At 45.8% G+C, this 72,089-nt stretch overlaps 1 protein-coding gene across 1 annotated transcript; it reads right to left on the bottom strand.

Moving 5' to 3' along the window:
• Positions 1-13,016: 13,016 nt before the first annotated feature.
• cpb2 (carboxypeptidase B2 (plasma)) lies at positions 13,017-55,210 on the bottom strand. Its single transcript, XM_086007390.1, has 10 exons — positions 55,073-55,210; positions 53,243-53,367; positions 52,663-52,774; positions 43,939-44,040; positions 43,744-43,848; positions 42,055-42,159; positions 33,197-33,287; positions 26,620-26,822; positions 26,418-26,502; positions 13,017-14,466 (listed from the first exon to the last, which is right to left on the bottom strand). The coding sequence occupies exons 1-10, from the start codon at positions 55,208-55,210 to the stop codon at positions 14,282-14,284; spliced, it is 1,251 nt and encodes a 416-aa protein (XP_085863516.1). The 3' UTR covers positions 13,017-14,281.
• Positions 55,211-72,089: the final 16,879 nt, after the last annotated feature.

The raw sequence follows: 72,089 nt of genomic DNA, 5'->3' as shown, positions 1-72,089 counted from the left end.
CCCTGGCAACGCCGGGCACCCCCAGCTAGTTGAAAATAAATGAAGTTTTGAGGTTTTTGCAAACATGGGAGTGATATATCTGTTGCTGACAAACTCTGAGCTGAAGTGCAGCTAGAAAAATGGGGTCTTGTGGGAATACCAACATACTCGGTCACAGAATACAGTGTTTTAATTCAGAAAAAAGTATACACATTAGTGTAATGAAGGATAGACAGGTCCTCAACATGTTTTGTTCAATTTATGTAGTCTTATAAATTAATTACCTATCTTCCCTAATAAGTATATTGGGCAGTTTTATTCTTGTCTCATTTCAACTTTTGCATTGGACCGCCTACATAACTACAGTCACTTCATCTCAATTAAATTAATTGTGTGTGAAGCACGTGAAACATTTCTGATGTGGGATAATTTGCTATCTAAATGCAAGTGTTGATCAATTCAATTTTATCAATTTTTAAAAATATAATTGTTGTGTCACCTTGTGTTCTTATTACTATGTAATACAGACACTTTTAACTAATTTTAGTTTACAGCTTTTACTCAGTGCTTTCATGATGTTGCTGCCGCATGGTGCGGGGTGATACAAGATGTCCGACCTTGCACTGTGCACTGCCTGACACAGTGTGCCACTGTGGTGATTATTCTTTATGTTTAGTAAGAAGTATTGTGATTGGTTGTTTGTTTCCTGCCTTGGGATATATAACCTCTTTATCCATTTCTCCATTATCACTTTTTTCCAATTTGATGCCGGATTGTAAGCCAATTGCTACCAAGTCAAGAAGGTATAGCAGTCAGGATAGAGAATTTATTCATTCTGAAGTTCAACGTCTCTTATTGGAAGGAATCATTGAACCTAGTTGTTCGCCTTGGCGGGCACAGGTAGTTGTCACGACTAACGAGAGACATAAGAAACGAATGGTGATAGACTATTCCCAAACTATTAATAGGTATACTCAATTAGATGCGTACCCTTTGCCTAAGATTGATGAGCTTATCAATAAAGTATCTCAGTATAAGGTTTTTAGCACTATTGACCTAAAGAGTGCTTATCATCAGATTCCTATTGTTAAGAAGGATCAACCATATACGGCCTTTGAGGCTGGTGGAAAGCTGTATCAGTTTTGCCGAATACCATTTGGTGTTACTAATGGTGTTGCTTGTTTTCAACGGGCAATGGATGCTTTTATAAGTGATAACTCTCTCTCTGACACCTTTTCATACTTAGATGACATCACGGTGTGTGGCAAATCAAGGGTGGAGCATGATTCTAATTTAGAAAGATTCCTTCAAGCTGCGGAAAAAGTTAGTTTAGCTTTCAATAAAGAGAAGTGTACCTTTTCGACCACTGAGGTAAATCTACTGGGGTATATTATCTCGGGAAACAAGATTAAACCAGACCCAGAACATCTGCGACCATTGATTGATTTACCCTGTCCTACTAATTCTAAGGCTTTGCAACGAGTTGTTGGACTGTTTTCTTACTATTCTAATTGGATTGCAAATATTCCACAGAAGATCCGGCCTCTTATTCGGGTTACAACATATCCTCTATCATGGGAGGCCAGGACGTGTTTTGATAATTTTAAAAAGGATATCCTTGGAGCAGTTGTGCATTCTATTGATGAGCAGGTTCCTTTTGTGATTGAGACGGATGCTTCTGATTTTGCAATTGGGGCTACTCTGAACCAAAATGGAAGACCTGTGGCCTTTTTCTCACGTACCTTGAACAATAGTGAAAAAAGGCATTCTTCAATAGAGAAAGAGGCGTATGCAATAGTAGAAGCACTGCGTAAATGGAGACATTATTTATCGGGGCGACATTTTACGCTGGTAACTGATCAAAAGTCTGTGTCCTTTATGTTTGATGTCAAACATTTTGGAAAGATTAAGAATGATAAAATAATGAGGTGGAGGATTGAGTTGGCATGTTACCATTTTGATATAGTTTATCGTCCGGGGAAGGATAATGTTGCTGCTGATGCACTGTCGAGGGCTTATTGTTCTGTGATTCACGGAGATACGCTTATTAATCTTCACAATGCCTTATGCCATCCTGGGGTTACGAGGATGATACACTTCGTACGCAGTAAGAATTTGCCCTTTTCAGTTGAAGACGTCAAGCGGATGACTTCATCATGTTCTATCTGTGCTCGGTGTAAACCAAATTTCTTTAAGCCTCAACGAGCTCATCTTATAAAGGCTACTTCTCCTTTTGAACGTTTGAGCATCGATTTTAAGGGGCCTCTTCCTTCAACTACTCAAAACCGATATATATTTACTGTTGTGGATGAGTTTTCAAGGTTCCCTTTTGCTTTTCCTTGCGCAGATGTATCAGCTGCTACAGTTATCAAATGTCTGACTCAACTTTTTGTCATCTTTGGGATGCCTGCGTATATCCATTCGGATCAGGGAAGTTCTTTTATGCCTTCCCAGTTGAAGGAATACCTTCAGAGTCGGGGAATTTCTACTAGCAGAACTACCCCGTATAATCCCCAGGGTAATGGACAGTGCGAACGATACAATGGGGTGATCTGGAAGGCAGTTATGTTGGCTTTGACATCCCGGAACCTTAAGAATACACAGTGGGAAATGGTACTGCCTGATGCCCTGCATTCCATTAGATCATTGCTTTCAACAGCTACTAATGTGACCCCCCCATGAAAGGCTCTTTAACTATCCACGGAGATCTACTACGGGATATTCGGTACCTTCATGGCTTACTATGCAGGGACCTGTGCTGCTTCGACGCCATGTTAGGTTGTCAAAATATGATCCTTTAGTGGAGGAGGTGGAGCTGTTGGAGGCAAATTCCCAATATGCTCATATTCGATTCCAAGATGGGAAAGAAAGTACCGTTTCAATTAAAGACTTGGCTCCTTGTGGTGGCCAGCCCTCTTCTGAGGATATTAACAATAGTCATGATTCAGATAATGTGGATGCTGTTACAGATACTACGAATATTTCCAATCCGACTGCAGATAATTATACTTCTATTAGTCAGCCCTCGATGGATGTTCATGACCGTCCCAGTTTACCTCCTGATGGGATTTCTAATCCGGAAACCGTTGAAAATCGGGATATGGATAGCCTTCCTGCAGAAGATACTTCTGTGTCTCCTGGTGTGGGAGGGCAAGGAATTTCACCAAGGTTAAGAAGGTCGACACGAACAAGATATCCGGTCGACCGATTGAAAATGGACTTTTAAATTGATAGTAATGTTTTAAAGTTGTTGAAATATTATATTATATTGTTTTAGTTGAGAGATATTTAATACTTATGTGCAATGTTACTATTTGTTGTTGCTCACTTAGTATTGTGTCATGTTGAATAGTTTTATTTTGTCTGTGCATAGTTTTAGTTGTAAATAATTAATTATAAATTGTAAAGGTTATTTAGGTTGGAGTATATTTTAAAAGGAGGGGTGAATGTGGTGATTATTCTTTATGTTTAGTAAGAAGTATTGTGATTGGTTGTTTGTTTCCTGCCTTGGGATATATGTTGTAATCTCATTGGTAGTTGATGTCATGTGATTTGTGGTGGCCATCTTAAATTCAGTTCTTTCCAGCCTTTAGTTGGGACTGGGTGTTGAAGATGTGCTACAGGATTTTTAAGTTAATAAAGCCTAGATTAGAAAGGCAAATCTATTCTTTATTTCAGCCACATAGCAGTATAAATGCACTACTCAAAGTAGTTCCATATAACAATGTAACAAGTAGTTCAATTTAACGATGTGATAATATAACGATGTAACATCCCTCTTTCTCAAAACACTAAAACATGAAATTTAATTTAATTTAGAAAAATATTATATCTAAACTATTATTATCAAATACAAAGAATCGTGAGTTTTCTTATTCGCGATATCGCTCAGGTGGTTGGATGTTGTCCCTCCATCTTGTGGATTTGGTGGTGACCACTCCTCTCTGCGGTGTTTTGGTGTGTTCTGCTCTTGTTGTTGTTGTTGCACTTGGAGTTGGAATGTGCATGCTCGTGGTTGTTTGATTTGTGGCGCTTGTTTCTGGCATTGTACTGCTTGTAGTAGCTGGTGTTGTCAATGTTGCTGATGTTGTCTGCTGCCTAACCAGTTCAGGTGAAGGTCTGATGTGGAGTCTGTTCCGTCTGTATTGGTTACCAGGTTCAGTCTCTACGAAGTAGGATCTTGGAGTATCAGCTTTTCCAATGACCTTGGCTGGATTCCAGGTTTTCAACACCGGGTCTTGCACATGCACTGATTGCCCATTCAGCAATTCTGGTAGCATCTTTGCATGTTTGTCATAATATTTGCTCCCTACGACTTGTGCTTCTGCCAGCTTCTGTCTGAAATCCTCCTGGTCCTGGGGAGGATGTATTTTTGCTGGTAGGGTAGTCTTAAACTTCCTCCCATTCAGCAATTCTGCAGGTGATTTCATGTCTGCTTTCAGTGGTGTTGATCTGAGTAATAGGAGGGCAAGGTTTTGGTCTTCCCCCATCTCACTACTTTTGATGAGAGTTCTCTTGACAGTCTGGATCTGTCTTTCGATGAACCCGTGTCCCCTGGGGAAATGTGGGGATGAGGTTACTATTTTGAACCCATCCTTTTCTGCCAGAGCTCTGAATTCACTCGATGTGAACTGGGTCCCATTGTCACAGATGACCTTTTCCGGGATTCCTTGTTCAGTAAACAAGCTCTTTGCAATTCTGGTGGTAGTTGTGGCTTTCAGATCTTTCATCCTTCTCACAAAAGGAAACTTGGAATAGTAATCTGCCACTATGAGATACTATTCTTGATTGCACATGAAGAGATCTGCCCCAACAGTGTGCCATGGTCTTGACGGTATTTCACTAGGTATCATCTCCTCTTTCTGTTGTGCATTTCTGTATTTCTGGCATATACCACATGCAGAAACCATCTGTTCGATATTTTTGTACATGCCTATCCAGTATACAGCTCATCTGGCTCTCAGCTTGCATTTCTCCATTCCCATGTGGCCTTCATGTATTAGATGGAGAAGTTCTGTCTGCATCGTCTTTGGCATGATGATCCTCGATCCAGCAAGGAGAATATCGTCTTCTACTGCAATATCGTCTCTAATCGTCCAGTATTGACGAATTGTCGCCTGTACCTGCTGGATTCTCTCCGGCCACCCCTGTATCACTTGTTGTGTGAGTAGTTGCAATTCCTCATCTTTGCTAGTCTCATCTCTGACTTGACTGAGCTTTGTAGGGGTAACACTCACTAGTTGGTGGATTTTTACTGTTAGACCCTCCACCTCGTGTTTCTCATATGGTGACAATCGAGACAACGCATCTGCTAGCACCATTTCCTTTCCTGGCTTATATTTAAGCGTGAAGTCATAGCTTTGGAGCCTTAGAAGTAGTCTTTGCAGTCTTGCAGGTGCTTTGCACAGATTCTTCTTATAGATCTGTTCTAGCGGACGATGGTCACTCTCTATTGCAAACTGCCTTCCATACAGGTATGTATGGAATTTCTCGCATCCATACACTACTGCTAATAGTTCTCTTTCTATGTTGACGTATCTCGTCTCGGCTGACGTCAAGGCCTTTGATGCAAAAGCTATTGGCTTTCTTTCCTGCACAAGAGCTGCCCCTAGTCCTCTGGTAGAAGCGTCTACTTGCAGAGTGACTGGTTTTCTTCTGTCATAATATGACAGACTTGTTTCTTTGCACAACAGTTCTTTAAGCTGTTTGAAATTCCTTTCATGTGATTCAGACCACTGGTATTCAGCATCTTCTTTCATTAGCTCTCTGAGATTTGTTGTATGTTCCGACATGTTTGGGATGAAAGAACTCATGTATTGGATCAAGCCAAGGTAACTCCTCAGCTCTTTCTTATCTTTGGGTGGTTTCATTTGAGCAATCGTCACAATCTTCTCAGGATTTGGCTTGACTCCCTCTGGTGTGTAAATCATACCGAAGAATTGGCAATCCTTGACTTTAACCATGCACTTATCGGCATTTAACTTGATGCCAGCCTTCCTGGTGCGCTCCATGGCCTCATGTAGGTGCATATCATGGTCTCTTTCATCTGCTCCATAGATCTGAATATCATCAGCTATTCCTATAGCTCCTCCACAGCCTCTATATGTCTCGTCTACTTTCTGTTGAAAGATATCTTGACTGACCTTTAACCCGAATGGTAGCCGCAGGAATTTGTAACGGCCAAATGGTGTGTTGAATGTTGTCAGTGTTGTTGATTCCTCATCCAGCTTCACGTTCCAATATCCATTTCTGGCATCTAGTTTTGAGAAAAGCTTGGCTCCTGCCAGTGATGGCGTAATCTCCTCTAGCGTTGGGGTGGGATAGTGGTCCCTCTTTATCGCCTGGTTTAGATCTTTGGGGTCCAAACATATTCTGAGACGCCCGTTTGGCTTTTCTCGTACCACAATTGAGTTTACCCAGTCTGTGGGTTCAGTGACCTTTACGATCACTCCCTTTTCTTCCATCTCCTTTAGCTCTCTTTCAAGCTTTGTCTTCAGCTCGATGGGTACTTTTCATGGAGCATGGATAACGGGCTTTACCTCTGGATCGATGGTGATGTGGTATTGGAAATCTCCAAAACATCCTACTGTATCATCGAAACATTCCGGATACATGTCTATCAAGCCTTTTTTACTCTTGATTTGTGGGCGATTTTCCAGCGGGGTGTTGCTGTCTATCCTCAGTGACATTTTCGTCAGCTCGTGATTCACTGAGATCAATCTCAACTTCTCACAGCTGTTTAATCCCAGGATCGCTGGCCCCTCAGTGTCGGTAACATAGAACATGCAGTTGATGTTCTTTTATGTCTCCCTTTGACAAAGGTTATTCCGAGTTGTTTAATCTCACTCCCCCCGTATGCTGTCAGCGTGACATTACTTGCCTTTAAACAACCACTTTTCGGGTAGCCATCTTCTCTCAAGTTTTCGGGAAAGATCTGCTGGTACAGTCTCAATGGGAGAATGTTGCTCTGAGCCCGTGTCCAGCTTCAACTTTAAGTTGATGGTTGTGGGCTGACCTTTGATCCTCTTTTCGATTTGGATGATGGTGTGCAATTCTCTCCTCGGAGTATTTTCCACTCTGGACATCTCGTGAAGCTGTACCTTTATGGTTTCGATGTTTAGTGTATTGTCACAACCATAATCATCATCATCCTGCTCATCCATGGCATGCATATTGTGTTTCTTTCTCTGGTTCTGCTGTCTGCCTTTGTTTTTGATGTATGTTCCTCCTTTCTTCATTCTACACCTCTTTTCCCAGTGGTTTAGTTTGCCACATGCATTGCAGCTTGTTCCAAAAGCTGGACATTTCCTCCTGTCTGTATAATCGTGCGGTCTTCCACAGTTTCTGCACATGTTTCTCCCATTGTCATGTGCATATCTTTGTGTGTTGTACTTTTCCCTCACTGTATCCACTCTGTTGTCCGTCTCAGAAGCCGTCCGCATGTCAGCCGTTTGAGAAATCAACGTTCTCATTTGCTGCTTCATGGCTTCATGAGCTCTCGCAGTATCTATAGCCTCTGTTATTTCGAGCTTTTCTTTCCCTATCAGGGCTTTTTGTACCTCTGCATGCGCTGACCCCCATATCAGCTGGTCCACAAGCCTTTCCTCCATTTCCTTAAATGCACACTTGCTGGCTTCATTTCTCAGCCTTGTTAAGAAATTGTCAACTGTTTCACCGAGTTCCTGTCTTAGGCTCTGGAATTTGTATGTGTATACGGTGATTGGATTTAGGCTCTAGATGGTTGCTGAATTTCTTAAAGATTGTTGCAGGGTTTTCCTTTTCCTCTTCAGTCAAACTCCAGCTATTATACAAATCTAGACCTTTTTCTCCTGCCCGCAACAGAATGTAACTAACCTTTTCCTCGTCGGCAGTACCCTTCAGGAAGCTTTTGAATGTAAGGTCACATTTCTGTTTGAACTTGCGGAATGCCTCTACTATATCGTCGGCTTCCCAGTTCATGAGGGGTTGCATTTGCGCAGTCAGTGCCGCGGCAGCCGCCATCTTAGTTGCCCGTACGATTCACGCTCAATCACGCAGACACCGGCACTCACGATCAACTCATATATTCACTTTTCGTCTTATTCATAGTTCGTATGACACAAGTTGTACTCACTTATACCGCTGCCACCATGTTGTATCCCCTTGTGTTCTTATTACTATGTAATACAGACACTTTTAACTCATTTTAGTTTACAGCTTTTACTCAGTGCTTTCATGATGTTGCTGCCGCATGGTGCGGGGTGATACAAGATGTCCGACCTTGCACTGTGCACTGCCTGACACAGTGTGCCACATAGCAGTATAAATGCACTACTCAAAGTAGTTCCATATAACAATGTAACAAGTAGTTCCATTTAACGATGTGATAATATAACGATGTAACAATAATGTTAGGAATAACAGTGTGGGAAGTACAACCTCTCCCTTTTTAGCATAGTCTGACCTAATGGGCACGAGAAAGGACCTTTCTGAGTAGAGATTGAAAGGGTGAATGGAGAAGCTTTAAAGAACCATTTTAGAGAGAGATAGCGGACTTCACGTGTTACCAGCTAATGTGGTCGGTATGGGCGGAGAATTCCTAAAACCTTCCCAAGGCGGGGAGGGGAAATGGAGCTTGATTTCTGAGGCTGGGGAATAGGATTCTGTTTGAGATAATTATATTAGTATTTCATTGTGCAATTTGTGCCTGTCCACAAGACATGAGTCAGAAAACTACTAAGGAATCTTGCTGATATCAGTGACTCTTACAATGATTTTTTGGGTTGTCCCAGCATGTATATCTGAAACTTTGGAGGTCTATGGGGTAATCCAAAGAAACAGGCTGCATTTCTCCTTGTGAGAAATGTATAGGAAAGTTTGTGGCATTTGGAAAACTCTTCCAATCAGAACCTTTGAGATCCCAACCTGTTCCATGCAACAACAGATTACAGCACTTGTGGGCACTGCCCACTAAATCCCATGGTTGGACTATTGTTCAAGATTACAAATAGCACACACACACAATATTGTAAAGCTCAGGGAAGCATAATGTCAATCTAATGCCTTGTACGTCTCATGAAGAAGCAGGAAGCTATGAGTATGTTCCCCCATCTTAGATGGGTACTTCAAGATCTATGCAAGGATAAATAGGAAGCTCATTGAACCTATTTCTTTTGAAAGAGAAGTAAGACAAGATTAGCCATTGTCAGTCAACCTGTTCAATGTTGTCATGAGTGATGTGCTAGATAGAGATGTAGGGGATGGAGTATCTATTCTAGGTATTTCTGAAAGAACTACAGTGCTCCTTTTCACCTGATAATGTGCTGTTGCTGGATTTGCCTGAGAATCTAGTGTACTTTAAGCATAATTTTGAACAATAGTCTAACCAGTGGGAAATAGTGGAAGGTGACTGCATGTTCACGCATCAGGTGGGCTCTTAAAGTTATTGATTAGAAGGTACAAGAGGTGTCTATCCCAACTGTTGATTCATATTGGCAATTGAGCAGTTCTGGGGGTGTCAGTTTTAGCCTGGACACAGTTCTTTAGGGCCATGCTGAGGAGGGATGAAGGGCACATTGGTCTTTTTTCAAGCACAGCAAAGTTCTAATGCAGGTTCAGCTGGTGCTGTATAAGATGTGTGTCCAGCAGTTCTTCACGGTACAGAACTCCTAAGCATCAACTCTAGTGCTTCCTTCAGCCCATAAGTAAGATATAGGACAAAGCAGTGAGGCGGATTTGTAGCAAAAAAGGGAAACAATTGTCGGGAGAGGGAAGGAAAGCTTCGACTTACACCAACTTGTTGCTCAATAGCCTGGAGGAGGAGGAATAAGCCACTCACACTGAATTAAGAGCAGGGTGACAAGAAAGCCTGGTGCATTAGCATTGGACTTGGGTGCCTAGAACATCAAACTGGCCGTCACATTGCAAGCTGTTCTGCAGAGGATCCTTCCAGCACGTTGAAGACAGGTCTGTCATATAGTTAATGAGGAAACTCAGACTACAACTGCTAGAAGGCATTGCCTGGAGGCTGGGTATACGAACGTCCACTTATATATCCAGGGTTCTGTTGCATAGCTTGATGGTGTTGCAGAGAGGCAAGCAGCTGCTGTAGGTCTCCACCAGTTGAAACCATCATTCAATGGTGAGTGTCAATACTGTAGTGAGGAAGGTGGTGGCACTGTAGTTACATATCTCATGAGGAGCTCCTGCTATTTGCTGTCTGTCTAATAAAGTCTCTAACCCAAACTTGTAAGACTAGGCCCTTTATGGTCTCCCAGTCTGTCAGTTACTTAGAGTTCGGACCCGAACCAGAATGAAGACAATGACAAGATTTCAGGGTAATTACTTCTTTACTTAAAATCAATCAAGCATACAAGCAAGCATAAAATCAAGTTTACACGCAAGCATAAGCTTCAACGAGCAAGCATAAGCATACATCCGTACTAACACCAGCGAGTGACCAGTTCGGCGGTGACTAGTAGGCCCTTCTTTCTGTGCGACTGGTCAAGCCACCCGACTCAGTGCAGCAGCCCCCAAGCGTTCTCTAACTGTGTCCTTTATACCCAAAACTTAGCAGGCCTCCCAATGCATAAGTGTCTCAGACCATGTTGGCTATTGTTCAATCATTGGTATCTCTTATCTGTAGTCAATGGGCCTCAAGGCTGCTTGTGCCATGTCTGAAGGGGTTGCAGAAGTTCCTCATTATTCAATCAGCTTAAAGGTTTGTTTTGCAGAACTCTCGAGGTCCTGTCTGATGAGGTTACAGAAGTTAACTAAATCTGTAATCAATGGGCCTCTTATGCCATGTCTAAAAGGTTTACAGAAGTGAACTAAATCTGTTTAAAGGTTTGTTTGCAGACCTCTCGAAGCATGCTGGTACATTAAATTCAGCCAAGTCACAACGAACAACGAATTATATCTTACATACTTGGCAATTATCTAATGACCAATTAGTGACAAATCTAATTTTTTGGGGGGTGGGGAGGGGGAGCAAGGCCTCTGGTCAAGTTTAGTCTGAGATAACACACCTACTGATGGAAATTTGTAACCCTCTGTGGCAAACTGAATAATCTGATACTTCATAGAATCATAGAAATTTACGGCACAGAAGGAGACCATTCAGCCCATCATGTCTGCGCCGGTCAAAAAAGAGCTATCCAGCCTAATCCCACTTTCCACCTCAAGTGCATATCCAAGTACTTTATAAATGCGATGAGGGTATATGCCTCTACCACCCTTTCAGGCAGTGAGTTCTAGACCCCCATCATCCTCTGGGTGAAAAAAGTTCTCCTCAACTCCCCTCTAATCTTTCTACCAATTACTTTAAATCTATGCCCCCTGGTTATTGACCTCTCTGCTAAGGGAAATTGGTCCTTCCTATCCACTCTATCTAGGCCCCTCATACTTTTATATGTCTCAATTAAGTCTCCCCTCAGCCTCCTCTGCAAAAGAAAACAACCCCAGCCTATCCGGTCTTTCCTCATTGCTAAAATTCTCTAGTCCTGGCCACATCCTCGTAAATCTCTTCCATACCCTCTCTAGTGCAATCACATCTTTCCTGTAATGTAGTGACCAGAACCTGGGCAAGTCTGCAGTACTCCAAGGCAGTGTCCATGAGTGACCAGCCAGCCTGCCTCCTCAATGGAATTTGGACTTATCACTTGTGGCGGGGGGAGCAACTGGAAATTTTCCCACTCAGCTCTGGATAACCCTGCAAGCAATGCCTTAATGGCTAGAGTGGTTCTAACTGGGCAAGCAATGGGAAGCTTACCAGTGATTTATGGTAGCAAGTGTCACTGGTTAAACTCCAGCAATATATCCACACATACTTGAGATTCCATAATCCTTGGCTTTTGCTAACTTGCTCCTAACTTCTGTGGACCTAGGTAAGTGGAGTGTTTCCAAATGGCAAGAGAGTGTGCCATTCATATCAGACCATCTATCTGTGTGGATTTCACAGTTGTTTGGTTTGGAGATTTTGAAGCACAAGTCAGGAGTGTGATAGAATACTCTCCACCTTAAACATTCACTCCCTCCACCACCGGCGTACCGTGGCTGCAGTGTGTACTATCTACAAGATGCACTGCAGCAACTCGCCAAGGCTTCTTCGGCAGCACCTCACAAACCCGCGACCTCTTCCACCTAGAAGGACAAGGGCAGCAGACGCATGGGAGCACCACCACCTCGCAAGTTCCCCTCCAAGTCACACACCATCCGGACTTGGAAGTATATCGCCGTTCCTTCATCGTCGCTGGGTCAAAATCTTGGAACTCCCTTCCTAACAGCACTGTGGGAGTACCTTCACCACACGGACTGCAGCGGTTCAAGGCGGCGGCTCACCATCACCTTCTCAAGGGCAACTAGGGATGGGCAATAAATGCTGGCCTTGCCAGTGATGCCCACATCCCATGAACGAATTTAAAAAAAGCACTGGTTGACGGAGCTTAAAAGAAAATGACAAAATCATTAAATAACCCCATCCTTCTATCAGGAAAACATACACACAAAAAAAAATTGTCAAAATAATTGGCACTGGCAATAAGAGTCCTTTGCATAATCAAGCTTTTCCCATTTCCTCCCTTGGGATGTTGATCTTGCTACACAGATATTTTCCAAGACTTCAAGGGCTTTTGTGACCCTCACCCTCCCCTGCATCTAAAAGCCTCACTGGGTACAACCCACATTTTCAAATAATTTGTGCTTATGCAGGGGGTGGATTTTATTCAGGGAAATGGGGCAATTTTCCACGTTGAAGACTTTTTAAAACTCCCTCAACACTTTTCCAATAACAAACTGTTATAAATTTTGGGTCTGCCTAAGATACTCTCTTGGGTTCAGTGTCACCAGTCTCTCCCATAAGTGGACCCTTATGGTCAAGAGTTTACCTTCGCTGCCTAATATCTAGATGTACAATAGCATAACCTGGGGATACAACTGTGAGACCCCCCCCCCCCAAATACTTGCTTGAATTGAATGTCTTGATTCTTGCACATGCCAAGTGCATTTTTCCAAACTTCTGAAAGGTGCACTGATTAACACTTTAATAAAACAAGGCCAGATATGAATCATTAAGCTGCTTTATTTTACAGTCAGTAAGTGGACGTATAGAGTAACAGCTATAGAAAAGCTCCCCTTATTTCAGCTTAACTTTAGTTCCTCCTTGATAATTAAGAAAATAATAGAAAATATGCCCTGTTGTCCCAGTTAGCTGTCTTGGTAACACTTTCTTTTGGTCAGTCCTATCACTGAATCAGACCAAGGCTTACTCTGAGCCTGGTCGGCTCCCCTCAAGGAAAACAGCCCTAAACTGTCAGCTGTGGTTCAGTTGGTAGCACCCTCGCCTCTGAGTCAGAAGGTTGTGGGTTCAAGTCCCATTCCAGGCCTACATTAAAACCGAGGCCCCGTCTACTCTCTCAGGTGGACGTAAAAGATCCCATGGCACTATTTCGAAGAAGTGCAGGGGAGTTATCCCTGGTGTCCTGGCTAATATTTATCCCTCAACCAACAGAACAAAAACAGATTATCTGGTTATTATTATGTTGCTGTTTGTGGGACCTTGCAGTGCGCAAATTGGCTGCCACGTTTCCCACATTACAACAGTGACTCCACTTCAAAATGTACTTAATTGGCTGTAAAGTGCTTTGGGACGTACGGTGGTCGTGAAAGACGCTAAATAAATGCAAGTCTTTCTTTTTAAATCTTACCCAACTGACCATAAATATGCATTTTCCTTTCAATTTGTTGCTTCTGAGGACAGGAAGTTGAGGGCCATACCTCCAACTTCTTCCCTGTCAAGGGGTTTGCCCAGTAGACCTATCAATTTCACTGATTACTGGCCTGCTAGGTGGAGACTCAACCACATCATATCCTGCTGTGTATGCATAAAATCACTTCCTGCCAAGATCCCAATTTTAAAAAAAAATTAGGCCTCCATGATTAGTCTATTGTATAATATACTCCAGATATTAATTTTAGGCTTTTCCTATTTCATTTGGCACAATTCACATTGTTTTTCATGCAGTAAACCTATGTGTATAATACAGTTTTATATTTAAAACATTCTTCTAAACTAGATACAGTATATTCTTAACTCAAAGTCACTTAATTCACATTTTTAAGCACTAAATTTCCACATTGTGTTATATATGTTGCCAAATTCAAATAATTGGATAATTCCGTTTTTTTGATGCAAAACCGACTTTGAATTATCAGGTGTAGACTGTAAGCTAAACTACCAAAATGGTAATGCACTATTGTGCATAAGAGCAGAGAGTAGTTGCAACTAAACCTTTCCATTGATACTCCTGAGCAAAGAGGTAACTGTTCAAATGTTTTGGATGGTATGGTATAGAATTTCGATCACAGCAGCTGTAGCTTCTTCACAAGCCGGTTTTATTAGGTAAGGTGGAAGTAAAAAGCCATATTTCCCAGTATCTTGAAGTTCCAAGGTAAATGAATATTTGATGCCCAAGTCATAAGCCCAGTCATCTGAACATCCACTAGATAAATCTGTAACAATAGTGAGAAAGAGATTTAGAAATCATTTTGGAAATACAATGTTGGTATGCTAGCCGTCATTTCTTATTAACTGTCCCCAATAGAGGATCATCTGACAGGTCAATGAATTCATCCAGCAAGTTACTGAGCCATACAGATCCCAGGTTTGATTTCCCGGTCTGTATTGAATCAACTGAGCTCAGGTACGGCAGCAGTGGAGGCATTACAGTTGACCTCTGCTGCAGAGTTAGGGATGTGGAAAGATTGGTTTGTATTCCAGCGCCTCTTTGCTGTCCAGTGACCTCTGCTGGAAGTGCAGGTGTGTGGACTTCAGGTGAGTATTTGGATTGTCTGTGACTCCCTCTATCACACAAATCCATGAGAGCTAACATGGATTTGTAACAGGTAGGTCATGTCTAACGAACCTATTTGAATCTTTTGAGGAAGCAACTGAAGTAGTAGACAGGGGAATGTCTATGGATGTAGTTTATATGGACTTCCAGAGGCATTCAATAAGGTTCCACATAAATGACTGTTAGCTAAAATTAAAGCTCATGGAACTGAAGGCAAATTATTGACCTGGTTAGGAGATTGCTTAGGCGGTAGAAGACAGAGAGTAGGGATAATGGGTATGTACTCGAATTGGAAGGAAGTGACTAGTGGTGTCCCACAATATTCTATGCTGGGGCCTCAACTATTCACTATATTTATTAATGACTTAGATAACATAATAAAGAGCCATATATCCAAGTTTGCCGTTGACACACAGATTGGTGGCATAGTAAGTAGTGTCGACAGGAGCATAAAATTATAAAGAGACATTCATAGATTAAGTCAGTGGACAAAACTGTGGCAGATGGATTTTAATGCAGGTAAGTATGAGGTCATCCATTTTGGACCAAAAAGGATAGCTCTGACTTTTTTAATGGTGAAAAGCTAGGAACAGTGGAGGTCCAAAGAGATTTAGGGGTCCAAGTACACAGATCACAAAAATGTAGTAGTCAGGTACAAAAAATAATCAAAAAGGCTAAAGGTATCTTAGAGGGCTAAAATATAAAAGGCAGGAAGTTTTGCTACAATTATACAAAGCCCTGGTTAGACCACATCTGGAGTGCTTCGTACAGTTTTGGGCACTGCAACTTAGAAAGGATATGTTGGCCTTGGAAGGAGTGGAATGCAGATTCACCAGAATGTTACCAGGACTCCAAGGGTTAGATTATGAGGAGAGATTACATAAACTAGCCTTGTATTCCATGGAATATAGAAGGTTAAGGGGTGATTTGATTGAGGTTTTTAAGTATTTTGAAAGTAATTTATATAGAAACTTTTCCTGCTGATGGGAGAGTCTAGGACATGGGGACATAACCTTAAAATCAGATCCAGGCCATTCAGGAGAAAAGTTAGGAAGCACTTCTTAATGCATAAGGTGGTAGAAGTGTGGAACTCCCACAAAAAGCAGTAGTTGCCAGCTCAATTAATAATTTTAAATCTGAGATCGATAGATTTTTGCTCGCCAAGGGTATTAAACGATATGGAGCCAAGGCAGGTGGATGGAATTAGGATACAAATCAGCCATGATCTCATTGAATGGTAGAACAGGCTCGAGGGGCTAAATGGCCTACTCCTGTTCCTATCTTCCTAATAGGACGCTGATATTCATTGTAAAGTTTTGTGCACGAATAATGTCTTCAGGAAAGGATTGGAGGGGAAAAAATTGGCAGAGAAAAAGTGATTGTAGTGATTTCACCTATTGTACAAATGTAGGAATTCCTGTAAAAGTTAGACTGCATTTGTATCCAGCTATAGGGAGTAGACCAGTTTCACAAAGCAGAATATTCTGGGCTAGCCCGCCCTCAGTTAAGTTCACCAATGCATTTGCTGTCAGAAGGAAAGGATGGAAGCTATGATATTTTCAAGCCAGAAAACTAAGAATTACAAGGTAGGAATAAAGCAGCAATACTGGATGGGGCAAAGGAATTAGAGGAGAGATAGGCGACAACACCAACACAAAAATGATCAGTGGTCTAAACATTAGTCAGTATATCTAGGGAAACTCTGCCCTCACTATTTCATAATCTACTACTAACCAATTCTGCCACAACCAAAATATATTGACACCACACAGTCTAATTAGCAATACATAACATCAACACTGACTATGCAGCTAACTACATGGCATCACCATTAAAAGTGTTGCAGGCTATGTGACATCACCACTGACCGTGCAGTTAACTACTCGACATCACCACGGACTGCAGTTAACTACACGAAATCACCACTGACTGCAGTTAACTACACGGCATAACTTACTACATGACATCACTACTGACTGCAACTAGCTATGTGGCATCACCACTGATTGCCACTGGTTGTGTGACATATTCACTGACAGTTCAGCTAACTACATGACATCACACTGACACTGTAACTAACTACATGACATCAATATTGACTGCACAACTAGCTAGGTTTACCCTTTCAGGTGAACAAAAAAGATCCCATGACACTATTCAAAGAAGAGCAGAGTTCAAGGAGATATTTCACATCTTTCAAGACTGAGGAAAAAGGAGAGTAAAAGAAAAGACAGCCATCCGTGGCTTAGTAAAGTAATAAAGGATAGTATCCGACTGAAAACAAGGGCATATAAAGTAGCCAAATCTAGTGGGAGGATAGAAGATTGGGAAGCATTTAAAAGCCAGCAAAGAAGAACTAAAAGATTAATTAAGAAAGGGAAGATAGATTATGAAAGTAAACTAGCAAAAAATATAAAAACCAGATAGCAAGAGTTTCTACAGCTATATAAAAAGAAAAAGGGTGGCTAAAGTGAACGTTGGTCCCTTAGAGGATGGGACCGGGAAATTAGTGGTGGGGAACATGGAGATGGCAAAGACACTGAACAAATATTTTGTATCAGTCTTTACAGTAGAGGACACTAAAAATATCCCAACACTGGACAAACAGGGGGCAATGGGGGGTGGGGGGGTGGGGAGGAGCTAAACACGATTAAAATCACTAAGGAGATGGTACTTGGTAAAATAATGGGACTTAAGGCGGATAAATCCCCCGGACCTGATGGCCTACACCCTAGGGTCTTGAGAGAAGTAGCGGTAGGGATTGTGGATGCATTGGTGATTATTTTCCAAAACTCCCTGGACTCAGAAAAGGTCCCGGCAGATTGGAAAACTGCTACTGTAACACCTTTATTTAAGAAGGGAAGTAGACAAAAGGCTGGAAACTATAGACCAGTTAGCCTAACATCTGTGGTTGGTAAAATGTTGGAGTCCATTATTAAGGAAACAGTAACAGAGCATTTGGATAAACATAATTTAATAGGACAGAGTCAGCATGGTTTTATGAAGGGGAAGTCATGTTTGACAAATTTGCTCGAATTCTTTGAGGACGTAACATACAGGGTGGATAAAGGGGAACCAGTGGATGTAGTGTATTTGGACTTCCAAAAGGCATTTGACAAGGTGCCACACAAAAGATTACTGATCAAGATAAAAAATCATGGGATTGGGGGTAATATACTGGCATGGGTGGAAGATTGGCTATCTAACAGAAAACAAAGAGTTGGGATAAATGGTTCGTTCTTGGGCTGGCAATCAGTAACTAGTGGTGTTCCACAGGGGTCAGTGCTGGGACCCCAACTCTTTACAATCTATATTAATGATTTGGAGGAAGGGACCGAGTGCAACATATCCAAGTTTGCCGACGATACAAAGATGGAAGGGAAAGCAGTGAGTGAGGAGGACATAAAAAACCTGCAAAAGGACATAGACAGGCTAAGTGAGTGGGCAGAGATTTGGCAGATGGAATATAATATTGGAAAGTGTGAGGTTATGCACTTTGGCAGAAAAAATGAAAGAGCAAGCTATTATCTAAATGGAGAGAAATTGCAAAGTGCTACAGTACAAAGGGATCTGGGGGTCCTGGTGCATGAAACACAAAAAGTTAGTATGCAGGTGATCAGGAAGGCCAATGGAATCTTGGCTTTTATTGAAAGGGGGATGGAGTATAAAAACAGGGAAGTCTTGCTGCAGTTATACAGGGTATTGGTGAGGCCACACTTGGAATACTGCGGGCAGTTTTGGTTTCCATATTTAAGAAAAGATATACTTGCTCGAGGCGGTTCAGAGATTTAAAACAGAGATAGAGAGTTTCCTAGCAGATAAGGGAATTAGGGGTTACGGGAGAGGGCAGGGAAGTGGACGTGAGTCTAGGTTCGGATCAGCCACGATCCTATTGAATGGTGGAGCAGGCCCGAGGGGCCGTATGGCCTACTCCTGCTCCTACTTCTTATGTTCTTACGTTCTCCCTGGTGTCCTGGCCAATATTTATCCCTCAACCAACCTCACTAAAAACAGATTATCAGGTCATTTATCTCATTAGTGTTTGTGGGACCTTGCTGTGTGCAGATTGGCTGCTGCTTTTCCTACATTACAAGGGTGACTACACTTAAGTAAGTACTTAATTGGATGTGAAATGTTTTGTGACATCCTGAGGTCGTGAAAGGGTTATATAAATGCAATTATTTTCCTTTTTTCTAACTATATGACATCACCACTGACTGTGCAACTAGCAACATGACATCAACTGTGACTGCTGCTGGCTATGTGACATCACCACTGACTGCAGTTAACTACACAACACCACCACTGACTGCAGTTAACTACACATCATCACCACTGGCCGCAGTTAACTACACGACATCACCACTTGTCTTCTTTTGCACACTTTGTATAAAAATAATAAATTGCAGGACAACAGAGTATTACAGTTTAAACTCTTTTAATGAAGCATCAGGTCTGTGCTTACTCATATCAGTACAGCACCGTATGGACAAAATGGAGTCAGGATCCCTGGGTCTTCTAAACAATAGCAGTCCTTACAGATGCCTGCAGGCCAATGACAACTCAGCATGTGATCACATGTGAATATAATAGGTATTCCTTACAGATGCCTGCGGGCCAATGATAAATCAATATGCAAATGTTACATCCCCTTTTAAAAAGAAAAATGTTATGCAATACTTTTAAACCTTTCTTCTACCTAATGTTCTCGGTAGCATAAACATATTAGTAAACTCAGCATTTAACTAGCGCTGAAAACATCTCAACGTTTCAATAACATTGTACAGTTTTTTTTAGGGCAGCGATCTGCCTACACCCTTTGACAGTTCACAAGTCAAGGATAACTCTAGGCTTGACCGCTCGTCGGAATGACGGTGTTGTTCCTTGGTGTTCAGGAGGTGCCTGCGATTGCGGCGGTACACCTGTCCTGGGGTGCGGACGTGATACGATCGCTCAGTGTCAGCTGGCTGGATGACGACTGCAGGCTTCAGTAGTCATGCTCCTGGATTCTGACGGATTCTCCATTGTGCAGCGGCGGCAGTAGTCTAGCTGACCTGTCATAGTATCTCTTTTGGTGTTGCTGTCTCTGTACACGTTTTGCATGCACTTGCTTGCAGCTGACGACCTGCCAGGGCCTGTCTGGGACACGGTGAGGTATCATGGGCTCTTTGACATTTGATGGGCGGTGTTCTAGACAAATGGAACATTTTCCGACAATGTCCTCAATGTGTTTGCACATTCCGGGCCAAAACATAATTTCACGTGCTCTTTGTTTGCATTTTTCCATGCCCATATGTCCAGCATGAATTTTTGTCAACATCTCTTCTCTGAGACTGGTAGGAATGATGATTTTCTCCCCTTTGAAGACGATTCTGTTGATTTGTGACAGTTCGTATCTGTGGTTCCAGAATTCAGATATGCTCTGAGGGCATTTCCTCACGCCATCCTTCATGTATGACTTTGCTCAGCAGTGTGAGCTGTGCATCTTTCTCTGTTCCTGCTCGGATCTCCTTCAGTTTTGAGTCACTCACAGGTAAGCTGTTGTACACCATGTGCAACTGCACATCCATGCCTTCACTCAGGCTGCTGTCCTGGTAGCCAAGAGACTTTCTGGAGAGCGTGTCTGCGACAGGAATGTCTTTGCCTGGATGGTGAATGATTGTGAAGTCATACTTCTGTAGCTGAAGGATCATTCTCTGTAGCCTTGGTGGGGCTGCGGCTAGTGGTTTCCTCATGATTGACTCGAGGGGCTTGTGGTCGGATTCCACAATGACTTGTCGGCCATAGACGTATTGGTGGAAACGCTTACATCCAAACAGAATTGCATATAGCTCTTTCTCGATTTGAGCATAGTTGATTTCACTGTCTGAGAGAGATCTGGAAGCGTAGCCGATGGGCTTTCCTTCTTGCAGTAATACTGCGCCTAGTCCGTACTTTGACGCGTCCACTTGTAGTCGGAGCTCTTTGTTGGGGTCGAAGTAGGCAAGAACTGGTCCTGGTTCTCTGGTGATTAGGTCTTTCATTTTCTGAAATGCTGTGTCATGCTGTTTGTCCCACAGGAACTCATTGGATTGTTTGAGCAACTGACGCATGGGTGCGTTGATTTCGGAGAGGCTCGGGGCAAATTTGGCTAAGTAGTTAACCATGCCTAGTACTGTCTCTAGCTCTGCACGGTTCTTCGGCGGCTCCATCTTCTTGATGGCGGAGATTTTCTCTGGATCCGGCTTAATGCCATCAGTTGAGAGGCGATGCCCGAAATAACTGATCTCGGTGGATCCGATTATGCTTTTCTCGGGGTTGAGCCGGATACCTTTCTCCCGTGATCTTTGTAGCATCGCATGGAGGTTCCTGTCATGTTCCTCTCTATTCCTGCCATAGATGAGGATGTCGTCTACGATTAAGACTACTCCGTCGAGGCCTTCATAGGTTTCGTCGATCTTCTGGTGGAATTCATCCTGAGCTGAGATAAGACCAAATGGTAAACGCAGAAATCGGTAGCATCCAAATGGTGTGTTGAACGTTGTTAGCTTAGATGACTCTTCCGTGAGCTTGATAGTCCAGTATCCTGATCGTGCGTCCATTACACTGAAGTAACATGCTCCCACTAGCTTGGGTGTTATGTCATCTAGCGTTGGTAGAGGGTAGTGAGGGCGTTTGATAGCCTTGTTCAAATCTCTGGGGTCGAGACAGACTCAGCTTGCCTGTACGTGGTTTCTCAACCGCTACTAACGCGTTGACCCACTCTGTCGGTTCTGTTTCCCGGATGATGATTTCTGTATTCTCCATGCTCTGCAGCTCCTCCTTCAGGCGACTATGCAGAGCAAGGGGTATCCTTCTCAGTGGGCAAACCACAGGGGTTGCTGCTGGGTCAAGGTGAATAGTGCATTCACCTGGGAATAGTCCGATTCCTTTGAAGACGTCAGCAAACTCCTCCATGACTGTCTGCTTATCAACTGGTGCTGTCAATGATAGTACTAGCTTGATGAGGTCCATGTCTAAACATGCCTTTAGACCTAGCACTGGAGGTGTTTGAGTGTCAATAATGTAAAAATCTAACATCATGTCGCTTTCTTTGTACTTGCATCTCATCACGCATGTGCCTTTTACATTGAGCTGCTCACCCCCATAGCCGGTCAGTCTGCGTGAGGTGGGCTGTAGCTCACACTCATCCTTCAAGCTGTGATACTCACTCAGAGGAATTACATTAACCTGAGATCCAGTGTCTAGTTTAAACTTAAGCTCTTTGCCCTGTTTTCCTATCTCAATATCGGCAAAAGCTTGCTCAGTCTCTGAAATCTGTTTTTTCTGTGACACAGAATCAATAAACAGTCCCTCTGCATTTGGCTCACTATCTGGCATTTGGCTGTCACTCACTGTGTGTACTGCTTTTCAGAAAACAGTCTTGCAAACTTTAGCAAAGTGGTTCCGTTTACCACATTTAGTACATTGCCTTCCTTTGGCAGGGCAGTACTTCTTTTCTCCATGCCAGTTGTTTCCACAATATCCACAGTTTTTGAAGCGTTTTATATCTGTGTCGCCCATTTTTAGAACTCTCGCTGTTCTTTCTGTTCTGAAACACGCTCTCTGGGCAGTGTTCTTTGGTGTGTATCTATTAACTGCGTGCACTATCTGTTCACTCGAGCTGCTCGTGGCGCTGGTTATGGTTTTCAACTATGCTTGGGCTATCTCGTGTGATCTAGCTATGTCTATAGCTTTGTCCAGCGTTAGCCCGGACCCAACATTCAAAAGTTTCTCTCTCACTTTAGCTGAATGTATTCCAAACACGATGCGGTCTCTGACCATCTCATCTTTATCTGCATATACACAGGCCTAGAAATTCGGTATGGCCCCGCCAGGTCTTTTGCGCCCGAAATTTTGCGCTCGCCAGGATTCCCGTAGCGCCCGCCTAAAATTCAGTTGCGACGGGCCAAGACGGCGGCGGGCGCTATTGCAGGGTTTGGCCGCCTCGCTAGGGGCGATGAATGTCACTTTCAGGCGTCCAGCTCCCGCTGCGGCACCCGATGCGGTGCGGCAGGCTGGGGTACTGCAGGCCTCCTCCTTCTCTTAAGGAGGAGCTGCCTGCAGCCGTCAGATCACCGGTGGATTCCCCCGGCAAATGAGCCCGGCACCACGGAGAAGTGCCGGGCTCGCGGGACTCAGACATCAATGCCGCGGGGGGGTGGTGCAGGAGTCCGGGGAGGGAGGTGCGGGCAGGCGGCCGCCGGGAAAGCGGCCGGCCGCCGCTCCACCTTTATGCGCCGGCCTTTCGGAGCTGCAAGACCCCGTTTCACAAACGCTGTTTGCGGCTGCCACGGGCGAGGCAGCCGCAACTGAATTTGGCCATCGGGCCGGAATAGCATTGCAACCGGGGCGCTGCGCACACCGATGACGTCATCGGTGCCGGCGCGGCGCTACCGGCTAACGCCGGTGTTAGGGTCCATCTGAATTTCGGGCGATAAAAAACTTCAGGCGCAAACCACTTTATAGCCAATAAGTGGGCGCAAACGCAACTGAATTTGTAGGCCACAGTCTTTTACCAGCAGTTTTAACTCAGTCACGAACTGTTCAAATGACTCACTAGCTCCTTGTACTTTCTCCTGAAACTTGTACCTAGCGAATATCGTATTTGTCTTGGGCATCACATATGCTTCAAAACGGTCAAAATAACTTTTCAGTACCTTTGCTTCATCTGCGGTGAGAGACCATGTGTTAAAAATGTGTCTCCCTTTTTCTTCGATCCACAGGAGTAGGTAGCTGCATTTTTCTTCCTCTCCTTTTCTTTTCAACGGACCCGAGAACATTAATTCCACGTGTTGCTTGAACTTGCACCATTTTCTATGTAAGTTCAAAGATTCCCAATTCATTCGAGGTAAGGGAGCTCCAACGATGTCCATTTCAAATCCCTGTTCTGACACCATGGCTTGTTTTGCACACTTTGTACAAAAATAATAAATTGCAGGACAACAGAGTATTACAGTTTAAACTCTTTTAATGAAGCATCAGGTCTGTGCTTTCTCATATCAGTACAGCACCGTGTGGACAAAATGGAGTCAGGATCCCTGGGTCTTCTAAACAATAGCAGTCCTTACAGATGCCTGCAGGCCAATGACAACTCAGCACGTGATCACATGTGAATATAATAGGTATTCCTTACAGATGCCTGCGGGCCAATGATAAATCAATATGCAAATGTTACACCACTGACTGCAGTTAACTACACAACATCACCATTGACTGCAGTTAACTACACGACACCACCACTGACTGCAGTTAACTACACATCACCACTGACTGCAGTTAACTACACGACATCACCACTGACTGCAGTTAACTACACGACATCACCACTGACCGCAGTCAACAACAGCTTACATTTATATAGCACCTTTAACATAGTAAAATGTCCCAAGGTGCTTCACAGGAGCGTAGTCAGACAAAAATTGACACCAAGCCACATAAGGAGATATTAGGACAGATGATCAAAAAGCTTGGAGAAAGAAGTAGGTTTAAGGTGCATCTTAAAGGAGGAGAGAGGCGGAGAGGTTTCGGGAGGGAATGCCAGAGCTTAGGGCCTAGGCAGCTAAAGGCACAGCTGCCAATGGTGGAGCAATTAAAATCAGGGATGCACAAGAGGCCAGAATTGGAGGAGTGCAGAGATCTCAAAGGCTTGTAGACCTGGAGGAGGCTACAGGGATAGGGAGGGGCGAGGCCATGGAAGGATTTGAAAACAAGGAAGAGAATTTTTAAATTGAGGCGTTGTCAGACCGGGAGCCAATGTAGGTCAGCAAGCACAGAGGTGATGAGTGAACGGGACTTGATGCGAGTTAGGACGCGGGCAGCAGAGTTTTGGATGAGCTCAAGTTTATGTAGTGTGGAAGATGGGAGGCTGGTCAGAAGGGCATTGGAATAGTCAAGTCTAGAGTTAACAAAGGCATGGAGGAGGGTTTCAGCAGCAGATTAGCTGAGGCAGGTGCGGAGTCGCGCGATGTTACGGAGGTGGAAATAAGCAGTCTTGGTGATGGAGCGGATATATGGGTGGGAGCTCATCTTGGTGACCATTGTGACAAATCAGTGACAGTGGAGGAGTTGACAGAAGTGGTGGTGGGGTAGAGCTGGGTGTCATCAGCGTACATGTGGAAACTGACACTGTGTTTTCGGATGATGTCGCCGAGGGACAGCATGTAGATGAGAAATAGGAGGGGGCCAAAAATAGATCCTTGGGAAACTCCAGAGGCAATGGTGCGAGAGAGGGAAGAGAAGGCATTGCAGGTGATTCTCTGACAAGACTGGCTACATGACATCACCACTGACTATGCCGCTAGTTACTTGGCACTAATGTTCTTGCTAAGGTGTGCGCGGCCTTGCAGTAGTCTCAAAGGTCCCGCGCAGGCCGCTAACCGGCTTTTACGTTGTAAATACCACGCATGCGCAGAAATTTAAAGGGACCATGCATTAAAAGAAACCGGCCATGCAGAAGAAAGCGCAGCTTACAGGGAACGTTGCTTGGCACCACTCCTGATAGTAAGGCTGCAGTCTGGCAGATTAATTCTTCCATTAGAAAACTTGCAAGCTTCTGCCAAACTAGCGCTTGAATTTAAAGTTTTGCTGTAATAATACATTACAGCAGCTTCAAGCAATAAATAATTTCCAGATTTTTTTCAATGACTGGAGATCGATTGAAAATCTTCTGAACTTTAGTATTTCTAGGGTTATTGATAGAATTAATTACTAAAAGTGTTATGTTTTTCTGTCGTTTGTCATTTAGATGATCAATAATTTTGCTCTGTTTGCTCTGTGATAAAGTAATGATTTAGACCAGATGTTAATAAAATGTCCAGTACCAATAACTCATTTTACAACTCTCAGTAAGGGAGTGAGAGATTTACTGTGACAAGATTCATTCCATTAGAGATTTATACAGCTTCCCCCGCTAAGTTTCCTTGTGCATGGTCACTATCAATTTTAACAGGGATACCAAAGATCTCCAAAGATCTCAATCAATGTCCAAAGTTGGGTATTAAGTGGAATAACCTGAGTAAGGCACTTCAGCTTTGAAACTTGATGTGCCGCTCTCCACTAGTATAAGTGTACATTTTGTCATCAAACCACCTCGGGACTACATTCATATCTGACCGTGCATTATAACATGCATGGTGTTTTGTTGTAAATTATAATGATTAAAGTTGCTGTGATTAAAAGCTGTGTGTTCTAAGGTGATTGGCAAAAGAACCAGAGGCGACATGAGGAAATATTGTTTTACACAGCGAGTTGTTATGAAATGGAATCCACTGACAGAAGGGGTGGTGGAAGCAGATTCAATAGTAACTTTAAAAAGAGAATTGGATAAATACTTGAAGGGAAAAATATTACAAGACTATGGTGAAGGAGCAGGGGAGTGAGATTAATTGGATAGCTCTACCAAAGAGCTGGCACAGGCATGATGAGCTGAATGGCCTCCTTCTGTGCTGTATCATTCTATGTGTTAAGGAAATCCATTTAATACCTCAAAGAAGAATTCTTAATCATCTAACTGCCATAATATCTGCTGTGTGAACTGCTCTCCTCAATATGTGATCTATCTAACTTTAAAAATGTAATAGCCATACTCACAGATTATTTTTGCCGAGTTTCCATAATTGTAGCTGGTCCCATGCACAGACCTTAGAGCAGTGACTGCCTTCCACGCTACATAATTCTAAAGAACAGAGAGATTATGGGTGTTAGTTCACCCGCACACTTTTACGTAATATGGCTGCTGGCTCATGTACACACATGTATGCAAATTTACATGAATATTTGAGTAATCTCTTACCAACTCATCATGATCCTTAGACCTAGACATTTTGTAGGAATATGGAAACATAACCATTTGAGAGTACGAATGTATTGAGATATAGCACTTGATGTGATTAGATCTCTGTCTGATGAAGGTAGCTACAGCTTTCACCTCTGGTTCAGACTCAGGGTAACGTCCGCAGTATGTTTCGCTGCATGGGTTGTTTGATGATCCGTGATCTGTACACAGGAGAATAACCAAAATGAGCATACAGACTAACTGTTAAATTCTCACCAAACACACTTATAAATGGAGAACAGTGGATACTTCTCTATGCCATCAAAAGTGAAGCTTGTATTGTTTATGTTCTTTTCCTGAACCCTCTAACAGTTTGGATTACTGTACTATCTTAAATCAGCGGCAGACATCTGCTACTATTTATCATATAGTAGAGTTTTAATAGGAAATTCTTGTGTTTGTTTTATTTTCATGAAAACAGTGGGTCAATTTGCAGGAGTTAATTTGCCCAGTGGCATCGTTCGCAGGCGCCCAGTGGCATCGCTCATGTGCCAGCCAAAAGACTTATGGTGAACATTTTTTTATGGTGACATTTCAGTGCCATACTGAGGGAGCTTACTGAGGGTGGAGTGAAGCTAATTTACAGAACAAATGGGAAACTGTTCAACCGCTGTCGCCTCCAGTCCAGATACATGGTTGTCCCATCCTCTGTCGTCGAATTACAGTATGCAGACGACGCTTGCATCTGCGCTCACTCGGAGATCGAACTCCAAACCATCGTCAACACCTTCACCGAAGCGTACGAGAGCATGGGCCTTACACTAAACATCCGTAAGACAAAGGTCCTCTACCAAGCTGGCCCCGCCACAAAGTACTGCACCCCGATTATCAAAATCCACAACAAGGCCTTGGACAATGTGGACCACTTTCCAGACCTCGGGAGCCTACTATTAACAAGGGCAGACGTCGATGACAAAGTCCAACACCGCCTTCAGTGTGCCAGTGCAGCCTTCGTCGCCTGAGGAAGAGAGTGTTTGAAGACCAGAACCTCAAACCCGGCACTAAGCTCATGGTCTACAGAGCAGTAGTGATACCCGCCCTGCTATATGCCTCAGAGACATGGACCATGTACAGCAGGCACCTCAAAGCACTGGAGAGGTACCACCAACGCTGCCTCTGCAATATTCTGAAAATCCATTGGCAGGATAGGTGCACCAACGTCAATGTTCTCGCTCAGGCCAACATCCCCAGCATCGAAGCTTTGACCACGCTCGATCAGCTCCGATGGACGGGTCACATTTTCCGCATGCACGATACGAGACTTCCGAAACAAGCGCTCTACTCGGAGCTCCGGCACGGCAAGAGAGCCCCAGGTGGGCAGAGGAAGCGCTTCAAGGACACCCTCAAAGCCTCCTTGAAAAAGTGTAACATCCCCACCGACAGAGGAACAGATATGCAGGCAGATATCAGAAAAGTGTGAAAATAATAGGGTAGTAATAGTGGGGGATTTCAACTTCCCCAATATAAATTGGGATAGTCAGAGTGTGAAAGGCTTGGAGGGAGCAGAATTCTTAAAGTGCATCCAGGAAAGCTTTTTGAGCCAACATGTAGAAAGTCCTACAAGAGAGGGGGCGGTACTGGACCTAATCCTAGGGAATGTAGCCGGGCAGGTGGTGGAAGTGTCTGTAGGAGAGCATTTTGGCGATAGTGACCACAATTCGGTGAGATTTAAGGTGGTCATGGAAAAAGACAAAGACGGCCCGGAAATCAGGGTTCTAAATTGGGGGAAGGCCGATTTTAATAAGATAAGACAAGATCTGGCAAAAGTGGACTGGGAGCAGCTACTTATAGGAAAATCCACATCAAAACAGTGGGAGGCTTTCAGAAGGGAAATAGAGAGAGTACAACACCAACATGTTCCTGTAAAGGTCAAGGGTGGGACCAACAAGCAAAGGGAACCTTGGATGACAAAGGATATACAAAAATGCATTAGGAAAAAAAGGGGGGCTTTTGGCAGTTACAAAAGACAAAAGACGGTGGAAGCCCTAGAGGAGTATAGGAGGTGCAGGGGCATACTTAAAAAGGAAATTAGGAGGGCGAGGAGGGGCCATGAAATAACACTGGTGAGCAAAATAAAGGAAAATCCTAAGATGTTTTATAAGTATATTAAGGGCAAGAGGATAACCAGGGAAAGGGTAGGGCCCATTAGGGACCAAAGTGGCAAGCTGTGTGTAGAGCCAGATGAAGTAGGTGGGGTTTTGAATGAATTTTTTGCCTCAGTGTTCACTATGGAGAAAGACGATGTAGATATAGAAGTCGGGCAAGGGGACTGTGAAGTAAGATATTAAAAATTGGATTTAATAAGGTAAAACAAACCAGGATTCATCTATAACACCAATATATAAAATGGAGGGAATAGGTTAATTTGTGCTCTGAGTTGAACAATAGAAGTCTGTAAAAATTGTATAAACCCAGATAAGGTTTAAACAGGACTATGGGTTAACTGCGGAGAGATTAAAACTGTCAAAACCACCCCTTAGAAAGAGGGAGAGATATATGGGTTCGGCCACGCGAGTCGACACCCTTGCACTTAAGGGTTTGTTAAGTGTGAAGCTCAATAGGGTTCTATTCTTTTAACTAACTAAAGTGTTTTTGCTCTGTAGAAATAATTCAAGAGAGAGAGACAGAAAGTCTGCGGAGTGCCCGCTTTGGAAAGATCTACTATCTCAGAGAAATACTTAGAAAGACCAAGCCATCTGACAACAGCAAATGGACGATCGTAAAGTAATAAAATTGAGGCCCGGGTCATGAGAAAGTAACAAGACCAACTGATAACGAAATGTGAGATTTGTAAGCGACTGGAAGAATGGAATGTCATGGTTTTATAATTACAATTTAACTATAATTCTGTATATGTTAATAAGCTTATCCCCGCCTTTAGGGCAGGGCCTTAATTTTTGTATAACTGTGTGAACCTCAAGAGATTCGGTGGAGTTGGAGCCTTGTGTTGGGACGCAAGAGCCATAGCTCCCCAGGCCTGAATAAACCGTTTTTACTTCAATTATTGGGTCTGTCTTTCTTACAACAAGCCAGTGTTGTCGACTGTGTATATCACTCAGTCCACACTTTGGGGGCTTACATCAGACTGTGACATACTTGAACATATTAGCATCGAGAGGGAGGAGGTACTAGCGGTTTTAGCAGGCCAAAAAGTGGATAAATCCCCAGGCCCGGACGAGATGTATCCCAGGCTGTTGTGTGAGGCAAAGGAGGAGATTGCAGGGGCTCTGACACAAATTTTCAGAACCTCTCTGGCCACAGGGGATGTACCAGAGGACTGGAGAACAGCTAATGTAGTACCATTATTCAAGAAGGGTAGCAGGGATAAACCAGGGAATTACAGGCCAGTGAGCCTAACATCTGTGGTAGGGAAATTATTGGAAAAAATTCTGAGGGACAAAATTAGTCTCCACTTGGAGAGGCAAGGATTAATCGGGGATAGTCAACATGGCTTTGTCAAGGGTAAATCATGTCTGACCAATCTGATTGAATTTTTCGAGGGGGTGACTAGGTGTGTGGATGAGGGAAATGCTGTGGATGTGGTTTACATGGACTTCAGTAAAGCTTTTGACAAGGTCCCACATAGGAGACTGGTCAAGAAGGTAAGAGCCCATGGGATCCAGGGGGCCTTGGCGCGTTGGATCCTAAACTGGCTGAGTGGCAGGAGGCAGAGGGTGATGGTCGAAGGTTGCTTTTGTGACTGGAAGCCTGTGTCCAGTGGGGTACCTCAGGGATCGGTGCTGGGTCCCTTGCTGTTTGTGATCTACATTAATGATTTGGATGAGAATGTAAAGGGTATGATCAGTAAGTTCGCGGATGACACGAAAATTGGTGGGGTGGTAAATTGCGAGGAGGAAAGCCTCAGGCTACAGGACAATATTAACGGGTTGGTCAGATGGGCGGAAAAGTGGCAAATGGAATTTAACCCGGAAAAGTGCGAGGTGATGCATTTTGGACGGACAAATAAGGCAAGGGAATACACAATGAGTGGTAGGACCCTAGGAAGTACAGAGGGTCAGAGGGACCTTGGTGTACATGTACATAATTCCCTGAAGGCAGCGGAACAGGTAGATAAGGTGGTTAAAAAGGCTTATGGGATACTTGCCTTCATTAGCAGAGGCATAGAATATAAGAGCAGGGAGGTTATGATGGAGCTGTACAAAACGCTGGTGAGGCCACAGCTGGAGTACTGTGTGCAGTTCTGGTCGCCTCACTATAGGAAGGATGTGATTGCTTTGGAGAGGGTACAGAGAAGATTCACCAGGATGTTACCTGGGATGGAGCGCCTCAGCTATGAAGAGAGACTGGACAGGCTGGGGTTGTTTTCCTTGGAGCAAAGAAGGCTGAGGGGGGACCTGATTGAGGTGTACAAAATGATGAGGGGCATAGATAGGGTAGATAAAGAGGAACTTTTCCCCTTAGTAGGGGGGTCAATAACAAGGGGGCACAGATTCAGGGTAAGGGGCAGGAGATTTAGGGGGGATTTGAGGAGGAACTTTTTCACCCAGAGGGTGGTTGGAAGCTGGAACTCACTGCCTGAAAGGGTGGTAGAGGCAGGAACCCTCACAACATTCAAGAAGCATTTGGATGAGCACTTGAAATGCCATTGCATACAAGGCTATGGACCAAATGCTGGAAAATGGGATTAGACTGGACAGGGAGGGATGGGCGGCGCAGACACGATGGGCCGAAGGGCCTCTTTCTGTGCTGTAAAACTCTATGACTCTATGACTCTATGACTCTATGACACCTGGGAATCCCTGGCCCAAGATCACACAAAGTGGAGGAGAAGCATCCGGGAAGGCGCCGAACACTTCGAGTCTCTTCGCCGGGAGAAAGCGGAAGCCAAGCGCAAGGAGCGCACGTCAACCCAAGCACCCCACCCACCCACCCCTTCAACCACCGTCTGCCCCACCTGTGACAGAGACTGTAGATCCCGCATTGGACTAATCAGTCACCTGCGAACTCATTTTTAATGTGGAAGCAAGTCATCCTCGGTTCCGAGGGACTGCCTAAGAAGAAGAAGAAGATACTGAGGGAGTGCTGCATTGTCGGAGATTTGTTCTTTGGAGAAAGACTCCTACAAATGTGCGTATCAGGCCATCATTATTCATATTCATGCCCATCCATGCTCCTTCTCAAACTTGTTTTAGGCCAAGATTTACCATAATCTAACATTTTTGGACAAGCCACCACCAGAAAGTTCTCAAAGCCTTTCACATCCACCCAGTGGTTCGGGGTAAGTCTGCCAACTCTCTCTCCTCTACTTCAGTTTCAATTTTTCTTACTCTTCCTTCACTTCTTGCCTTTTCCTTCTGTTTTTCTGTTTATCAATATTATAATTAATTTTTCTCTCAGTACTTATTTCTGTCTCTATTTCCCAATAATTCTTTCTTCTGTCAGCATTTGGTTTGGGCTCTCCTCCTACTGTTTAATTCTGTGATAACTTTCTATGTTATGTTTTTCCTCAATCTTCTTCCTCTCAGTATTTTACTTTCCTTTTCTCTATCTTCCTCTGTCAATATTTTCTTCTCTCTTACTATTTATTTCTGCTGTTGCTGCAATTTCTTCTCTTTGTGGCTCAGAGCTTCACTCAATCTTCTCCAACTTTGATCACCCAACTCTGGAGTTGACCCTGGACTGGCACAGACTAAAACTTCAGCCAACATATCCATGCTGATCAAGTTAGCTGTCGTTGGACCACATCAGTGGCTATACCAATGGACTTGGGCATGAGCTTCAGGCCACTGATTCATCAGCATTGACAGTGACAGTGTCGGTCCAAGAAACCCAAGCAAAGCTGCTCAAGGGACTGCCCAAACAAGACCGCATCAAAGAGATTTTTGGCTCAGTGCTGAGAGTCTCCCATCAGACAAAATATAGCTTTATTTAGACTTCAGTCCTGACCCAAGCAGTCCCTCTCTATGGTCACCATCCCTGACGTTAGCACCAACATCAATTGCCCGTTACATTATAGCTTCCAATTAAGCATCATCTTCTGTTTACAGTGCAAGACTGGTGTTTCAACACTCTCTTTATACGATGATGAAACCATTTTCATATCTCCAGCCAAGTTATTTTTTTCAAAAAATTGCTTTCAGCAGTCTGCAGCCTCTTCTCGTGTTTTTTGGGATGCTCTGCCAACTAATGAATTGATAGTTGTTCCAGAGATGGAGAGCTGCCTCTTCAAATCCTCATCAATGGTAAAGTCAACCTCCAGCTCAGTGAATTTGGACTACCTGGATCTTTCTGACTAGATTGCCATCTATTGCTCTGGCGCGTTTGGACTGAATGGCTTCACTTACCATTGGTGATAAATGACCATGTGGCAAATCGTCTCACTTACCACGGATAGTGGTCTCACTGAAAGTGCCAGAATTCATACACACCAGAAACAGACTTCATGGAGTTATGAAAACTAGTGATGGAATTGTTAGCATAATTTTTATCAAGGTGGAGACGATTCACCCAAAGTGAAAATGAGAACAAACACTATGGTTTAAGCTTTGTGCTTTGAAATGTTTAAACAGCTCACCACACCAGCTTACATCCCAGTTGCGGTTTAGGTCGGTTCCTACGCATCGACCCCTATTATGGTTGGAAAGGTTCTTCCTCCAGAAGCGATCCTGAAATATTCAATGCAAAACATTTTTGTTTTTGTATTTGAATACCTTGGAGTTATAATCCAGTGACTAATGCGAAATTCCAAGCTGGGGGATTTTGATTTAAATGGGACACTGCCTATTCTAACTATGATTAGAAATTGATATGTATATTCCTAGTACCTTTTACAGTGTTATAGTCTTGCTTATCTGCTTTTCAGCCCTGTTTTATTTCAGCACCTGTATTTACAGACACAGGAGTCTCGCCACTCCAAAGTTGGAGAAGATTCCGACTGAATTCTTTTCGACGCAGATTGATGCAGCTTGGGAGAGCACATGGGATCACATCCCATGGCTGTCGGGAAGGATGCGGTCTATGTCAGAGAGGAACCCTGCAATTTCTTTGTTGGGTCTTTAGTTATACTAAGCCAAACCCAAAAGCAAGCTGCGCAGGCTAGGTATCCCCTGGAAGAAATGTGGAGTGGGTGCCACTGGCAGCATTTTCACAAGGCCTTTTTTTTGTTAAAACTGAATACCTGTGGATTCATTGACAGAGAAGGATATCCAGTATCGTGTAAGTGAGTAGTGAAGCCTTATTACACTAAGATGCAGTTGAGGGACTGAAGGCAGATCACAATCACCATAACTAAGAATTGGTCACAGCAGGGTCTTTCAACAATTTGACCAAAATTCCAAGTACTGCCTCTGTTTAGTACATCTATTGTATGTTTATCATTAGGGAAGTGAATTGTTGGCGACCAAACGCAGATTGGGTGACCGCTTTGCGGAACATCTCGATTCAGTCCACAATCATGACCCCGAGCTTCCGGTCACCTGTCATTTTAATTCTCCAGATCACTCCCACTCTGACCTCTCTGTCCTAAACTTACTACACTGTTCCAATGAAGCTCAATGTAAGCTTGAGGAACAACACCTCATCTTTCTCTTAGGCACTTTACTGCTTTCTGGACGCAACATTGAGTTCAACAATTTCAGATCATAACCTCTGCCCCCATTTTTTCCAGATGGTAGCTGTTGCTGATGATTCTGATATTCCCATTTACACCTCCTCTAGTCCCATCGTTTGTTTCTTTATAAAAGCAAAATACAGATGCTGGAAATCCTTTTCTTGTCCTATTACCATCCCATTTCGCCTTGCACCATCATCCCTTTTGTCATTTAATCTCTCCTGCCTTCCGCTCGATCACAGACCTTCCCTTTTGTTCTTTCCTCCCCTCCCCCCTTTCCCTGCCTCTGTATTTACTAAAACCTGTTACATCTCTAACCTTTTCCAGTTCTGACGAAAGGTCATCGACCTGAAACATTAACTGTTTTTCTCTCCACAGATGCTGCCTGATCTGCTGAGTATTTCTAGCATTTTCTGTTTTTATTACAGATTTCCAGCATCCGCAGTATCTTGCTTTTTAATTGTTAGTTTGTTAGGCGTTACCATTTTGAGGCAATCTTGAGTACAAATCTCATATTGATTAGATTACTTTGTTATAGAGAACAAGAGGTGTGTGAATATATATTTCAAAATCCATGGGGGGGTGGGGCGGTTGTGGTTAGAGGACAAGATACATGTTTCCTGCCCCTCATGCTCCAGTTGTTAGCACGAGGATGCACTGGGGTGTGTTATGACATTTACTATGCACAATATTCTCAACAGAATCTACCCGAACAATATAGAAGCTGCCATCTCTATCTCACAGGGTATGGTAGTCTAGTGGTTATGATATTGGGCTAGCAACCTAGAGGTTGTAAGTTCAAATCCTACCATGACATTGAATTAAATCCAAGCTCACACTATGTACTTGACTCTTAATAACCCTTTGTACCTTTCGACAATGATCCAGACCATTCCTTCAGTGTCACTGGGTTAATAACGTAGAATTCCCTACCTAACGCCATTGTGGAAGCACCATCACCATAAAGACTGTAGTAGTTCAAGAAGAAGGCCCAGCAACACCTCGGGTTAACTAGGTAAACGCAGTAAATGCGGTCTTGCCCGTGTTGCCTATATCCCGAGACAAAATTTGAAAAAGGTATGCTCCATCATTCCTTTTAGACCTCAGACAGTACACTAAAATTTCAAGGTGCCAGTATATCTGGTAGTTGCTAAAACTATGCCGCAAGGAATTTGTGGAGTATTTTAGGCAAGATTTGGACATTCTCTTTTTTGATTTATTTTTACTGCCATGTGTCAGCCATGGCACAGTTGATAGCACTCTCACTTCTGAGTCAGAAGGTTGTCAGTTCAGAGTCCCACTCCAGGGACTTGAGCACAAAATCTAGGCTGACACACCAGTGCAGTACTGAGGGAGTCAGACAAACATGTAAAAAAAATAGATGTTACTTGTACTGAATTTTTTGCTTGATTTGCCGACCATTTTGGGGAGTAGAGATAAGGGAGGGGCAAATTTTGTAACTGCTGCATTTTCAAAATGGTATATGGAGCTAAGGCGGGTAAATGGAATTAAGATGCAGATCAACTCCTTACAACATTATGTCCTACATTACGGCAGTGACTACACTTCAAAAGTGCTTCATTTGGTTGTGAAGCGTTTTTGGAATGTCCTGATGTTGTGGAAGGCGCTATATAAATCCAAGTTTTTTTTATCAGCCATGATCTAACTGAATTGTGGAACAGGCTTGAGGGGTAGAGTGGACTGCTCAAGTTCCTATGTTCCTAATGATTTCCTGAAATGTACTTCATCTCGTTTTTTTTTCCTCTTAAAGGCTGCAGATTTTTTTTCCACATCCAGCACCACCAGTGCTGCACTGTGAGTGACTGGAGCCATGCAGTCAGTGGGCAATGGCAAGCAGTGCCCTTGCCAAGGTGGGACCCACTACGATTCCTTGTTATTCCAACCTTCAAACGGAACCTGAGCTTTATTCATTATTTTTTCAGGAGTTAATTGTTCTGATAAGTATTCCTGAAATACATTTAACAAAACAAACAATTAGTAAATCTGTAAATTTTGATTTGAACCTATTTAACTTCTTGTTGTGGTTCTTTCTTGATGATTCCTCCACTTTTTTCTCTTTAATGTGGGATTTCCTCTGATCCCTCTTTTATTTTCTCTCTAACTCCACTTTTTCACTCTCCATTCACTGGTAGGTCTAATTACCCCCCAACCCCACCCCTGCCCATATCAGGAATGTAAATGGGCTTCAGATTACACAATTACCAGACAAAACGTTTTTTAAAATCACTTTTTTCTCTCCACACGGTTTCTTCAAATGTAGCTATCACATAAGTGTAATGTTAACATGTGAACCAATAAATAAGAGATTAGCGTGTAAAGTTAAGGCACATGGGATTGGGGGCAAGGTACTGACTTGGATAGAGAACTGGTTGGCAGACAGGAAGCAAAGAGTTGGAATAAACGGGTCTTTTTCCGAGTGGTAGGCACTGACTAGTGGGGTACCGCAGGGATGGGTCCTAGGACCCCAGCTATTCACAATAATGATCTAGACGAGGGAACTAGATGTAATATCTCTGATGGGTCTTCAATAACCACAAAACTAGAAGTTATAGACTTAAACAAGTTGGCTTTTAATCACTAAGATCAGAGCTAACATCTCAACACGCCGACTGGTTCACAGGAATGAGTCATACAGATCCTGGGATCTTTATGTAAGAGAAGTCAGGGGCGGAGCCAAGAGCCAAGACCTGGAACCTCCCAGGTTAGTCGGGAAAGAGGAAGTGAAACTATACACAGTGGGGGAGGGTAATATACATGAGTGCAAAATGAATACAGGACCAAGACAAACAGATTTCATTACATTCACCCCTTCTATAGATTTAGTCCATCGGGGTGATGTTTCTTAAAAGTTGGTATAAGTGAGTCTGTCAGGAGGTTTTGCAGTTCTCAGTGATCGGCGCAAAGCCGGTTGGGGTGCCTCTAGGGGAGTGGATTCTGGTTCCTCCACTGTCCGGGCCTCCGCAGTGTCTTCCAGGTTATCTGCAGTGTCCTCCAGGTTAAAGTTGGGTATTGATACCTCTGGGCGTCCTGTCTCCTTGTAGTGTAGGTCTTCATCGGGTAGTCTCCCATCGTTCTCTCCGCTCCCCGAGGGAGCGAGTTCTTTTATGGAAACAGTGTCCTCTCGCCCGTCAGAGTATTCGATATAGGCGTACTGAGGGTTTGCATGGAGGAGCTGTACCTTTTCCACAAGGGGGTCCGTTTTATGGCCTCTCACGTGCTTCCGCAATAGTACTGTCCCCGGAGACATCAGCCACGCGGGTAGAGATATGCCCGAGGTGGATTTCCGGGGGAAAACGAACATCTTTTCGTGAGGGGTAGCGTTAGTGGCAGTACATAACAGAGACCTTATGGAGTGGAGCACGTCTGGGAGGACTTCCTGCCAGCGGGAGGTCGGAAGGCCTTTTGACTTTAAGGCTAACGTGACAGCCTTCCAAACGGTAGCATTCTCCCGTTCCACTTGCCCATTACCCCGGGGGTTGTAGCTAGTGGTTCTGCTAGTGGCTATCCCCTTCGAGAGCAAGAACTAGCGCAGCTCGTCACTCATGAATGACGTCCCCCTATCGCTGTGTATGTAGTTCGGCATGCCAAACATGCAGAATAGATTACAGAGACACTTGATGACCGTGGCACTGGTCATGTCTGGGCAGGGAATGGCGAAGGGGAAGCGGGAATATTCATCAATGATATTGAGGAAGTATACGTTACGGTCGGCAGAGGGAAGGGGTCCCTTAAAGTCCAGACTTAGGCGCTCGAATGGCCGTGTGGCTTTGATAAGGTGTGCACGGTCAGGCCTGTAGAAACGAGGCTTGCATTCCGCACAGATGCGGCAGGCTCTGGTCATTGCCCTGACCTCCTCGATGGAGTGGGGCAGATTGCGGGACTTTATAAAATGGTATAGTCGGGTGACTGCTGGGTGACAGAGGTCGTTGTGGAGACCCTGTAATTTGTCCGTATGAATGCTGGCACACATTCCCCGCGATAGGGCGTCTGGGGGTTCATTAAGGGCTCCCGGCCTGTACATAATATCATAGTCGAACGTGGATAGTTCGATCCTCCACCTGAGTATTTTGTCATTCTTGATTTTCCCCCTTTGTTTGTTATTAAACATGAAAGCCACCGACCGCTGGTCGGTGAGCAGGGTGAAACGTTTGCCGGCTAGGTAGTGTCTCCAGTGCCGCACTGCCTCCACTATAGCCTGTGCCTCCTTCTCGACAGAAGAGTGCCTGATTTCAGGTCCCTGAAGGGTTCGGGAGAAGAAGGCCACAGGTCTCCCAGCCTGATTGAGGGTCGCAGCTAAGGCAAAGTCTGACGCATCGCTTTCGACTTGAAAGGGAATGCATTCATCCACTGCACACACTGCAGCCCTTTCAATGTCCTGTTTAATACTGGTGAAAGCCTCCCGAGCTTCAGCTGATAGTGGGAAGGACGTCGATTTAATGAGGGGTCGGGCCTTATCAGAGTAATTGGACACCCATTGGGTGTAATACGAAAAAAATCCCGGGCACCTTTTTAAAGCTTTGGGATTGTGTGGCAGGGGCAGTTCCTTTAGGGGGCGTAATCGGTCAGGGTCCGGTCCAATTACCCCATCTTCCACCACACAGCCGAGGATACAGAGACGGGTTGTGTTGAAGGCACATTTGTCTTCGTTGTAGGTTAGATTCAGCTTTAGGGCAGTTTTTAAAAATCTCGCAAGATTTAGATCGTGGTCTTGCTGGTTGTGTCCGCAGATAGTGACATTGTCCAGATAGGGGTAGGTAGCTTGTAGTTTATTCTCGTCAACCATGCGGTCCATCTCACGTTGGAAGACCGAGACCCCATTTGTTACCCCGAAGGGCACTCTGAGAAAATGGTAGAGGCGCCCGTTCGCCTCGAAGGCGGTGTATGGGCGGTCCTCCGTTCCAATGGGGAGCTGGTGATACGCGGATTTGAGGTCGATAGTCGAGAAGACTCGGTATTGCGCAATCTGGTTGACCATTTCTGATATGCGGGGTAAAGGGTAGGCGTCCAGCTGGGTATAAATATTAACAGTCTGGCTGTAGTCAATTACCATCCGTTTCTTTTCGCTATTTTTATCTATGACTACTTGGGCACGCCACGGGCTGGTACTGCATTCAATAATGCCTTCCCGCAGGAGTCTGTCCACTTCCGCCTTGATAAAGTGTCTGTCTTCCAGACTGTACCGTCTACTTTTGGTCGCTATGGGCCTACAGTTCGGAGCGAGATTAGCGAATAAAGAGGGCGGGCTGATTTTTAAGGTTGATAGGCCACAGACTGTGAGTGGCGGCTGGGACCCGCCATATGCTAGCGTGACACTTTCGTGGTGGCACTGGAAGTCCAGGCCCTAGATTACATTAACACAGAGTTCTGGCATCATGAGGAGTTTAAAATCCTTGTAGTCCGTGCCTTTTACAGTCAGTGTTACCACACAGTAGCCCAAAATGTCCGAAGTGTGGGGCTTAGCAGCCATAGCAATTCTGCTCCGTGTAGGGGTTACCGTTAATGAGTGCCGCCGTACCAGACTAGGGTGGATAAAACTCTTGGTACTCCCACAGTCAATTAAACATTTCGTTAAATTCCCGTTTACCTGTATGTCCATCATGGATTTTGTCAACGGGTGTGGCCTGGATTGATCCACCGTGATCGAAGCCACTGTTGGGCCCTGGGCGGCCGTTGAGTCGGGAAAAGATGGCAGATCCCAAGATGGCGGCCCGCACGGCACGCACGAGGCGGTGACGGAGTTGGAAATCGGATTCCCCCTGCAGACTTTGCTAAAATGCCCCTTTTTCTTACATTTGAAGCATGTAGCGTCCTTCGCTGAGCATCGTTGTCTGGGGTGCTTGGCCTGGCCGCAGAAGTAGCATTTCGGGCCGCGAGACATTGTCGCTGTAGTAGGACTCCTGGGTGAACTTCTGTGTGGGGACTCCGACGGCGTAGAGCTGGTATGAGACCTGGATGGGGAAGATGGCTGATTCCAAGATGGCGGCCCGCTCGGCGCGCACGAGGCGGTGAGGGCCGCATGGCCGGAAGAATAAGAGTCAGAGTTTTTCTGGGCCACATCCAGCGATTGCGCAGTGGCCACTGCCTTTTTTAAGTCCAGGACCTCCTTCTCCAGCAGTCTCTGCCGGATATAATTCAATTTGAGGCCCGTGATGAAGGAATCACGGACCAATTCATCAGAGTACGCGTTGGCCGTCACGGCCTTGCAGTTACAGTCCCGGACCAGGTCCTTTAGGCCTTGTAAGAAATCGTCCATTGATTCCTCTGGTCGCTGCCTGCGTGTAGCCAGCAGATGTCTGGCGTACACTTCGTTTACCGGCCTCTGGTATTGGGCCTTCGGGATAGTGATGGCCTCCGTGTAAGAGGTGGCGTCCCGGATGAACGAATAAATCCGATGACTTACGTGAGTAGTCAGTAGACTCAGTTTATCTACCTCGCTAGCGGATGAGGCCCCCGCAAAGAGTTCGAAGCATTTGAGCCAGTGTCCAAATTGATTTGATGCTTCAGCAGAATGTGGATCCAAGTCCAGACGCTCTGGTTTTAGGAGTCGATCCATCCTAGTATTCTTTAGTGATTAAAATTGATGGGCCTTCAATAACCACAAAACTAGAAGTTATAGACTTAAACAAGTTGGCTTTTAATCACTAAGATCAGAGCTAACATCTCAACACGCCGACTGGTTCACAGGAATGAGTCATACAGATCCTGGGATCTTTATGTAAGAGAAGTCAGGGGCGGAGCCAAGAGCCAAGACCTGGAACCTCCCAGGTTAGTCGGGAAAGAGGAAGTGAAACTATACACAGTGGGGGAGGGTAATATACATGAGTGCAAAACGAATACAGGACCAAGACAAACAGATTTCATTACAACCTCCAAGTTCGCAGATGACACAAAGCTGGGTGGGCATGTGTGCTGTGAGGAGCATGCCGAGAAGCTCCAGTATGATTTGGACAGGTTGGGTGATTGGGCAGATGCATGGCAGATGCAGTATAATGTGAATAAATGCGAGGTTATCCACTTTGGTGGCAAAAACAGGAAGGCAGATTATTATCTGAACGGCAATAGATTGGGAGAAGGGGAAGTGCAACGAGACCTGGGTGCCCTTGTGCACCAGTCGCTGAAGGTAAGCATGCAGGTGCAGCAGGTGGTTAAGAAGGCAAATGGTATGTTGGCCTTCGTAGCGAGAGGGTTCGAATACAGGAACAAGGATGTCTTGCTGCAGTTGTACAGGGCCTTGGTGAGACCACACCTTGAGTATTGTGTGCAGAAGGATGTTCTTGCCATGGAGGGAGTGCAGCAAAGATTCACCAGACTGATACCTGAGATGGCAGGAATGACGTATGAGGAGAGATTGGGTCGATTGGGCTTATACTCGCCAGAGTTTAGAAGAATGAGAGGGGATTTCATTGAAACTTATAAAATTCTAACAGGACTAGACAGACTAGATGCAGGAAGGATGTTCCCGATGGCGGGGGAGTCCAGAACCAGGGGGTCACAGTCTAAAGATAAGGGGTAAGCCATTTAGGACAGAGATGAGGAGGAATTTCTTCACCCAGAGAGTGGTGAACCTGTGGAATTCTCTACCACAGAAGGCAGTTGAGGCCAATTCATTAAATATATTCAAGAAGGAGTTAGATATATTTCTTAAGGCTAAAAGGCTCAAGGGCTATGGGGAGAAGGCAGGGACAGGGTACTGAGTTTGGATGATCAGCCATGATCTCATTGAATGGTGGAGCAGGCTCAAGAGGCTGAATGGCCTACTCCTGCTCCTATCTTCTATGTTTCTATGTAAATAAAAACCTTACTGTTGTCCATGTGTACTCATAGCCATCAACGTTCCACACGGGGAGGACGTATATTTCGAAAGAATTCAGGATGTTAGTGATCATCTTGTCCTGTGTATCTAGAAGCTAAAACATGACAGATTCAAGGCTTTTATTTTGTGACATGTCTACAAAACCATTAACTGTATAAAACCAAAGATGGGTGTACGTAAAGCTAGAATTTGCACATATTCATAGTGTACAAAAAATGAAACTTGACCTTTGTCGTGACAGCATTGTATAAACTATAATAATGTAAGCAGGTAGGAATAGGAGCAGACCATTCAGCTCATTGAACCTGTTCTAGCATTTTACTAACCGTAGAAGCTCTTTTTAATACTAATGCCCTGTCCTTTCTCCATATCAATACCCTTACTTTCCAAGTAAATATCTACTTTATGACTACCTCAGTTGATTCCGCATCTATGGTCTTCTGAGATAGTGCATTCCACACTCTCGGAACCCTTTGTGTGAAGAAATAGTTTTTGGATTTACTTTTAACTAGTTTGAATAGTCTGAGGAGCTACTTTTCCCGAGGCAGGAAGGGGAATATCAGTGGGCTTCTCAACTTGTGCCATTCACACACTTGCTCACGACCAGTATAAAGTCGCGTTAAAAGAAGCAACGAGTCTTTCAAAGAGCCAGCACAGGCATGATGGGCCGAATGGCCTCCTTCTATGCTGTAAGTATCTATGATTCTATGGGTCACCTACCCATCCTGCCAGTCAGGGTCTGAGAAGTCTGTACCATGTAAAGAGGGAGCAATGGAACTTGAAGAATATAAATTTACAAAATGGGGCAGGAGAAATTAAAAACATAACAAAAAACCTGTATATCGGTACTGAATGTGTAGTGAAGGGCTGCTGCTTGCCCACACATTACCAACATTTTGTTTCACACCTTGCAACTACTGGGGACTTTAGTGTGTTGATTATAAAAAGTGGCCCTATATTACAGAGAGGGTCACCCAGCAGCAAAGATTCTCTCCCCCCACCGAGATGCCCTTTCAGCCACTTAGGGAATCCAGTCACATTATGGTAAAGCCTCTAATTTCAACAAATTGTGAGACCTTAGGAGCCTTGCGCAGTTTATGTTCGCATAAAAGAGGACTCATCAGCTGCACAGTAGGCTTCAAGAGTCTGACCGATAATAACAGTGGCTTCAGCACAACCGGTGGCAGTCACCGTATTACTGGCTCCTTTCTGTACTCCGTAGATTGTAGGGTTGCCAACTCTGGTAGGACATATTCCTGGAGGTGTCATCACATGACCTCCTGCCTCCAACTGCCTCACCTCCACACTCCCGCCATTGACCGCCCAACACGCACATACTTGCGACGCACCACCAATTTAAAGTGAATAGTCTCTTCATCATCCGATTGGATGATTCTTGACTGTCAGTCAAACAGCCTTTTCCCCATGTCCAATACTTTTAGAACTAATCAACAAAAGTGTTCAAAGAAAATTTTAAAAAACACAATTTTTATTGCCCTTATGATTTTTCTCCCAGGTTGCTCACAATAGTGTCCTGGCGATTAATCTGTAATTACTGGAGACTCCAGGGCAATCCTGGAGGGTTGGTAACTTTAGTAGATTGCTCTCTATTTACTGGGGGGTCGGGGGCAACCACAGCTCCATGTTTGTATATAATCTGTCTTTTTGATACACTCACATATTGCACGAACCACTGGCAGAACGCAGGCGCTATCCATTCTCGGGCGTGGATACCACAGTCAATCCACAGCGCACCTTTTGGTAAGTCATTACCTTTGAAAATCTGGGGAAAGAAGAGTGACAAAGGATGAGGACATGGTCCTTCTTTAAAGAGGGGGGAAAAAAACACAAATAAAATAGAAAGCATCTTTACCTTTAACAAATAAATTAGACGCTTCTCAGACGATGGCCCGATAAGTATTTTTTGAATGAAGGATGGATATGCTTTTGTAATTTGTGACATCCATAAATAAATCTGTAAACAACATCGAGGCATAAAGACAAGTAATTAATTTAATTCTCATTATCATACAGGTCACAAGTAATTGGTTTCATAGGATGTTATGTATTAAAAGGCTAAGTCCGTGAGTGAAAGGGATTCAGCAATTTCTCAGTTGGTAACACTCTTGTCTCTGAGTTGTGGGTTTAAGTCCCACTCCAGGACTTGAGCATAATCTTAGCTATTGAATGTAACTTAGAGGAACTTGCAATCAAACTGTACAATGCTGTGTACCAAAACGCAAGGGAGGCAATCAAGCACTGGAGGGAAGTGCAGAGTGGAACCATGAGGCTGATCCCAAGTGTTAGAGTGACTGCGTTATGAGGAAAAACTGGAGAGACTTTGGGCCCGATTTTTGGCTTGTGTGGGAAATGGTCGGGTTTCCCCGAATGTGGGGTTTCTGACACACACAAAATGTCAGCCAGCTCCACGCAATTTCCCCTCAAGTGGCCAATTAATTCCCAGCATGTGGGCAGCCTTGCTAATTGTCCAATTCGTGTCAGAAAGCCCCACAGTATGATGTCATCATTCGTGGTGCTTTCAAAGTGTCCAGCAAGCTTCTCCACCTCTGCAGGCTTCTCAACCACTCTTGCACAATGGCAGAGGAGCCTGCACCAGCTGCTGCCAGCGGAAGAGGCCGAGCTGCGGCCAAATTCAACGAGACATCATTGCAGACCTTGGTGGATGGGGTAAGGACCCACAGGGAGGTCCTCTACCCTCGCTCAGGGAGGAAGAGGCCTCCCAAAGAGTCCACGGCTGCCTGGATGGAGGTGGCAGCAGAGGTAAACTCTCTGGGTGTCACCCGTCGCACCTGGCTGCAGTGCAGGAAGCGCTTCCATGACCTTCACCACACAGGGAAAGCAAGTATGAAGTTTCCATCACCCTCAACCTGATCCCCATTGCCTTTCCCCAACAGCGCTCAGCTTCAGCAATCTCTTCTTCCACATCCCACGTCACAGTCACATCCATGCACCCTTACCCATTCCGTCTCTCTCTATGCTCACATTCACATAACTATTCCACCATCCAGTCTTGTAAATAGTTTTAATGCCATCATTTTCCTGTACATAAAAAATCTGGTGCCAGCTGCTGCAGTTATGGCGTCTGTCATTTGGCGAATGGGGATGTCACATAGAGGCCTTAGGATAACTTGCAGATGACTGCAAGCTGGTCAAAGTTGTTGGAAAGTGCAGGCATGGGCCACTGTACATGGTCAGTTCAGAAGCAGTGAGGCTGCAGTGTTTGATGTACCAGGCTACGCAAATCTGCCCAGGATGAGTGCGTTCCTTGCATTCCGCCCAGCAATGTTCTCGTGCACTGGTGCCGCTGGTTGGCGGGCCTCTGCAGGATGCTCGTTTCTGTCCTCCTCCTCCTCCTCCTCCTCCTCCTCCTCAGCATCATCCTCATCCGAGGCGGCTCTGTGAGGAGCCTCTTGGTCCTGCGGAATCGGCAAGCCACGACGCTGTGCCATGTTGTGAAGCACACAGCATACCACAACGATTTTGGAGACCCTGGCTGATGAGTACTGTAGGGCTCCACTTGATCTGTCGAGGCATCTGAAGCGCATCTTCAGTAATCTGATGGTTTGCTCGATAATGCATCTGGTGGTAATGTGGCTGGAGTTGTAGTGCTCCTCAGCTTCGCTGGCTGGTCTCCTCAACGGCGTCATTAGCCAAGAGCGCAGGGGATATCCCTTGTCTCCAAGTAGCCATCCTTGAAGTTCGTTTGGCGGACTGAATAGCGGAGGCACAGTAGACTGGCGCAGTATGAAGGAGTCATGGCAGCTGCCAGGGAACCTGGCACAAACATGCAAAATCACCTTCTTGTGGTCACACACCAGCTGAACGTTAAGGGAGTGGAAGCCCTTGCGGTTGACAAAAACTCCTGGATTGCGGTGGGGTGCCCTAAGGGCCACATGTGTGCAGTCAATGATGCCCTGCATCCTTGGAAAGTCTGCCAGCTGAGCGAATCCACGCGCTCGCGCCCTCACACTTGCGCGATCCCTGGTGAAATGGATGTGATTGTGCGCGATGGCAAAGAGGGCATCGGTTACCTGCATGATGCATGTGTGTGCGGCAGCCTGGGAGATGCCGCTGATGTCTGCTGCTGATCCCTGGAAGGAGCCTGAGGCATAAAAGTTGAGTGCGGTGGTGACTTTGATGGCCACTGGCAAGTAGTGTGGACCTGTTGCTCTGGGCTCCAGGTCTTGCCGCAGCATTGCGCAGATGTCAGTCACAACCTCTCGCGAAAGTCGGAGCCGCCTCTGGCACTGCTGCTCAGTCACGTTGAGGTAGCTGACCCTGTGTCTGTACACCCTGTTTGGGGGGTATCTCCTGCGTCGACGGTCTTCCATGCGCTGACCCCTTCTGGCCTGTGCTGCCTCAGGTGGGTGAGCCGCAGCCTGCCGCTCCTGCTGGTGCTGCTGGTGTTGCTGGTGATGCTGTTGCTGGAGTTGCTCCAGCCTCCTCTGCTGTTGGAGGTCCTCTAATGCCAGGAAGGGAAGGTACCAAAGGCCTCCCATGCTTCTGGCAGATGCCTCCGTTGAGGAGGCGCTGAGTTAGGGTGGTGAGAGGGGCTTCCCAGGAGCTCACACTGGAGAAGTGTGTGAGGCTCCAACTTTCTACAGCTGTACCTAAGCCTTCAAAAAGTTCCCCCAAGCCTTCATCAACAAGGTTCTGCAGCCTGCAAATGCTGCCTGTTTAAATCTCTTCAGTCCTCATTGACCTGCAGCTGCAAGCAAGCAAGCCAACTGTTTTCACGCCAGGTCTCATCAGCGGGGTTCCCCGCAGGCGTGTTTCACGTGGGGAAAGCCCCAAAATCGCAACGGCCCCTCAAAATCTACTTAAACAAGGTAATAATTGGTGATTTGTGTTCCGACGGCCAGTCCCGCCAGCGGCGGGCGGGACTGCAGCAGGTCGCGGAGAAACGGTGGTCCGAAAGTCGGACGGGGCAGGGAATCAGGCGGGGGGGGGGGTCACGACCCGCTTTTTCGGCGATTTTCGGCCCCCGGCTGCCTGGAAAGCCGCCCGACGGCTGGCAGAAAATCGGGGCCTTTGTCTTTTCAGCTTGGAAAGGAGATTCTCTTGTAGAGGTATGCAAGATAAGAAAAAATAAGATGGAAAAGGTGAATCCAGATCGGACAAGAGGGCACAGGCTCAAACTGGTAAAAGGTAAATTTAATATGATCTCAGGTCATTCTGCTTCACACAAAGAGGGATCAACATATGAAACGAATTGCCAGATAAAGTAATGGAGTTGAAAACCTTGGAATCATTTAAGAAACAATTGGATGCTGCAATTTGGGGGATTGCAGGATTGTTTTGGATAGATGAATTAAGATGGCCTTTGTAGAAAACTCCCCAGTAATTTGCCCAAAGGGTGTCTTTGAGATTCGTATGGGAAATACCCTGTAAACTGCCTGAAATGTGTTCAGAATTGAGTTTTAGCTTAAAAGTTACCAACTAATATGGAGTTCAGCTGTTAAACTGAATGCTGGGATGTGGCTGGAAACAAGGTTCTCCGCTAGTCAAACACAGGCTAATCAAGCTATAAAGTTTTTAAGTTAATAACACCACTCACACCGTCCCCGTTTATCCCAGACAGCTGCCTATATTGGGCAAATGCTCCTGACCATTTGTCAGATTCCAAAGGCGCCGCTTAAACTGTATTAAGTGGGCCGGCTATTTCGGGGTCACCTTTCGTCTGCCCCTGTCCACTGCCCTTCGCCCTGCAGCACTGTTTTAATGTACACTAGTAAAAGAGGAATCTAGTTGAGTATCTTTTTTAGAGAACTTGAGACTTTCAACGAACTGTACTCAGCAGATATATTTCCTTCTTTGATTCATCCCCTTATTACCAAGCCCAGTTTTAAAGTTAAAACTAATTTACAGCATCAGTTGGAGCCTGAGACCTGCCTCTATCAAGATCTGGCCTTTGATGGCAGATTCTGCTGTTCAGAAATGAGTCCTGGCAGAAGGTAAACCCAGCTCTGGGATAGGTTGTATGCCAAGGCTGCCCAATTCCACAGTCAGTGTCAGCATCCATTGACACCTGACAGTGCAGCAATACCACAGCCAGACACTGCTCCACTCCAGCTAGCCTGATCCTTCAGTCTTTTACATCACATGCTATACTAGTTATTGCAGGCATACCCAACTCTGTCAAACACTTCACTGAGTAGTGCTGAGATTCTCCTCATAATACAGTGATAGCATTTTCAGAATCACAGTATGCTAGCTGTTGACAAGAGTCTGTACAGAGTGGGGGGGGGTGAAAAGTTATCAGCCTCTAATACCTCTGCAGTACCTAGCCGTCAACTATTAAAGAGTAGACATTTTATAATAAAGAAAGAGTCTGGGTTAAAGAGGTATTAAAACTGCCACCTTTCTCCAATAATTGTGTTTCTTTATATTCTGACAATTTACTATTTTTGAATATTTTAGGGTTAATTCACTGATGTTGTGCTCTCAATTTTGTAGCCCTTTCTCTTATTGTGTTCCCTTCAAGCACAGCTCTCTGTTGGGAGTGTATGATTGGTGAATTTACCTTTTTAAAGTGGCTCCGTGGTATCTTATGCCTGCTAATCAACGTTTTTGTTTATTCTTCTACTTTTTTATTGTTGATAATGCCTGATATAATTTTCTTGCTAAAGTAAAATGCTAAATTTAAACAGTAACATGAGTGACATCTGAATGGGTTCTTCTGAAACCGCATTTGCATCACTTGCTCATTGCCTCACTCCATCTGGTCTCCAATTTGGTATAAGATGTGTCCTTGTACAAGTCGAAAATGGAGAAAAAGATGCTTTACTGGGTGGAATTGGAATGGCTGCTTGAGTCAATGATGTTGAACCTCCACCAAAGGTTGAAAGATAGCACATCCCACAGCGGGAAAAGACAGACTGATATGAGAAAGTAGGAATACACCACTATGTACTATTGGTGGGGGTGTATTTAGTAATTTGAATTTTGCACATACACCCTACCCATTCCATTGACTCCCGCCGCCCATCGCCTTCCTCCTTCCCCAAAGCCAAGCCAAGTGTCTTTGGGACTCCAGCTCTGACACAATCCTCATGGACATGGCCATTTGTTCTACTTCCTGTCCTATGGATCAGCATAAAGAAACAAGGTGACAGTGAACAAATTAAATCCAAATCCCTCCAATTAATTTCCCTGCCAAGGCTGAAGTGATGCTGAAATAAACTTGTACACAATTGTGTATATTGCATCTGCCTTCTGTGACATACATGAAGCTGTGTCGTGGTATTGGTTTCTTGCTTTCTGTCATGGTACATATATGGTCAAAAACCAGGTTCACTCATAAAGAGGCCGCAGCTCATTTTATTACACTATCAGATGTTATTTTCTGGGTAAGGTATACGATAAACATAGAAGAAGATAGGAGCAGGAGTAGGCCATTCGGCCCCTCGAGCCCACTCCGCCATTTAATGAGATCATGGCTGATCATCCAAATTCAGTACCCTGTCCCTGCTTTCTCCCCATATCCCTTGATCCCTTTAGCCTCAAGAAATATATCCAACTCCTTCTTGAATATATTTAATGAATTGGCCTCAACTGCCCTGTGTGGCAGAGAATTCCACAGGTTCACCACTCTCTGGGTGAAGAAATTCCTCCTCATCTCAGTCCTAAATGGCTTACCCCTTATCCTTAGACTGTGACCCCTGGTTCTGGACTCCCCCGCCATCAGGAACATCCTTCCTGCATCTAGTCTGTCTAGTCCTGTTAGAATTTTATAAGTTTCAATGAGATCCCCTCTCATTCTTCTAAACTCTAGCAAATATAAGTCTAATCAACCCAATCTCTCCTCATACGTCATTCCTGCCATCCCAGGTATCAGTCTGGTGAATCTTCGCTGCACTCTCTCCATGGCAAGAACATCCTTCCTCAGATAAGGCGACCAAAACTGCACACAATACTCAAGGTGTGGCCTCACCAAGGCCCTGTACAACTGCAGCAAGACATCCTTGCTTCTGTACTCGAATCCTCTCGCCAGGAAGGCCAACATACCATTTGCCTTCTTAACCGCCTGCTGCACCTGCATGCTTACCTTCAGCGACTGGTGCACAAGGACACCCAGGTCTCGTTGCACTTCCCCTTTTCCTAATCTATTGCCGTTCAGATAATAATCTGTCTTCCTGTTTTTGCCACCGAAGTGGATAACCGCATTTATCCACATTATACTGCATTTGCCATGCATCTGCCCAATCACCCAACCTGTCCAAATCGTACTGGAGTTTCTCTGCATCCTCCTCACAGCACACACGCCCACCCAGCTTTGTGTCATCTGCAAACTTGGAGATATTACATCTAGTTCCCTTGTCTAGATCATTTATATATATTGTGAATAGCTGGGGTCCTAGCACCGATCCCTGCGGTACCCCACTAGTCACTGCCTGCCACTCGGAAAAAGATCCATTTATTCCAATTCTTTGCTTCCTGTCTGCCAACCAGTTCTCTAACCAAGACAGTACCTTACCCCCAATCCCATGTGCTTTAACTTTACACGCTAATCTCTTATGCGGGACCTTATCGAAAGCCTTCTGAAAGTCCAAATACACCACATCCACTGGTTCTCCCTTATCTATTCTACCAGTTACATCCTCAAAAAATTCCAGTAGATTAGTCAAGCATGATTTACCTTTTGTAAATCCATGTTGACTTTGTCTGATCCTGTCACTGTTTTCCAAGTGCTCTGCTATTACATCATTTATAATGGACTCTAGCATTTTCCCCACTACCAATGTCAGGCTTACCGGTCTGTAATTCCCCGTTTTTTTTCTACCACCCTTTTTAAATAGTGGGGTTACATTAGCTATCCTCCAATCCATGGGAACTGTTCCAGAGTCTATAGAATTTTGGAAGATGACCAGCAATGCATCTACAATTTCTAGGGCCACTTCCTTAAGTTCCCTAGGATGTAGATTATCAGGCCCTGGGGATAAGGAGGCGTCAAACCATTCAATTAAAATGCAAGTATCTTATGAGTTTTGTTCGAATACATTTTTCATTGAAAGCTCTTTTTTAATTTCAGAGACTCATAATTAAATTGGCTTTGTCCTGGTCACTTTTTGAAAGGTAATTTTCTGCCTGTCTTGTACAATTGTGTAGTCCATCTGAAGCCATCAAAAAACGATAGGCCACACAAAAGTTAATACTCGGGTATCCTGTGTCTGGTTACCTTTATCATTTTAAAGATCACCTCTTGACTTTCTAAACTCAAGGGACTACAAGCCAAGTTTAAGCAACCTATCCTCATAATTGAACTCATTAAGCCATGATACAATTCTGGTGAATCTGCGCTGTATCTCCTCCAAGGCCAATATATCTTTCCTGAGATTTGGTGCCCAAAACTGAACACAGTATTCCAGATGGGGTCTGGCCAAGACTCTGTACAACTGAACATCACTTCCTCACTTTTGTATTCCAACCCCCTTGAGATATAGGCCAACATTCCAATTACCTTTTGTACTTGTGTACTAGGTTTCTCTTTGCTCCTCCACAGCTTCTAGTCTTTCACCATTTGTTTTTCTCAGATCCAAAGTGGATGCACCCACACGTTACTCATTAAACTCCATGTGCCATAGTTTTGCCCACTCACTTAGTCTGTCTATGTCCCTTTGTAAATTACTGCTCCCATCAGCACAACTTACTATGCCTCTTAATTTAGTGTCATCTTCAAATTTGAAAATACAACTCTCTATTCCTTCATCCACATCATTAATATACATGGTGAAAAGCGGAGGCTCCAGTATAGATCCCTTGGGAAAACCACTTGTTACACCCAACCAATCAGAGAATATTCCCTATGCCCCTACTCTCTGTCTCCTATCTCCCAACCAATTATCAACTCATCTCACAAGATTACCTCCAATTCCGTGTGCTTTCACTTTTGCTAATAATCTCTCATGTGGAACCTTATCAAATGCCTTCTGAAAGTCCATATAGACAACATCCATAGAAACACACTGTTCATGCCAGTGACCTCCTCAAAAATCTCAACTCATCCTAAATAATGGAGTGGCATTTGCTATTTTCCAATCCAAAGGTGCAATTTCTGATTGTAGAGAGCTTTGGAGAATTATGATTAACACATCTGCAATTTCCACATCTATTTCTTTTAATACTCTGGGGTGTAAACCATCAGGTCCTGGAGATTTGTCTATCTTTTCGCCCGTAATTTACGGCCTCCACGGGTGTGTACGAGGTGTTCACACGCCCGTAAGGGCTGCGCAAGTTCTGGGTTTTTGCATGCGAACCGCATGCACCCCTGGGATACGTGGGCCTCTACCTGCAGATACCCAGAGAGGCCCAGGAGCACGAGTCTCCATACCTCCTGGATCACCAGATACGCGGGCATTTTACTTGCAGATCGGGAGGCTTCCGACCGCAAATTCAAGGCCATCATTTTCTGTGAAAACGGATACAAAGTATTAATTTAACAAGTCTGCCATTTCCTTATTGTCCATTATTGCATCACCTGCATCTGTCTTTAATGGGTCCACTTTCCCCTTCATCACTCTCTTTCTCTTAATCTATTTATAAAAACTTGAAGTACAACCTTTAAAAAAGTTCTTACCTCTTCCAGTGAATGATATTTTTCATAATAAGAAGAAAAGCCACGGGGTTGAAATGTCTCATTTCTGTGTTTTTGTTTCTTTATGAGCTGTTGAACGTCCTCAATCATTACCCTAAAAATGATACATGTTCTAGTATTCTGGACAAGCAAACTTGCTGGAAAGTAAGTGAGTAGCCAAAGAAAATTAGCAAAGACACACAGGAGTTAAGTATTAAACTTCAGGGGCCAGAAAGTGTTGTTAGAGCTCCCCTAGTGGTTCAGTTGGTAAATGCAGTGTGTAAACGAACCAAATAGACCAGCTGGGGCAGCAGTGGGAGTGCTAATATTGGAACTCCGCACCCCTGGGTTAGGGAGAAGAAAAACACCCAGGGTTCCCACTTCTGATCGCAATCCAACGACCTCTGCTGGAAGGTGTGTGTTTGTGGATGTGAGGTGAGTACAAATATCATGGCTTGGCTGACCGCTCAGTGTCTAGGCTCACACATGAGGATCAGCTGCAATACCAGAGGGCTTTGCAACACTTCCAGTACTGTATTCTATCTGTGACACCAGCATCATTTTAAAAAAGTGTTTGGCATACCTATACGTGATGGTTGCTGTAGCCAGCTGAGTTTTCACCTCTTCAATATTAGATGCATTGATGTAAAGGTGGATTTCTTTGTTGATTCTGATATCATCGATTGAGCTTGGTTGCCACAGAACAGCCTGCAGACAATGAAATCAGGTCACTATTAATATCTTCGTACAACATATCAAAACCAGCCTTCCCTTAAGTCATTGTTTATAACCAATTTCAAATTAACTAATTTGTATCTGTCAGAACAGATCTCTGGCAGACTGAGTACTGATAAGAACAGGGTAGAATTCCAGTGATGTTCCCCATGAGCGTGACTCCTGTTTGGGGAGCCCCTTGAGACTCAGTGTTATGGAATCCTGCACAATCCTTACACAATATTAAGTTAAAGGTGTCCCACTCTCCATGGCTGTAACCTTCATGGAATGTCAACCAACAAAAAACGCACCCAACATAGAGTCATCCAATATTCCACTGTGTGTTTTATGGCAAAAACAGTCAATTTGCTGATTGAGGCTAGAAAAATTCCAGAGGTGATGTGAGCTCAGAGCAAATGATTAAGAAAGATGGTGTAACGGCATCATACATAATATGAGGACCCTCTCACACATTTACAATGCCCCTATGACTGCTTGGGACTATCTGGGGCAAGAGAATGAGGTCAAGGCCATGATTGGCAGCTGTTGGAGGAAAAACTATTAATGACTTAACAAATAATGTGACATTGCCAGTCAGAGAGATGCAAAGAACACCTGGTCCTGAACTGGAATTAGAATGAACCCAAACACAAGGGAAATTTACACCTTACACACTTATAATCCTTCACTCGAATGAGGAATAACATTCATTTTTCTGTGCAAAGTTCCTTACAGAAATCTTTGATTTGCAGGGCAAGTTGATAAAATTGTTAAAAAGCATATGGGATCTTTGGTTTTATAAATAGAGGCATAGAGTACAAAAGCAAGGAAGTTAAGCTAAACCTTTATAAATCATTGGTTAGGGCTCAGCTGGAGTATTGTGCCAATTCCTGGGCACCACACTTTAGGAAGGAGGTCAGGCATTGGAGAGGGTACAGAAGAGATTTAATAGAATGGTACCAGAGATGAGTGGCTTCAGTTATGTGAAGAGACTAGAGAAATTGGCGTTGCTCTCCTTAGAGCAGAGAAGGTTAAGGGGAAATTTAATAGAAGTGTTCAAAATTATGAAGGGTTTTGAGAGAGTACATAAAGAGTAACTGTTTCCACTGGCAGGAGGGTCGGTAACCAGAGGACACAGATTTAATAAAATTGGCAAAAGAACTAGTGGTGAGATGAGAATTTTGTTTCTACACAGCCAGTTGTTATGATCTAGAATGCACTGCCTGAAAGGATGGTGGAAGCAGATTCAATAATAACTTTCACAAAAGGAATTGGAAGTGGTGGGGGCCTGCAGCTCACTGCCCGAAAGGGTGGTAGAGGCAGAAACCCTCATTGCATTTAAAAAGTACTTGAATATGCACTTGAGGTGCCGTAGTCTACAGAACTATGGACCAAGAGCTGCAAAGTGGGATTAGGCTGGATAGCTCTTTTTAGGCCGGCACAGATGCGATGTGCCAAATGGCCTCCTTCTGTGCCGTAAATTTCTATAATTCTATGATATACTTGAAAAGGAAACATTTGCAGGGCTGTGGGGAAAGAGCAGGGAAGTGGGAATAATTGGATAGCTCTTTCACGATGGGCCGAATGCCCTCCTTCTTTGCTGTATGATTCTATCTGTGAGGCCTCAATACTGGAGCCTTGCAGCCTGCTGAGCTGTAAGAAAACATTGACTAACACCTAAAAAAAAGTTAACCTTTACCTTATATTGGTTGGATATTTGTTTGATAAATTGAATCTCTTCATCCGACTGAGGCTCAATAGTCAAAACCTGGTCTCTAAAAAGCAAACAATATGATGGTGCATTAGTGATGACTTCTGAAGATAATTTACGAACCATTTATAAATGGATGATTTCACACACTCATTTCATATTCAAAGACGAATATTGATCAAATGCTACAAAGATTTATTTGATCCACATAAACAATGTCTGTCGGTTGAAAGAGCAGGAGCATGGTTGAAACCAAAGCAAATTGATGCCAGCTATTTTAATTTCTCCCATGAAAGAGCAATGAGAAAGAATCAAACCCAGCTTTGTGACTGCCATTCCAGTTTGATTGATATGATGTTTGATTACTATCATCTCCGCAAACAACAACAGGCAAATGACACTTAAAAGATTTGAAGTTCAAGTAAGCCTCCCACAGTTACCTTACTTTCCTTGTTGGTGAAGATGCAACTACTACTTCAGTAAAGATACATAACAAACACACTAAAATATAAAATGCCATCTTGGGTGGCACCGGAAATACACAGTGTAGAAAGATTTTATGTGTTCCTTCACTTGACCTGGACTATTGATTCACAGGACCCATAGTATTTGTACTCTAGTTAAAGTTTATACAGACTGGAACCCAGCTTACAAACAAGGTTGTTGCCAGCAGCAGGTGGAGATGGATCGGGGTTGGGGGTGGGGGAGAAGGGGGCACCAGGGTAACAACACTGAGCCCTGTTTTCTCCTGCATTATGTACTGGTGTCATGCAGTATGTGCTCGGAATTTCCAGCCCAAAGTAATCTCCCACCCCCCCCCCCACAATTATCTCGTGCGATTTGACCCTTTCTAGAATCTGCCTGCCGTGTCCCCATACAGTGGATTTTAGTATATTTAAATGAGGGTCAGCGGCACTGCAGTCCTGGGAGTTCCTGGTTTTGCAGTGCACCAGGGTTTAAGTTAGAATATGAAATTAAAGGAACAGCTGTTACCAGGACTGGCATAAGGGAGGAGTTTTGGAATGTGAAGACTGCTAAAAGTTTGAGTCTGAATAAAAGATTATTGCAGCTGGCAATGACTTTTTGTACCTTTTTTCCACTTTAAACTTGGACAGTCTCAAACTTGCATCTGATTGTTATAATGTGATACCGCTCAGGTTTCTTCTGCCCAGCTCCATGAGGGCATCTCAGGAGCAGGTATGGTAATCCCTATGGGCATACCTTTCTATGCCATTATTATGGATGGAGGGTAGGAGAGCGAGGCAGCATTTAACAAGGATCCAACACGGGTCCAAAGAATATACAGGCAGCACAGGTTCAGTGAAGACCGTAGAAAAATATGAAGTCGATGGAAAATAAAAATGGGCATGGTATAGAATGACTAATTCCACCCCCGCAGTCCCTCCTTCCCCCATCCTCCTTCCCTAGTACACACACTGGCTGACACTCGCTATCTGCTCCTACTCGGTCCAGTTGAAACACTCACAGTTTCCCACTGCAGCAACTGGCACATTTGATTAAAGGGTCGCCAACTGGGTCCTCGATTTTCAGCCCTACCTCCGTCAAAGGGATTTCTCAAAGACACGAGACAAGTACGCAAAACATGGCACTTTTCCTGCTTTTTTCCAGTTCTGACGAAAGGTCTTCGACCTGAAACGTTAACTCTGTTTCTCTCTCCACGGATGCTGCCTGGCCTGCTGAGTTTTTCCAGCGTTTTCTGTTGTTACGGCACTTTTAATCATTGCTGGGGATTAAGGCAGGTGTGCAACAGACAGGGAGAGATTCGGTGAGTTCATCTTTTTTTTCCTATTTTATTTCTGGAAGCCTACATCTCCAAACGTCACAACAAAAGTTCAAAGCTACAAATTTTCATTAGCTTTGATCCATCCTGAGCAACACCACAGTGACCACCAATTTTATAAAATTTGCGACAAAATGTTACACAGACCAATAAGAATTAACATGCAAATCTGTGGTAATAGTGCAAACGCTTCCTCTCTGAGACAAGTAACTCCCAGTTAAAAAATTCAACAAAAACAACACCCTAGATGTCATTAATAATCGAAGTCTTTGTTGTGCCTGAATGATTGGGAGAATACTTGCAATCAATTGTAGGAATCAACGGATTCCTATCTAAATCACTGAGGTCGAGGCAGTTCAGTAAATTAACCGAATTTAATTAAACTGGTGAACAAAACAAAAACATGCAGGAGCAACAGCAAACAGGTCTGCACAGTAACTAGTTCCACGAGGTCTGAACTCAGAACCTCCCACCTCTGATGTCATGACGTCATCACGTTTCCCGCCACTCGGGGCACCACGTGACCAACGTGATGACGTCATCGCGTTTCAGGGTTTTTACAGAAAGCTTGTTTACACTCAGCAAACGGACATAGGTGCTGTAACATTGCTTTAAAGACAGTTATTCATTTGTACAGGAGTTCATTGGTGGTTTTACCACATGCGCCCCCCCAGAAGTGTCTTTAATAATCAAAGTCAATCGCCGAGGAGGTTGGACAATCCTGTCGGAGCGACTCCGATATTCCCGGAGAGGAATGGATGGTGCAGGAGGGGAGCTGGGCCGCGAGGCCGATGGGCCAGGCGTAGCGGCCGCGGGTGGTCGCCCATGACGTGGCGGTTGCGCTGTTTCGACTGGCTGGCCGAGGTCCAGGTGTGCAGCCTTGAGGCGGTCCACGGAAATGTAGTCGGGCGTCCCGCCGACGTCTACCAGAAAACTCTTGGCGCCCACCTTCAGTACCCGGAAGGGGCCCGTGTATGGAGGCATGAGGGGACTACGGTGGGCATCGTGCCGTACAAAAACGAATTTAGCCCTCATGAGCGTTGGCGGAACGTGTGACGCAGGCAGTCCATGCTGTGAAGTCGGAATGGGCCGGAAAGCGTGCGCCGTGGCTCGGTGAGCCTTCAGCTGTTCAGTGGCGGACCACAGACGCGTCGGCGATGGGAGAAACTCGCCGGGGACCCTGAGCGGCTGGCCGTAGACCAATTCGGCGGCCGACGCCTGCAGGTCCTCTTTAGGCGCCGTGCGCAACCCGAGCATTACCCATGGCAACTTATCCATCCACGCGGTCCCTTGGAGGGTGGCCCGCAGCGATGCCTTCAGAGAACGATGGAAGCGTTCGCATAACCCATTGGCCTGCGGGTGGTAAGCCGTGGTGCGATGGAGTTTGGCGCCCAATTCTGAAGCCACGGCGTTCCGCAGAGCAGAGGAGAACTGCGGCCCGCGGTCCGATGAAATGTCCGACGGCACGCCGAAACGGGCAACCCAGAACGAAAGAAAAGCCCGGGCGACGTCCGCGGAGGTGGTGGACATCAATGGAATGGCCTCCGGCCATCTGGTGGTACGGTCGACGATTGTCAGCAGATGCATGAACCCTTGTGATGGTGGTAGTGGGCCCACGAGGTCGATATGAACATGATCGAATCGCCGCACCGGTACCTCGAAAATGGCGACAGGAGCTTTAACATGGCGCTGCACCTTCGCTCTCTGGCACACGACACAGGTGTTGGCCCAGTCGCGCACATCTTTTCGCATTCCCCTCCAGACAAACTTGGATGCTAACAACTTCTGTGACGCCCGCACACCCGGGTGGGCGAGGTTGTGCATGATATCGAAGACTTTCCTGCGCCAGGATGACGGAACGATCGGGCGTGGGTCTCCCAGGGAGACATCGCAGAGCAAGGATGTGCTGTCTGAGTGGAAGAGTACGTCCACTGGCCGCAGGCCGGACGAATCGGAACGGAAAGCGTGCGTCTCCGGGTCAGCTGCTTGGTCGACCGCCATTAGTGAATAGTTGAGACCCAGTTGGACGGCCTGGACGGCCGCACGCGAAAGGCAGTCGGCAACCACGTTGTCCTTGCCGGCCACATGACGGATGTCGGTGGTAAACTCGGAGATGAACGTGAGTTGCCGTTGCTGTCGGGCCGACCACGGCTCAGTTGTCTTGGCCATGGCAAATGTCAGGGGCTTGTGATCCACGAAAGCGACGAATTGGTGTCTTTCTAATAAAAAACGAAAGTGGCGGATGGCCAGGAACAACGCCAACAGCTCTCGGTCAAATGTGCTATAGCTACGTTCGTTACTACGTAACTGGCGGCTAAAAAACACCAGCGGTTGCCATGCCCCGTCGACCCATTGCTCTTGCACGGCGCCGACGGCGTAGCCCGACGCATCTGTTGTGAGTGCGATGGTGGCGCCGGGCAGCGGGTGCGCTAACATCATCGCATTGGCGAGGGCCTCCTTCGTGTCCCCAAATGCGCAGTCCATGACCGACGACCAGATCATCGGTTCTTTCCCCGGTTTCCCTCAGAGTGCCTCGTAGAGCGGCCGCATGAGCTGGGCGGCTCGGGGGACAAAGCGATGGTAAAAGTTTACCATGCCGAGGAATTCTTGGAGCGCCTTGACGGATTGCGGCCGTGGGAACGCAGCGACGGCTGCCACTTTCGCCCTGAGTGGCAGTGCCCCTTCCGCGGTGATGCGGTGGCCCAGAAAATCGATCTGCCTCAGACCAAATTGGCACTTGTTTGGGTTAACTATAAGGCCGTGCTCCTGGAGACGACGGAAAAGGACACGCAGGTGACGTAGGTGTTCTTCCTTTGACGCGCTGGCGACGAGGATGTCATTGAGGTATACGAAAAGGAATTTGAGGTCCCGGAGCACCGAATCCATGAGGCGTTGGAATGCCTGCGCCGCATTTTTAAGCCCGAAAGGCATCCGTAAAAATTCAAAGAGGCCAAATGGGGTAATGACCGCCGTTTTCTGGACGTCCTGAGGGTGGACGGGCACCTGGTGGTATCCGCGGACGAGGTCGATCTTGGAGAACCACGACGTGCCGGCCAAATGGGCGGAAAAATCTTGAATATACGGTATTGGGTACCGGTCTGGAGTTGTGACCTCGTTGAGGCGCCGATAATCACCACAGGGCCGCCACCCGCCGCCGGGCTTTGGCACAATGTGTAGCAGGGACGACCAGGGACTGTCAGATCGGCGAACGATGCCCAACCGCTCCATAGTGGCGAATTCCGCCTTCGCGGCCTCGAGTTTACTGGCCTCTAATCGCCGAGCCCGGGCGTAAACCGGGGGGCCGGTTGTCGCGATGTGGTGTTCAACACCGTGTTTGGCGGTCGTCGCAGAGAAAGTGGGTCGAGCGAGCTCTGGAAATTCCTTGAACAGGCGGGCGAACTCGTCGGGCGGCGACTCTGTGCGGGCAACCGCGTGGGTCGCGCCGAGGCCCCGAAAACCGGGGATGGGGGCTCGTGAGGCGGCATGGATCAGGCGGCGATTACGTACGTCAACCAGTAGGTCATGCGTGCAGAAAAAATCGGCACCGAGGATTGCCAGTGGTATCGTGACGGTGATAAACTCCCAGTGGAAGAGTTGGCCGCCGAGACACAATCGGATACGTCACTTCCCGTACGTACGGATGGCGCTGCCATTGGCGGCCTGTAGTGGAGGACCGCGCCGCCCAGATCGGACGTCGAGAACCGAAGCGGGGAGGATGCTGCACTGAGCGCCCGTGTCGCATAAGAAACGCCGGCCCGAAATGGAGTCAGTGATGTACAACAATTTCCCGGAATCACCAACTGTCATTGTGGAGACGAAACCGATCTCGGGACTTCTCTTCCGGTCGCGCAATCGGTGTTGCTGCTTTCTCGGTGCCGGTGGCACGAATTTACGCGGGGGTCGGCAGCATCTGGCTTTCTGACCGAAACGGGCATGGTAGTTGCAAAAGCCGGTCTGTGGAGGTGCCGAGGCGGGGTTCTTGGAGGCGGGGCGCGTCGAGGTGGTGCAATACTGTTGCATCACCGCGTAAATGGTGTCGGCTTCGGCCGCGAGCGTCACACCGTCCATAGCCGTCGACCTGGCCAGGGCTGCTTGTACCTGTTCAGGGAGCTGGCTGAGGAACAGTTCACGAAATATAAAACACTGCGGCTCAGACCCGAGGAGGGTGAGCATGTGGCTCATCAACTCGGAAGGCTTAGCATTGCCTAACCCGGGGAGTGCGAGCAAGCATCGTGCGCGCTCCGTCTTTGTGAGACCGAATCCCGCAGGAGGCGTGCCTTGAGCGTTTCGTACTTGTTCTCCGCGGGCGGGGTCTCCAGCAGGCTGATAATGCGGGAAGCTGTCGAGCTGTCCAGTGCGGAGACCACATACAGGTAACGGGTCTGATCCAGCACTATGTTTCGCAGTTGGAACTGAGCCTCCGCTTGAACGAACCAGGAGGCTGCCTGTTGTTCCCAAAATTGAGGGAGCTTCAAACTCGCTGCATTTACATCCATCTTGTTCTCGAGCTTGTCTCCACGAAAATCGTCCACGAAGCTTCGGGGTCATCAATGTAGGAATCAACGGATTCCTATCTAAATCACTGAGGTCGAGGCAGTTCAGTAAATTAACTGAATTTAATTAAACTGGTGAACAAAACAAAAACATGCAGGAGCAACAGCAAACAGGTCTACACAGTAACTAGTTCCACGAGGTCTGAACTCAGAACCTCCCACCTCTGACGTCATGACGTCATCACGTTTCCCGCCACTCGGGGCACCACGTGACCAACGCGATGACGTCATCGCGTTGTTTCAGGGTTTTTACAGAAAGCTTGTTTACACTCAGCAAACGGACATAGGTGCTGTAACATTGCTTTAAAGACAGTTATTCATTTGTACAGGAGTTCATTGGTGGTTTTACCACACAATATTATAGCTGTTAATTGCTAGATGTTTTTGAACACAGAGGTCTGGCTAATGCTTGCAGAGTTATTTTAGCAGCTGGACGCAAACTAGAGAAATAAAAAAGATTAAAAAAAAATAATAAAACTGTAAATGCTAAAAATCTGCAATGAAGCAGAAAATGCTGCAAATACACAGGTCGCCACCAACATTTGAAAAGGGAGAAGGCAGTCTTGATCTGTGCGCTCTTATTAAAATCTCTGAAGTCCTCCAAGCCTCTCACAAGCTACAGATGGCTCCTGCATTTTCTGGCAATTTCCTGGGATGCCTTCTTGGATTGACTAATTGCATTTTACATTTTTTGGGGGGATTTTTTCACATGCTTGTAAGATTGGTGTCGTTTATAATATTATGACATTTGGTTTGAAGCTGCTAATTTACAAAAGGGATCCAGCTCCAATTTGCCAGGAGTGCTTAGAGGTCTCACTGCTGATTAAAACAGATTTGGAATTCTTAAATTTAGTAAATCTCCAATTTTACAATAATTAATAAAGCAATATAAATTTTGAGTTAAATAAATTTGTTTTCTAAACAGACTGCTAATGGGCGAATTCCCAATCTTGATTAAATGTTAGTAAAGTTGAGTGGGTGTTCTTCAAATGAAGACTAGGCACCCCCCATGAGTTGCAGTTGCCTTTTGTCATTTCTATCCACTGGTGCGCAACTCAAGAGAGGCATTGACAGAGGCCTGGGAGCAGGGTGCCTGCCTGTCCTCTCAGCAAATGCAGGGAGACCTGAAATAGGATGACATCTTTTTATATAGACAGTCAACAAAAACAGCTCAACAACAAATTGAGTCTACATAGCCTTTTAATGTAGAAAAAATATTCCAAGGCACTTCACAGAAGCATAATCAAACAAAATTGGATATTGAGCCTTTTTTTAAATTCGTTCATGGGATGTGGGCGTCGCTGGCAAGACCAGCATTTATTGCTCATCCCTAATTGCCCTTGAGAAGGTGGTGGTGAGCCGCCTTCTTGAACCGCTGCAGTCCGTATGGTGAAGGTACTCCCACAGTGCTGTTAGGTAGGGGGTTCCAGGATTTTGACCCAGCAACGATGAAAGAACGGCGATATACTGCCAAGTCAGGATGGTGTGTGACTTGGAGGGGAACTTGGAGGTGGTGGTGTTCCCATGCGCCTGCTGCCCTTGTAGAAATCGCGGGTTTGTGAGGTGCTGCCAAAGAAGCCTTGGCGAGTTGCTGCAGTGCATCTTGTAGATGGTACACACTGCAGCCATGGTACGCCAGTGGTGGAGGAAGTTAATGTTTAAGGTGGTAGATAGGGTGCCAATCGAGTGACTGCTTTGTCCTGGATGGTCATAGAGTCATAGAGTCATAGAGTTATACAGCACGGATAGAGGCCCTTCGGCCCATCGTGTCCGCGCCGGCCATCAAGCCCTGTCTAATCTAATCCCATATTCCAGCATTTGGTCCGTAGCCTTGTATGCTATGGCATTTCAAGTGCTCATCCAAATGCTTCTTAAATGTTGTGAGGGTTCCTGCCTCCACAACCCTTTCAGGCAGTGAGTTCCAGACTCCAACCACCCTCTGGGTGAAAAAGTTCTTTCTCAAATCCCCTCTAAACCTCCCGCCCTTTACTTTGAATCTATGCCCCTTAGTTATTGACCCCTCTACTAAGGGAAAAAGCTCCTCAGCATCCATCCTATCTATGCCCCTCATAATTTTGTACACCTCAATCATGTCCCCCCTCAGCCTCCTCTGCTCCAAGGAAAACAAACCCAATCTGCCCAGTCTCTCTTCATAGCTGAAGCGCTCCAGCCCTGGTAACATCCTGGTGAACCTCCTCTGCACCCTCTCTAACACGATCACATCCTTCCTGTAGTGTGGCGACCAGAACTGCACACAGTATTCCAGCTGTGGCCTAACCAGTGTTTTATACAGCTCCATCATAACCTCCTTGCTCTTATATTCAATGCCTCGGCTAATGAAGGCAAGTATCCCATATGCCTTTTTTACCACCTTAACCACCTGTTCCGCCGCCTTCAGGGATCTGTGTACTTGCACACCCAGATCCCTCTGACCCTCCGTCTTGCCTAGGGTCTTTCCATTCATTGTGTATTCCCTTGCCTTGTTAGTCCCCCCAAAGTGCATCACCTCGCACTTTTCCGGGTTAAATTCCATTTGCCACTGTTCCGCCCATCTGACCAACCCATCTATATCGTCCTGCAGACTGAGACTACCCTCCTCGCTATTTACCACCCTACCAATTTTTGTATCATCCGCGAACTTACTGATCATACCTTTTACATCCATATCCAAGTCATTAATGTAGACCACAAACAGCAAGGGACCCAGCACCGATCCCTGTGGTACCCCACTGGCCACAGGCTTCTAGTCACAAAAACAACCTTCGACCATCACCCTCTGCCTTCTGCCACTAAGCCAGTTTTGTATCCAATGTGCCAAGGCACCCTGGATTCCATGGGCTCTTACCTTCTTGACCAGTCTCCTGTGCGGGAATTTATCGAAGGCCTTACTGAAATCCATGTATACCACATCCACTGCGTTACCCTCATCCACACACCTAGTCACCCCCTCAAAAAATTCAATCAAATTAGTCAGACATGATCTTCCCTTGACAAAGCCATGTTGACTATCCCTGATTAATCCTTGCCTCACCAAGTGGAGACAAATTTTGTCCCTCAGAATTTTTTCCAATAATTTTCCTACCACTGATGTTAGGCTCACTGGCCTGTAGTTCCCCGGTTTTTCCCTACTACCCTTCTTGAATAATGGTACTACATTAGCGGTTCTCCAGTCGAGCTTCTTGAGTGTTGTTGGAGCTGTACTCATCCAGGCAAGTGGAGAGTATTCCATCACACTCCTTACTTGTGCCTTGTAGGTGGTGGAAAGGCTTTGGGGAGTCAGGAGGTGAGACACTTGCCGCAGAATACCTAGCCTCTGACCTGCTCTTGTTGCCACAGTATTTATGTGGCTGGTCCAGTTAAGTGGTCAATGGTGACCCCCAGGATGTTGATGGTGGGGGATTCGGCGATGGTAATGCTGTTGAATGTCAAGGGGCGGTGGTTAGACTCTAGCATGTTGGAGATACTCATTGCCTGGCACTTCTGTGGCGCAAATGTTACCTGCCACTTATCAGCCCAAGCCTGAATGTCATCCAGGCCTAGTTGCATGGTGATATTAGGAAGGTTGACCAAAAACCTGGACAAAAAGGTTCGCTTTTAATAAGTGCCTTAAAGGAGGTGGAGGCGGAGAGGCTTAAGAAGGGAATTACAGAGTGTGGGGCCTAGGTGAAGTAAGATATGTTACAGAGATGTAATTGGGTAGTTTTTGTGATGAGTATATGGGGTCAGAGGCTCAGCTGACCCATCAAACACAAAATGGAAGTTTGGCCTCCCTCAATTCTGTCTACAACAATCAGTAATACATTAAAAATCTTATGAAGTGATTATTCGGCACGGCATATTTTGACTCCCTCTGCGCATGCGCAGTTGTTTGGTACTGCGCATGCGCACTCAATCCGGTCGCACATGCACAGTACGATATATGAGGAATAACAACAGAAAATGCTGGAAACACTCAGCAGGCCAGGCAGCATCTGTGGAGAGAGAAACAGAGTTAACGTTTCAGGTCTGTGACCCTTCGTCAGAACTGGAAAAGTTAGCGATGTAACAGGTTTTAAGCAGGTGCAAGGGGTAGGGAAAGCAGGGGAGGGGAGGAGGGAAGAAAAGGGACGGTCTGTGCTAGGATGGAAGGCAGAAGAGATCAAATGTTGATATGGGGATGGCAGAATCATCAACAGCTGCCGCCTGAAAAAATGGGGGCAGTGGTTATTGTCTGAAATTGTTGGACTCAATGTTGAGTCCAGAAGGCTGTAAAGTGCCTAATCAAAAGATGAGGTGTTGTTCCTCGAGCTTGCGTTGAGCTTCATTGGAACAGTGTAAGAGTCCAAGGACAGAGAGATCGAAGTGGAGTGGAGAATTAAAGTGACAAACAATTGGAAGCTCGGGGTCACCCTTACGGACTGAACGGAGGTGTTCCGCAAAGAGATAACCCAATCTGCGTTTGGTCTCCCAATGTAGAGGAGACCGCATCGTGAGCAGCGAATACACTATACTAAATTGCAAGAATTACAAGTAAATCGTTGTTTCACCTGGAAGGGGTGTTTGGGGCCCCGGACAGTGGGAAGGGAGGAGGTAAAAGGGCAGGTGTTGCATCTCCTGCGCTTGCACGGGAAGGTGCCATGGGGAGGAGAGGGACTGTTGGGGGTAATTCAGGAGTGGACCAGAGTGTTGCGGAGGGAGTGGTGCCTTCGGAATGCTGAAAGGGGAGGGGAGGGGAAGATGTGTTTGGTGGTGGGATCACGCTGGAGGTGGCGGAAATGGTGGAAGATGATCAGTTGAATGTGGAGGCTGGTGGGGTGAAAGGGGAACCCTATCGTGGTTCTGGGAGGGAGAAGGGGTGAGAGCAGAAGTGCGGGAAATGGAACAGACACGGTTGAGGGCCATGCCAACCATGGTAGAGGGGAATTCTCGGTTGAGGAAAAAGGAAGAAATATCGGAAGCACTGGTATAGAAGGTAGCATCGTCAGAACAGATGCGACGAAGACGGAGAAACTGGGAGAATGGAATAGAGAATGGAAATGATATATGAGGAAGCCGTTAGTGGGGCCGAACCCGGAGCTGCTGCTCAAGCCTGAGCCTGCTACTAGGGCTTTTGGGTTATCTTTCGAAAATCAATGACTATACTGAAGGAGTCTCCAGGACTAGAATATCGCTGTTATTATCTACACAAACATTTTTGCGGCCTTCAGAGAGTGAGGGAATGGGAGGGCGGGAGAGCGAGGGGATGGGAGGGAGGGGAGAGAGGGGATGGGAGGGAGGGGAGAGAGGGGATGGGAGGGAAGGGGAGAGAGGGGATGGGAGGGAGGGGATGGGAGGGAGGGGAGAGAGGGGATGGGAGGGAGGGGGAGAGAGGGGATGGGAGGGAGGGGGAGAGAGGGGATGGGAGGGAGGGGATGGGAGGGAGGGGAAGAGGGGATGGGAGGGAGGGGAGAGAGGGGATAGGAGGGAGTGGGAGAGAGGTGATGGGAGGGAGGGGATGGGAGGGAGGATAGGGAGGGGAATGGGGGGGAGAGAGGGGATGGGAGGGAGAGAGGGGATGGGAGATAGGAAGGGGGATGGGAGTGAGGGGGAGAGGGGATGGAGGGGGAGAGGGGATGGGAGGGAGGGGGAGAGAGGGGATGGGAGGGAGGGGGAGAGAGGGGATGGGAGGGAGGGGGAGAGGGGATGGGAGGGAGGGGAAGAGGGGATGGGAGGGAGGGGAAGAGGGGATGGGAGGGAAAGGGAGAGAGGGGATGGGAGAGGCGAGAGGGGGATGGGAGGGGGGACAGAGGGGATGGGAGGGAGAGAGGGGATGGTGTAGTGTATGTACCTTTAAGAGAGAACTACTTTTACAGCTCCTGTATACTGTAGTACCGGCAGTGACCACACCTGTATATAAGCCTTGAGCATGCCTCTGTACCCCCAGTCTTGAGACTACCCTACTCCAGTAAACACCTGTTGATTGTTAAGTTACAGCATCCGTGTAGTTATTGGAAAACATCATACTCTCAGAATCACGGATCTAACAGTGGCGACGAGTGTCAATTTGAATCTACCTGCAACTCTGCATTTCCCTTCAAGGATTCGCTCCGGGAGGGCGGTGGAAGAAAGTCGAGGCCAGAAGCACGGGCGTCGACCATGAGCAACCACCTAGTCGTCCGGCAGAGAGTGAACATTGCAGGGGAGGCTGTTGAGAGCCGGGCTTGGTTCCCCAGCCACGACGATCCAGCAACAGACTGACAACAGGTACAGCGCAGACCCTTCCCAGACAGCGGCGGCTGGAGCCGACCGATGGCAGAGAAAAAGCCGAGCAGCATCGACGGGGTAAGAGAGAGGGTGAAGCGCACAGGGCGCAGCCGGGGGTTGTAAACCGAGCAGCGTCGAGGAAAAACAAAACAGAGAGAGAGAGGGTAAAGCAGCAGCCGGGTTCAGGACTGAGCGGCGGAAATGGGAAAGGCGCACAGGAAAAATGCGCAGAGCACAGCCAGGGCTCAAGGGCTGAACAGTGTCCGCGGGGAGAAGAAGGGAGAGTGCAGGAGATGCCATTGAGCCGCGAAGAAGAAGGAAGAGTGCGGGAGATGCCATTTTTAGAAGCCGCAGCGGAGAAGAAGGGCGAGCGCAGGAAGAAAGAAAAGAACGGGAGACACCATTTTGTGCCAGCGGAGAAGAAGGGAGAGCGCGGGAGACGCCAATTTTGACAGTTAAATCACACCCAGGGATGCCGAAGAGTGGCAGTATCTCAACGTTCGACAATGAAGTCGAAGATTGGGCGACATATGTGGAACGTATTGAGGTGTACTGCAGGGCGAATGAAGTGCCAGATGCTAGGAAAGCACTGGTTTTGTTAAATTCCATGGGTGCAAAAACTTATGGCTTACTGCAAAACCTAATAACCCCAGAGAAGCCCGTGAATAAGAATTTCGAAAGCATAGTAGAAATCCTACAGGACCACTGAAACCCCACACCGCTACTGATAGCAGAAAGATTTAAGTTCCACAAAAGGAACCAGCATAAAGACGAAAGTAATGCTGAGTACTTAACGGAACTGCGCAAGCTATCGAAACACTGCCAGTTTGGAGTGGGACTAGCAGATACGTTAAGGGACAAGTTTGTGTGTGGGCTTCAAAGTGAAGGAACCCAGAAACGGCTTCTATCAGAAAAGGATCTTACGCTGGACAAGGCTTTCAGCATGGCAGTATCACATGAAGCAGCCGCAAGGGGCGCTGTAGAGATACAACGGAGACCGCAAGAATATGGCACCAATGAAATGTCATATGGAACAGGGAAGTGTTATCGCTGCGGCAGAACAACACACGACCAGAAGGATTGTTGGTTCAAGGACCAAGTGTGCAGACAGTGTGGAAAAGCAGGACACACAGCAAGAGTCTGCAGGTCAGGGAAGAAAACCAATAGCAAGAAATCTCCACAGGAGAAGTACAAAAAGGTACATAAGGTGACGGACAGTAGTTCAGAAGAGCAGAAAAGTGATACAGACTCCGGAAGCAAGGAGCTGGGTTGTCTGAAACTACATAAGGTAACCAAAATGGAGGATCACCAGACTATCTGGGTCACACTCAAGATAGACGGAGTCCAAGTGAAAATGGAATTGGACACAGGATCAGCCCTAACAGTCATAAACCAAAGGGACTACAAGTGGCTATTTTCACATATACCCTTGAAAGCTACAGAGATTGTCTTGAAGACATACACGGGGCAAAAAGTCTACCCCAAAGGAAAAATAAGGGTGAAAGTGATATACAAAGGCCAGGAAATACCTAAAATGGACCTATATGTATTGCCAGATGGAGGACCACCACTACTAGGATGTGAATGGATCCGGAAGATACAATTAGATTGGCATTCCATACAGGCACTGAAGGTTGAGACCAAAAAGGATGATGACGTTACACCTGGACGACTGTCAAAAATGCTATCTGATGCAAAAGAAGTGTTCCAGGAGGGACTCGGAACACTAAAAGGCATAACAGCAATGATTAAAATAGAGGAAAATGCAAGCCCAAAGTTTCTTAAGGCCAGACCAGTGCCTTATGCGATCCGACCAGCCGTCGAAGCAGAGCTGGAAGGGTTGGAACGTTCAGGAGTACTGTCCAAAGTAGACTGGAGCGAGTGGGCTACACCCATCGTTCCTGTAATGAAGAGGTCGTTGAGTAATACGCCTGGGGAACCAAAGAAGGTCCGCATCTGTGGGGATTTTAAGGTGACAGTGAACCCAGTCCTTCACACGGTACAATATCCGCTTCCACGAATTGAGGATACTTTCGCCTCGCTATCTGGAGGTAAGTGCTTCACCAAAATTAATCTAGCCCAGGCGTACTTGCAAATGGAGGTAGAAGAAGCCTCGAAACAATACCTCACGATCAACACTCATAAAGGTCTCTACCAATACAACCGGCTGGTGTTCGGGGTAGCATCGGCTCCGGCTATTTGGCAAAGGGCGATGGATCAAGTCCTGCAAGGGATTCCAGGGACCCAGTGTTATTTGGACGACATCCTGGTCACGGGCAAAAATGACAGTGATCAGCTCACCAACCTGGAGAAGGTGCTCACTAGATTAAAGGAATATGGGCTACGAGCTAATCGCCACAAGTGCGAGTTTTTCCAGAAGCAGATCTCGTATTGTGGCCACGTTATCGATGAAGAGGGGTTACATAAGTCCCCTGAAAAGATTGAGGCAGTAGTCAAGGCTCCAGCACCGGAAAATGTGTCACAACTGAGGTCGTTCCTCGGGCTGGTGAACTACTACCATAAGTTCTTACCAAATTTGTCTACAGTATTACACCCACTGAACACCCTACTGCAAACGGGGGTACCATGGAAGTGGAATGACGAACGTAAACGAGCTTTCCAGAAGTGCAAAGAATTGATCACATCAAAAGAGGTGTTGGCCCATTTCAACCCAGCACTACCAATTCGTTTGGCATGTGATGCATCACCCTATGGTATTGGAGCGGTGCTGTCGCACAAATTCCCAGACGGGTTGGAGAGGCCAGTAGCCTTTGCGTCTCGGTCACTAACCTCAGCCAAACGCAACTACGCCCAGATTGACAGGGAGGCCCTCAGCCTAGTATGGGGAGTAAAAAAATTCAACCACTATCTGCATGGGCAGAAGTTCACCTTGCTGACTGACCACCAACCACTTGTCTCCATCTTTAATCCAAAGAAGGGCGTTCCGGTGATGACTGCACAACGGTTACAAAGATGGTCCCTTTTTCTAGGGGCGAACCAATATGAAATAGAATATAAAGGCACGAAACAGCATGGAAACGCTGATGGGCTATAATGCCTGCCACTGCCTACTGCGGAGGAAGCACCAGCAGTGGACCCTATCGAGATATTTTATTCGTCAATAATTGAACGATTGCCAGTAACTAAAGCGGATATAGAGAAGGAGACCCGCAATGATCCGACACTGTCTTGGGTATATGATTTGACGGTGAGGGAATGGCCAACACATGGTGACTCACTGTTGCCAGCATTCTCATCCAGAAGAGAACAGCTGTCAGTATGCCAGGGGACAGTGATGTGTGGATCCCGAGTGGTGATTCCACCCAAGTTAAGGGAGAGAGTGCTAAATGAGCTTCATGAAGGTCATCTGGGAGGGGTGAAAATGAAAAGCCTTGCTAGGGCTTATGTGTGGTGGCCGGGGATCGATCAACAAATCGAGGATCTAACCAAGAGCTGCTCAGGATGCCAGAAGGTCCAAAATGCACCACCACATGCCCCTCTACACCCATGGGAGTGGCCCTCCTCTCCATGGCAATGGGTGCATATTGATTTTGCTGGTCCATTCATGGACTCAATGTTCTTAATAGCAGTGGATGCTCACTCGAAATGGCCTGAGGTGATAAAAATGTCCTCAACCACTACAGAGAAAACGATTGCAGTCCTACGGACCATATTTGCCAGGAACGGCTTGCCAGAGCAGATTTGCTCTGATAATGGACCACAGTTTGTGTCCGAAGAGTTTCGGAAATTTATGAGAAGGAATGGGGTAAGGCATTACACCTCCGCCCCGTATCATCCAGCCACAAATGGATTGGCTGAGAGGTTCGTACAAACCTTTAAAAAGGCGATAAAGGCCATGTGCGATGATGAAATTCCACTACAGCATAAGGTGGACAATTTCCTATTAGCCTACAGAAATGCGACACATGCAGTTACCAACCAGACCCCGGCCATGATGTTCTTTAACCGAAGGTTGAGACCTCGTCTGGATTTGCTCAGACCAAATGTGCGAAGAAATGTTGAGGATAAACAATTCCAGCACATTAATGAGAAGCCGACAAGGAGCTTCAATGTAGGACAACCAGTCTTGGCCCGTGACTACCGAACAGAGAAATGGCAACCCGGAACGATATGCACAAGGTAGGGGCCATTAATGTACACCGTGGATGTCGGGGAGAACATTGTGAGACGCCACGTCGATCAGATCTTAGCGTCACAGGAACGAGTCAACCCCATGTCTCGCGTACCTGGGGATGAACCCGACATACCGGTAGCATCTACCTCAGAACCAGTAGCAGTGGAAACTGATGAACTAACCGACGAAAAGGGGCCAGAATCGCCTCCGCACCAAGAACAAGAACCTCAGGAAAGGCGCTATCCAGAAAGGATCAGGAAGCCGCCCCAAAGACTGAATCTATAAATGGACTAT

Source organism: Somniosus microcephalus, chromosome 14 (genome assembly GCF_052327205.1).
Source record: "Somniosus microcephalus isolate GS21.2 chromosome 14, FLI_Smic_1.0, whole genome shotgun sequence".
NCBI lineage: Eukaryota > Metazoa > Chordata > Chondrichthyes > Squaliformes > Somniosidae > Somniosus > Somniosus microcephalus.
The sequence above is the reverse complement of the archived record's forward strand: the minus strand, read 5'-3'. Positions and strand labels throughout refer to the sequence as shown.

Excerpts from the sequence above, each read along its gene's own strand:
- cpb2 (XM_086007390.1), bottom strand. The coding sequence starts at position 55,210 with ATGGTTCGTAAATTATCTTCAGAAGTCATCACTAATGCACCATCATAT. Across the intron at positions 53,368-55,072 it reads AAATATCCAACCAATATAAG|GCTGTTCTGTGGCAACCAAG; the intron begins GTAAAGGTTAAC and ends CATTGTCTGCAG. Across the intron at positions 52,775-53,242 it reads ACAGCAACCATCACGTATAG|GGTAATGATTGAGGACGTTC; the intron begins GTATGCCAAACA and ends TATCATTTTTAG.